Source organism: Anomaloglossus baeobatrachus, chromosome 11 (genome assembly GCF_048569485.1).
Source record: "Anomaloglossus baeobatrachus isolate aAnoBae1 chromosome 11, aAnoBae1.hap1, whole genome shotgun sequence".
In the NCBI taxonomy this organism is placed as follows: Eukaryota; Metazoa; Chordata; class Amphibia; order Anura; family Aromobatidae; genus Anomaloglossus; species Anomaloglossus baeobatrachus.
Window position 1 is genome coordinate 49,949,773 of NC_134363.1, and position 72,089 is coordinate 50,021,861.

The following is a 72,089-nucleotide window of genomic DNA, read 5'->3' on the forward strand; positions in this document are numbered from 1 at the left end:
AACGTGCTCCATCCGCCATGCTCCGCACTCCCAAACGTGCTCCATCCGCCATACTCCGCACTCCCCATCGTGCTCCATCCGCCATGCAGCGCACTCCCCATCGTGCTCCATCCCCCATGCTGCGCACTCCCAAACGTGCTCCATCCGCCATGCTGCGCACTCCCCATCGTGCTCCATCTCCCATGCTGCGCACTCCCAAACGTGCTCCATCCGCCATGCTGCGCACTCCTAAACGTGCTCCATCCGCCATGCTGCGCACTCCCAAACGTGCTCCATCCGCCATACTCCGCACTCCCCATCGTGCTCCATCCCCCATGCAGCGCACTCCCCATCGTGCTCCATCCCCTATGCTGCGCACTCCCCATCGTGCTCCATCTCCCATGCTGCGCACTCCCAAACGTGCTCCATCTGCCATGCTGCGCACTCCCAAACGTGGTCCATCCGCCATGCTGCGCACTCCCAAACGTGCTCCATCCGCCATACTCCGCACTCCCCATCGTGCTGCATCCCCCATGCTGCGCACTCCCAAACGTGCTCCATCCGCCATGCTGCGCACTCCCAAACGTGCTCCATCCCCTATGCTGCCCACCTCCCATCGTGCTCCATCCGCCATGCTGCGCACTCCCAAACGTGCTCCATCCGCCATGCTGCGCACTCCCAAACGTGCTCCATCCGCCATGCTGCGCACTCCCAAACGTGCTCCATCCGCCATGCTGCGCACTCCCAAACGTGCTCCATCCGCCATGCTGCGCACTCCCAAACGTGCTCCATCCGCCATGCTGCGCACTCCCAAACGTGCTCCATCCGCCATGCTGCGCACTCCCAAACGTGCTCCATCCGCCATGCTGCGCACTACCAAACGTGCTCCATCCGCCATGCTGCGCACTCCCAAACGTGCTCCATCCGCCATGCTGCGCCAGCATCAGCCTCTCTACCCGCAGCATCAGCCTCTCTGCCCGCAGCATCAGCCTCTCTCCTCCCAGCATCAGCCTCTCTGCCCGCAGCATCAGCCTCTCTGTCCCCAGCATCAGCCTCTCTGTCCCCAGCATCAGCCTCTCTGTCCCCAGCATCAGCCTCTCTGTCCCCAGCATCAGCCTCTCTCATCCCAGCATCAGCCTCTCTGTCCCCAGCATCAGCCTCTCTGTCCCCAGCATCAGCCTCTCTGTCCCCAGCATCAGCCTCTCTGTCCCCAGCATCAGCCTCTCCATCCCAGCCTTCCCCAGGATCAGCCTCTCTCATCCCAGCATCAGCCTCTCTGTCCCCAGCATCAGCCTCTCTGTCCCCAGCATCTGCCTCTCTGTCCCCAGCATCAGCCTCTCTGTCCCCAGCATCAGCCTCTCTCGTCCCCAGCATCAGCCTCTCTGTCCCCAGCATCAGCCTCTCTGTCCCCAGCATCAGCCTCTCTCATCCCAGCATCAGCCTCTCTCATCCCAGCATCAGCCTCTCTGTCCCCAGCATCAGCCTCCCCCAGGATCAGCCTCTCTCCTCCCAGCCTCCTCCAGCACGCCATGCTCCTCTGCCGACACTCACACACACCCGATCGCATACACTCACACACACTCACACACACCCGATCGCATACACTCACACACACTCACACCCCCCCGATCGCATACACTCACACACACCCGATCGCATACACTCACACACACCCGATCGCATACACTCACGCACACACACATTGACGATATTGCACATACGCGCTCATACTCACAACATCCGGAGATACCACATGCTTCTGGCCATGTGATCCTCCGGCAGGTCCTGGAAGGTCACAACAGCACAGTATCGAGGCCGAGAAGCAAGCGATATCGCCGGATGCTGTGAGTGTGTGGATGCGATGTGTGTGTGAGGTGTGTGTGAGGTGTTTGTGAGAGTGAGTGTGATCTGATGTGTGTGTATGTGTGTGTGTGCTGTTATGTGTGTGCGTGTGGATCTTCCGCCGCTGCAGGACCTTGATGTGCTGGTAACTATGCTAGCATGGTTACCAACGTATCCCGTCCCCCGCTCGCACGGGAGCCCACACCAGCATACGGCGGCAAGGCCAGCAATGCGAGGGTAAGTGTCGGCTGGGTTGGCGGCGTACGCTGATGTGGGCTCCCGTTGGGGGGGGGGAGTACAGGACTCACCTGGGAGCCGTGACCGTGTCAGTTCGGGGAATGCTGGGGGGTGGGGGGCAGAGCTAGCGTGCATTGCGTGAGGGGGCGGGGCGTGGCGTGGCCGAGTTGCCAATGCCTGCAGGGTGCCGGGGCGAGAGGCCAATCTGTGGGGGGGCGGAGCCTGGGCGAGCGGCTGGCCAATCCGTGTGGGGGCGCAGCCTGGGCGAGCAGCCAATCCGTGTTGGGGGGCGGGGCCATGGCGAGCCCAGCGGCCAATCAGCTTTGTGTCACCGTAAGGACACAATGTCACCGGAAGGACACAATTTTGGAGCATGACAGACAGACAGACAGAATAAGGCAATTATATATATAGATAACAAAAATCATACATGAACTACACAATACGTAAATTCTAGAATACCCGATGCGTAGAATCGGGCCACCTTCTAGTATATATATATATATATATATATATATATATATGTACACACTTCAGTACAGTCACTGCCAAGCTCCACAATAACCCAAGAAACATTACTAGCTGCCACCACCAATTGTACATACGGGCCAATTTGACACCCATTAAAGATAGCATATGGCTTCAGGGATGCGATTTCAGAGCAAGAGGAACGTAGATACCAAATTTTCTATATTTAATCCAAAAAGTTGTCAGTCTTTATAAAATTCTACGAAATATGTTACACAGAGGACAAAATAATTCAATATATACAATTACATAAAGTAAAAGGGATAGCAAAAGAAAAGTGCTAAACCTATGTCACAGAAATGGATCAGATTTATAAAGGGAAAAACTGAAATGAAAGGTGGAACAATCCTACACAGCAGTGTATCTTCCTGGTATTACACAAGGATCATAATTTTGCATACCTCCAATTTGGTGACTCAACAGGACTGGTCATGGGATGGGACTTCAGTCTGTAAAAAAACTAAGGATATCTACTCCCCTGCAGGTGCCAGGGGGAAGATATCGTGGTCATATTTCTTATCACAATTTTACCTTTCTATAAATATGAAACATGACATGCATAGCATCTTCCATCTAACCAATATTAATTTGGGGCCAATGCACTGATCGCAGAATTATATAAAAACAAGCATCTTCTCCTCTGGATCACGATGCTGAAAATGCATCTCCCATATATTTTGGATCGATACCCAAATATTCATCACTGACAACTGGCCCCAAAAGGTCTATGATCCTGCTTTGATCAGATGAATATGTTTCCTTTGGAAGTGTACTTCTCCGCCTTTGAATATACAAATATACTGAATATACAACTATTTCGTTTGGAAGTGTACTCCAGTGCCCCCTCTAATTTTAAGTAGGCCAGAAATTTTTGCAATATTTTGTAAAAAAGGTTAAAGGCAAAACTGAAAGACAATTTTTGACTTTGAGCAAAATTCATGAATTGCATGCTCAATTTTGAAGGGTTAAGAACAATAAAAAGACAACAAATACCACAAGGCAAAAAAAAAAAAAAAAAGTCGCAAATGATGAATCAGGGCCAAAGAGTATCACGTCCTGCCTCTAATACTAGTCCTGCTTTCTAAGCTGTTGTCTGTACCTGCTGGTTTGATACCATTGAGCAAAGCAAATGTGTTTCCACTTCTGCTCCTCCTCCCCTCTCACAGCGAGGAGTCACAGCACGAGAGAAAAAGAGATTAATTGCAGCTGCATCCCCCTCCTCTGCCTCTTTTATTTAATGTATTACAATACACATTTTTTTCTAACAGAAGAGGCTTTAAAGAAAACGTGAAGGCAAAAATATGGGCGCTACAGTCTGCAGAATGTCGAGGAAGAGGAGGCTTTTCCCCTACACTATTCATTATAAAGGTTCGATATGATTTATGCAAAAAAAAAAACAATGGAGGCAGACAATTGTTTTTTTTTACCCTAGAATTGCAAAAAACAAATGAGCCCTATGGATTTTTATTTTCGCTGTTGAGTCCTGCAGGTTGCGTAACATGCCTGTGGCCAAGGAGATCATGTGTGTGGTTACAATAGAAGGTCACTAACCGGATTATGCTTGGTCACACAAGCCCAAAAGAGAAAAAAAGGGTAATAACGTAAGCTTTGCAACCTTTTGCAATAACTGTTCTTTTGTTGTGCAAATCAATTATGTACATTGCGACCAACAGGGGTGTAGGTGTGGGGTTGGGGTTATAGTAGTAGCCGGAACACCTGGGCTATGAAGGCTAAGATGGTCAAAAAAACCTGTTTTCCTATACAGTGACTTAGTTGGGGACCCTGTTACAACTTTTTGTATTGAGAACTAAGCTTTCATATTGCATACATATATTGTGCACAGCGTTTTGGCCATAGGAGAGGATCTGCCCGGTACTGCCCTACTGACATGAGTGCGCTATAGTGAATGTGAGACTTCTAAACTAAGCAAAAATTATCCAATAAGGGTAGGCTTGACCACTATGGACATTTGTCGTATCCAAATATCTCTTCCACCAGATGAGAAAGCCACTGTCATGGGTGTGTCACGGGTGACAGACAGTCATGTGGTTTCTGGCCATAGACAGTCACAGTGTTTGACTGCGCAGAATGAATCATTGGTATAGGTAGCTTTCATGCTAGTTTTATCTCTATCCCTTTTGGACCCAGCAGAGCTCTCCTTCTATCCAGCTGCTGATCATCAGCATTATCTTGGTGCTTATATACCCCTTATTTCTTTGGACTGGAGCTGGTGATATTATTCCTTTCATTCAAGCCTTGGTTGCAAGCAGGTGGCTTGTACTCCACTGTTGTATTGTTGCTAAATACTTTGCTGAACATCTATCTGAGTCATCTGTAGATAAGTAGTTCATACATTCCCCCCCCCCCCCCCCGTGTGTCCTCTTTGTGTCTTCCTTTAGTGTTTAGTGGGGTTGAAAAAGAGCTCATCCCACCTGTTCCCTATTTAGAGCCCAGCACTAGGGATACCTAAGATCAGGTATCCTGCTCGGCGCATAGGTGCAGAACCTCTCTAAGGTGGTGAGGGACCCCAGGAACCAGCACTATGGATACCTAAGATCAGGTATCCTGCTCGGCGCTTAGGTGCAGAACCCATCTAAGGTGGTGAGGGACCCCAGGGACCAGCACTAGGGATACCTAGGGTCAGGTATCCGGCTCAGTGCATAGGTGCAGAACCTATCTAGGGTGGTGAGGGACCACAGGGACTAGCACTAGGGATACCTAGGGTCAGGTATCCTGCTCGGCGCATAGGTGCCGAACCTATCTAGGGTGGTGAGGGACCCCAGGGACCAGCGGTAGGTTTGGTCAGGGGTCACCATCTCTCCTTTCCCTAGACACAGGGTTTCCCTTGCCTTTCGCCGTTCGCTTTTTACTTCCTCGTACCTTGCGTGACAGCCGCAACTTCAAGGCAACTTTCTATTTTTATGACTTTGGAACCTACATAAGGCTACGAACATACAGAGTCCTTTGATGAGTTTTCGGGGTAGAGACTATCTTTTTCAGGCAGTTTCAAAAATCTCCCCCCAAAAAAAGGTCAAAAGAATTATCGTTAGCAATTTTAAGTTTCAAGCGGTAAAAAGAAGTAACACGCCAATTCTTCTGGCGTTTTCTGCTCGGAAGATGCTCTGTATTTTACAATACAAGTCAATGGAAAAGCTGATCGGATATTTTTTGAAACCTTTTGTCATAGTTTTTACTGAAAAAAAAAAAGGACCAGAAAGCGACAGTAAAAAAAGACAGGGGGAGACCTTCCAAAGATAATGGCGGAGGCCAAAACCATTCCAAAAACATACAGGAAATTTTCAGGAAAAAACGACACAAGGGGGGAAAAAACAGTTTCCTTCAACGTCTTTTAGTTGAAAAACTTGTCCAGTTTGAAAGACGTCTTGTGCATATAGCCCCTAATGCCGGCGTTACACGGTACGATATATCTAACGATATGTCGTCGGGGGTCACGGAATTTGTGACGCACATCCGGCATCGTTAGAGATGTCGTACCGTGTGACAGCTACGAGCGAATGTTAACGAGCAAAAATACCTTATCGTTGCTCATTGACACGTTGTTCATTTTCATAATGTCGTTGCTCCTTCTGCGCGCCGGTTGTTCATCGTTCCTGAGGCAGCACACATCGCTCCGTGTGACACCCCAGGAACAACGAACAACAAGTTACCTGTGGCCGCCGGCAATGCGGAAGGAAGGAGGTGGGCGGGATGTTACGTCCCGCTCATCTCCGCCCCTCCGCTTCTATTGGCCGGCCGCTGTGTGACGTCACTGTGATGCCGAACGTCCCTCCCACTTCAGGAAGAGGATGTTCGCCGCCCACAGCGACGTCGTTAGGGAGGTAAGTGCGTGTGACGCCCGTGACGCACAAACGACGCACAAACGACGGGGGCGAGAGCAATCGCTTATGCGATCGCACGATATATCGTCTCGTGTAACGGCGCCCTGAGATGAATTCTGCATATCCTCCTCCAAATCTCAAAACTTCTCCTTTTTGCTCCAAAAAGATTGAGTGTGCATGTAGCCTTAAGGCCGCTTTACACGCTACGATTTATCTGACGATATATCGTCGGGGTCACAGTTTTCGTGACGCACTTCCGTCATCATTAGCGACGTCGTTGCGTGTGACACCTACGTGCAACTCCAAATGATCGCAAATAGGGTGAAATCGATGACACGTCGTTCAGTTTCAAAATATTGTTTGTCGTTTGGAACGCAGCAGACATATTGCTACATTTAACACCCTGTCAACGACGAACAACATCCACACGACCGCCTTGGTCAAACAATATATCGCTGAACGATGTAGCGTCGTTTGTGAGATGTGTACGTGTGACCGCTACAAAACGATCTATGAGCGATGTCGGCAAATCGTAACAACAATCTGGACGTGTCACATAGCTAACGAGATCACTAGCGATATCATTGTGTGTAAAGCAGCCTTTAGGCGGGGAGTCAAACTCACGCAGCTGTTGACGTGAATGGAGACTTCCACCAACAAAGCTCCATCTGGATGTATCGAGAATCTAACCAGGTGTCTTAGGGGTACTTTGCACGCTGCGACATCGCAAGCCGATGCTGCGATGTCAAGCGCGATAGTCCCCGCCCCCGTCACAGCTGCGATATCTTGTGATTGCTGGCGACGTCGCACTGGCCGGCAATCCGCCTCCTTCCTAAGGGGGCGGGTCGTTCGGCGTCACAGTGACATCAGACGGCAGGCGGACAATAGCAGCGGAGGGGCGGAGATGAGCGGGACGTAAACATCCCGCCTACCTCCTTCCTTACGCATTGCAGCCGGGACGCAGGTAGGAGATGTTCCTCGCTCCTGCGGCTTCACACACAGCGATGTGTGCTGCCGCAGGAACGAGGAACAACATCGTACCTGACGCTGCACCAGTATTATGGAAATGTCGGACCCTACACCGATGATACGATAACGACGCTTTTGCGCTCGTTAATCGTATCAAAAAGGATTTGCACACTACGATATTGACTGCGACGATTTGACCCCACCGACATCGCACCTGCAATGTCGTAATGTGCAAAGCCCGCCTAAGATTCCTCCATTCTTCCAGATGGGTCCCTGAGATGAGAACCTCAACTCTTCTGCATAAATGCCTACATTGCGATAAAAATCTTTATATACCTCTTGTTTTATTATTTTTTTATTTTACTTTTATATTTCTAGTTTTTGCAGCATTAATCCAAAAATAAAAAACAAATAGGAAACTAAAGCGGAATGCATTTGTCGGGATGAGACGGTAAAACTGCTCCAGACCTTCGGGCAGCTTTTTACACACTCACATTTGCACTCTACTTTTCAGCTCTTTTGAACCGGCATTTCAGGCTTGCGCTGTTTGCTGTCATTGTTTTGTCTCGCTCCCATTGTACAGCAGCACACATCGCCTGCAGGGGAGGCTTAAGGAAGACGTCACTTGGAAGACTCGTATTGAGGGCACGGGGGTTTATACAAGAACACCGCAGGTCAACACTAGACTTAAAGAGATAATATCCACTTTATGGGTAAATGTCATCTTCAAAGGAGAAGTAGACGGTTCTCTGTCTGCAGAACTCGTGTCATAAAGAATGTTTGGGCCATTTTTTATTTGAATATCCTTAATATTTCATTGCAAATTTATTTAATTGGGGAAATACCTGGTGACTCAGTGGTTGGAGAATATGTAATTCCTTTTTGGTCGATTGTGTGTTTTGTAACTCCTCGAGGAGCGGCGTTTTAGGGATATCAGACCTGCGAATATGATTGACTTACAAGTGGAATGATAAGGTTTGGTCCATATGGGGTTTACGCTTCTTAAAGATTTGGACAGTGGTGGTGTGGTGCTAGTCTCCACGAAGCCGGATGGTCAAATATTCCGGGGTCAGGTACCAAGAGATCACATCAAGATAAAGGGGATAGGCAGAGGCGTAGTGAGGTCACGGTCCGGAGTCAGAATACCTAGAGGGACAAGGCAAAAGGATAGTCAAAGTCCTTGATTGGGCAGCAAAAGATCAATTCCCGGAGTACAAATTTAAGAGGCCACCTAGCAAAACTGAGCAGAAGACTAAGGGTACTTTGCACACTACGACATCGCAGCTGCGATGTCGGTGGGGTCAAATCGAAAGTGACGCACATCCGGCGTCGCTGTCGACATCGGAGTGTGTAAATTGTTTTTGATACGATTAACGAGCGCACAATCGTCGAAATCGTAGTATCGGTGTAGCATCCGACATTTCTATAATTTCGGAAGGACCGATGTTACGATGTTGTTCCTCGTTCCTGCGACAGCACACATCGCTGTGTGTGAAGCCGCAGGAGCGAGGAACATCTCCTACCTGCGTCCCGGCTGCAATGCGGAAGGAAGGAGGTGGGCGGGATGTTTATGTCCCGCTCATCTCCGCCCCTCCACTTCTATTGGCCGCCTGCCGTGTGACGTCGCTGTGACGCCGCACGACCCGCCCCCTTAGGAAGGAGGTGGGTCGCCGGCCAGAGCCACGTCGCAGGGCAGGTGAGTGCATGTGAAGCTGCCGTAGCGATAATGTTCGCTATGACAGCTATCACAAGATATCGCAGCTGCGACGGGGCGGGGACTATCGCACTCGGCATCGCAGCAATCGGCTTGCGATGTCATAGTGTGCAAAGTACCCCTAAGACTGGCAGTGATCTAAGACTGACTGCTCAGCTAAATAGCTGGGCAATCAGACCGAAAAGAACACAACTGGAAAACCCAGAACCTCCCAGTCTCAGATTGGACTAATGAGCTGTCACTGAAAACATCAACAGCTTAGCACCAGATTTGACAACTGAGTATCAATAAGCATACCGTCAGCTCACCACACCCAGAATCTATAGAGCAGGAAACACTCACCTATTGCGTCCAAGACGCACAGGAGGAATCATGACAGGTGGGTCTGATACTTCTAGTACACAGACCTACAATGTGTAGATATTGGGATTTCAGGGCTTGCAGATATCTTACTGCTTATTGTTCAAGGATGGACATATCATTGGTGCAGCTGCACAGGGGCCCGAGAGGATAGGCGGCCCATTTCTACTTTCAAAATAGGTAAAATTGTGCATTTTGATGAGCTATTGGACAGCAAAAGGCCCACATACTGTTCTTGCACATGGGCTCTTTTTCTGTCAGCATCCGCTAGTGTTGTTGTTTACAGTAGGTCCATATACAGTCCCATACAGCAGTGATCCAAAAGTTAGCGATTGTCAACTTCAAACCTCTACATTTGGCTTGGGTACAAGTCAGTAGTGTCTGTTTGGAGTATACGTACTTGCTGTTTTGCACAGTGAACACTCTCCAGTCTTCTTCTTTTAACGGCCTTCAGCTCGATCTCCAGCCAGGCGACTTGATGAATGAACACTCTGTTGGAAGATCGATCTTGTGCAGCCTACATAAATCCACCAGGGTCTTCTCCATCTAAATAGATCCACCAGGGTATTCTCCGCTGAGAGAGGTCCACCAGGGTCTTCTCCGCTTAGATAGGTCCACCAGAGTATTCTCCGCCTAGATATGTCCACCAGGGTCTTCTCCACCTAGATAGTTCCACCAGGATGTTCTCCACCGAGATGGGTCCACCAGGGTCTTCTCCGCCTAGATAGGTCCAACAGGGTATTCTCCACCTAAATAGGTTCACCATGGTCTTCTCTGCCTAGATAGGTCCAACAGGGTATTCTCCGCCTAAATACATACACCATAGTCTTTTCTGCCTAGATAGGTCCACCAGGGTTTTCTCTGCCTAGATAGGTCTACCAGGGTCTTCTCCGCCTAGATAGGTCCAACAGGGTATTCTCCGCCTAGATAGGTCTACCAGGGTCTTCTCCGCCTAGCTAGGTACACCAGGGTCTTCTCTGCCTAGATAGGTCCACCAGGGTCTTCTCCGCCTAGATAGGTCCAACAGGGTATTCTCCGCCTAGATAGGTCCACCAGGGTCTTCTCCGCCTAGCTAGGTACACCAGGGTCTTCTCTGCCTACATAGGTCCACCAGGGTCTTCTCCACTGTAATCTTGATAGTATCAAGCTATCAGGTTGCTGGTCTTCCTCTTCAACTTGTTCTTTCTATTCTTCCGACCATGATGTCCTTCTCCAGTGATTGCTCCCGTCGTATGGTGTGCGCAAGTAGGCAAGTCGTATCCTGGTAATCCTGGCTTTGAGGGACATGTCTGGCCAACAACTGCTGCAATTGGAGCTAGCTCTGATTTTACCCTTTAGATTCCATGGTGAACAGTGACCATTGCATCTAAGACCAGGGGAGATGACTAGGTCACTCCCATGCTATAGAATTTGATGGGTTGTTAAATCACAGCTATGAACGTATGGGAAAGGCCAAATTCAGGCCTTTACTAAGTGAGAGCTTGGATTTGTGTGTAGGTCAATAGCTGTATTCGTAGTTCATGGATATAAGATCGATTCTACAGTTCTTAAAGCTACACTAATGGATTTTCTAAGCAATTACTAGTTGGTGGCCAGTCATGGTTAGTAATGCAAAAGCCAATATTGGCACAAGTCCATTCCGCACCTCTACCATGGACATGTCCAAGGTTGAAATGTTAGCTTAATTTTGACTTAGTTTCCACGTTTTGTATCACTTTCATCTCTTGAATTGAGGAGGTTTCCTATTTTTGTAGGAGGAGGGGTGTTTCTCTTATCTCACCACAAAGTTCTAGAGCTCCGACCCCTAATTCTACATTGTGGATGCCAAGGAAGGTGACATCAGCAGAGTCATGGGGTGACTAGTTCATTTCATAAAGGGTTAACTCACCCAGCATTCCTCTATCTGTTCTCTTATCGGGAACTTAACATACAAGTTCTGTAAACTTTGTCATACTTTATTTGAGTCATGGATGGAGCATGTGATCTCATTAGTCACCGCTCCTTCTGGCTGGTAGAAATGTATCAGTGTCACTTGATTAAATCATTATGGAAATATCCAGAATATTCATCATGGGGTTTATTGGAGCATAATATAGGGATGTATTCCATGAGTTGCCATCCATTCTCCGGGAAGGGTGGAGTTGGATTTGGAAGGCTTCAAGGGACAATAAAAGGGTCCTTGAAGATTGTCGGCACAAACTCTAAGAAATATGTTTACAACAACTAAAATAAATGATATACTGCACTGTATATAATTATCATATAAGATATAGTTGGAGTCGTTCACTTTTCCCATCTTTTCCATCCATCCGGCCCAGACCTCCATGACACATTCTTCCATCCACGACTTGCGTTTCCAGCAAAGACAGAATTGCCACATTTCTACCACAAAGCTCATCTATTCCCAACTTTCACAAGCTCTCTGTGACGAACTACCACTAGGTGACACCAGATGCAACTAGTAGCGGGGAAGTCAAACAAACCAGAGATCAGGAGCCAGGATGTCACGTATGGGACACAGGGATGAAGCAAAGCTTAGGTCAGATCAAAAGCCAGAGGTCAGAAGTCAGGAAGTCACGTAAGGTACACTGGGAAAAAGCGGAGCTGAGATCAGGGTACAAGCCAGAGGTCATAAGCCAGGAAGTCACGTAAGGTACACTGGGGGAAAGCGGAGCTGAGATCAGGGTACAAGCCAGAGGTCATAAGCCAGGAAGTCACGTAAGGTACACTGGGGGAAAGCTGAGCTGAGATCAGGGTACAAGCCAGAGGTCATAAGCCAGGAAGTCACGTAAGGTAAACTAGGAAAAGTGGAGCCATAGTCCGGGTACAAGCCAAAGGTCGGGAGCCAGGGAATAACGTCAGGGTCAGGGACACAGGAAGAGAGGGGTAACAACAGGTCTGGGGTAGGAGGACAAGTTCAAAGCACATATGAGAGCCAGAGCATTTACTGCAGGCAGGAACTACAACTGGTGGCGTCCCGGGTGAGGTTGCTCCCTAATAAAATAGAGCAATCACCCAGGACGAGGCGCCTGGAGAGGCCCCTGCCAAATCCAGAGCAGGAACCGAGGACGGGAACCATCCATCCACAAGCGCAAAATACAAAACAGAACATCGGCTCTGCTGGAGAGCAGAGCACCACAGATAACAACCATGACACTGTTTGCTTTTCCCCCCATCACTGCACTGTAATGTGGCACCCAAAAAAATCATGTCATTACTATAACTACACCCCAAAAGTGTGCTATGTAAGCAGTGCCCCCTTTGTACCCCATAGAAAGTAAAGATGTCCCCTCTTTGATCTCTAAAAAGTAGTAAAGTCCCATGTGTGATTCCTAGAAAGTAATAATGCCTTATTTGCCCATACACATCCTTGAGTGCGCCCTAAAGTCCTCTGTTGCCCTCTTAACAGGTACTAATGCCCCCTTTATGCCAACTTTCAAAATAATAAATGATGTGCTTTTCTAATTCTCTAAGACCTGCTATCTCCAGCCATCCCATAAGAATGAGTGGAGCTGAAATGTCCATGATCAGCCATCGGCCCATGCACACAGGGCTTTTCAGAGCCCTGGGTTATCCGGGTCGGTGACTGCACAATTGGATCCCCAGGAATCAGATACCGGTAGTTATCCACTATCCTTTGATAGACCCAATCCTTTAAAGGGTTTAGTAGGAATAGTGCGGTATGGATGAGCTCTGCAGGGATGGACCACCCTCGCTCTTTGTGCTCTTTCGGCTTAGGTGCCTTCAGGGTGTAATAACACTGCTGTACTCTACAAATATAGCCATGGATATGCCCCAGATTTTCTGCAAAATCCACTGCCAAGTTCTCAGGATTTTGCATTGTTTATTTAGATAATTTGAACCTCAGTTCACACTACAGCTCCATTATTGTTTTACTTTAATGGATAATTATTTGTACGCATCTGCTTATGACTTGCATAAAAATGTATACCATATCATACAGTTGGGGCTGCGGGATCCAACGTAATACAACTGGGGAATAAACACTCCCCCACAGGCCCTCGTTCACCAATTTATCAATTCAAAAGGAACCCTGTAAGTTCCAACGTAATCCAAAGAGTTCTGTCGCACAAAGCCTATTGATTCCTATGGAGCTTCATTCTGAGAATCTTAGCCCGAACAAAGTTCCATAGGAATCGATGGGTGTCGTGGAACAATACATCATTGGCTTACGTCAAAATTTACAGGATTTGGTGAACAAGGGATAGTGTGGGGGAGTCTTTATTCGCATAAACCTTTTTTTTCCCAGTGTCTGTGTTTTTTAACTGTACACTTACCAGGTTAATAATGGGGGTGTCTGATAAGACGCCTCTCCATTACTAACCCCTGGGCTTGATGCCAGCTGTCAATTCACAGCTCAAGTCAACCCCAAAACCATTACCCTGAAATATATATGTATATATATATATATATATATATATATGTATATATATATATAATTGATTTATTCTGTTTGCGATATATATATATGTATGTGTGTGTATATATATATATATATATATATATATATATATAAATATTTATATATATATTATTTTTTGTTATATATATACATATATTCATTTTTTGTATTATTCTTTTTTGTTATATATATATATTCTTTTATATATTGTCTATATATATACATGTTTGTATATGTGTGTTTGTGTATATGTGTATATATATATACATATATATATATATATATATACTGTATATATAATTGATTTATTCTGTTATATATATTTTTTTGTTATCTTTGGTTATGCTGTGTGTGTATATATATATATATATATATTATATTTTTTTAATTCTTTGTTATATATATTATTTTTTGCTATATACTATTATTACTATATCTTATACTATATATTATACTATACTATACTACTATGCTATATATTATTTTTAAAACCTCAATCATGCATTTTGATTAAAACAAAAAAATATTTGCAATTTTTTTTTTTTATTTAAGTGCATGATTACGCTTTGCAAAAAAAAATTAAAACATTGTTTGCATTTGTATTCATTTAAAAAAAATGCATGGCTTTTGTCTTGATTCAGGAATGCTCCGGTGAAAGGGTTAATGCTGTGTGTGTGTCAGTGGAAAATCCACCAAGGGATTGTTTTAATCAGGCTGAGAGGTGACATCACAGCTCGGTCCTGACATGCCTCCTGATTGGCTGGAGATGACATCAACCTGAGTTATTTTTAACACTCCCCCTGTGCACCCCCTCCGCTGCCTGCACATTACCTCATCCTCTCTGCTGGCTCCAGTCACCATAACAATATAGTACAGAGCACCTGGGACTCTGCTACCTCCTCGCTCTGCTGCTGCGTCCCTCCGTCCATCCATTGCAGGTACCGCCGCTGTTACAGGAGGCTGCTGCATTGGGAACCCTCCAGAGCTCTTCGGAAAGGTAAATCTCTTTGTGTTGAATATTTTTTTGTTTATTTGTTTATGCCTTTTCAAATATTGTTACATTTTTTTTGCATTCTGAGGTTTGTATTGTCTTTTATGCACATTTTACGCCTTTGTTTCTTTTTCTGTCTGCACCACGTCTCGCTGCTGCAGGTCTGGTGGCGCAGGCGTATATTGTGTCGTGCACATATGACAGGTGCATTGCAGATGTAGCAGAGGCCACTTTGTCATTTGATGCATCTCAATGGGATTTTTTTATTTTTTTTTATTTTGCTTAGACAAGTGCACAAACAATGCAATCCTGGAATTGCAAAAAAAAAAAAAGGAAACAAGACCTTGGGATGGTTGGGACTTGTGTGACTGCACTGTCCTGGCTTTTTTTCCCCCCAGACCAGCTGGTCAGATTTCTCTGGGAAAGGCAGGGGTAATCCCTCCCAGCAGCTGTTATGATCCGGGTCCTGAACGGATTTTGTGCCGATGATCAGTGCATTGCAAATTCGGCTATAATTCTCCACCACCTAGCCCATTTCTTCTATCTGCAGCCTCCATCTCTATTTTTTTTTTTTTTCGCTTGCAGCATTTTCTGCATATTTGGAAACCGCTTCCCACATCCCTGTTTCCTGTGCATGACCGATATGTTGGAATTCCATTTCATTCTCATTACTTGGAAAGAGAGGAAAAATGTGATGAGCGTGCCTTAATGCGGAGGAGCTGTGTCTTGTGTGTGTGTTTTCCGCTATATTGGCTTCTACCCCATTTTGCTGTAACAAGGCCAGGAACGCATTGCAGAGCGGATAAAAAAAATTGCATAGCTCATGTATCGTCAGGAAATCGTAGGGAAAGAGAGCATCGTTACATATCCTACCTGCCAAAGACGTCAGGATATGTCACATACATGAAGGCCGTGCAGACATTAAAGAGGATAAATATTTACCATTTTCTGTAGTGCGGACGCAGGACAAAGGACAGGTTCTGGTATCAGGGTAGGTACCAATTACCAAAATGGGTTTGTTTACCAATAAAGATAAATTATGCATATATGAAAGAGGCGGGGGAATTATTATTATTATTATTATAATTATTATTATTTTATTTTTCCATTTCTAAAAACATTCAATTGGGGTTTTATTTAAAAAAGTGTAATAAAAAAATAAAACAAATCATATATATGTATATATATATATATATATATATGTATATATATATATATATATATATATATATATATATATATATATATATATATATATTAGTGGGAGATTCTATAAAAATATAAAAATAAATATATATATATATATATATATATATATATATATATGCAACTTATAAAAAAAATCTAGGAAAATAATTACAAAATAGTGTAAATATGTTTTTTTTAAATTGGGACTTTATTTACAATAAATAACTTATATATATATATATATATATATATAATTAGTGGGAGATTCTATAAAAAAAAAAGTCTAAAAAAAGAAAAAAAAGAAAGATGTGTGTGCGTGTGTGTATATGTAAAATATATAGCAATTATATAATATATATACACACACACGGATTTTATTTGACTTTCTTTCTAGACTATTTTTTTTAAATCCCAATTTTATATAAATTACATTTTTTTTCTTTCTTTATATACATATATACATTTTTTTTTACATTGAGACTTTATTAAAAAAATATACAATTTTATATATTTTCTTTATTTCTAAATTGGGACTTTACAAAAATAAAAATTGTAATTTTATATTTAATTTCATATCTATAAATTTATTTTATTTTTAAAATTGGGACTTAAAAAAAAATTTGTTTTTTTAATTGGGACTTTATTAAAAAAAAGTAAATTATATATATATATATATATATATATATATATATATATATATATATATATATATATATATATATATATATATATATATATATATATAATTTTTTAGATTTTCTTTATAACTTACCAATATATATATATATGCACCTTATAAAAAAAATCTAGGAAAATAATTATAAAAAAGTGTAAATATGTTTTTTTTAAATTGGGACTTTATTTAAAATAAATAACTTATATATATATAAAATGTATGTGTAACTTATTAAAAAAAAAAATCTAGGTATTCCAAAATGTATGTATATGTTTTTTATATTTATACATATTTTTTCCCTACTGATTGCTGTTTGCTGATGGTGTCTTATTGCTATACCTATTGTACGCTGTGCTTCTCACTTGCGACATGGGGAACAAAGGAGAATATTCAAATTGATGGAAGAGAATGAGTTAATAAACAATTGTGAGAAATTATTAGACTGATTCAGGGTTTTTGATATACATAATATATTATATACTATATTTTATATTTTGGAAAATCTGATATGATTCTACAAATCCTTTTCTTTGTTAACGTCCTTATTGGTGATACAAAGGAGCCATTCGGAGCCTAAAATGGGTGATAACACAAAGAAGAAGATATTTGAGCGATTTGCATAACATTAATGTATCATATCATTGCGAGGAGGCAATGATAGCGTGTGTGAATGGTTAATAAAGCAATTATGTGGGCAGTAGACTTGCTGGAGACCTCCGGTATTATGTCATTAAGCTCTTATTGATTAGTTTAGATATTTTTAGTTCTGAGTTTTGTGGTCACCATGTTACATGGAGATGTTGATCTGCTCCTGAGAATGATATTTCCAGCAGTAAGTCATGGCTGTGGTATCCCATTACATCACAGATCCGTGGCCCGTCTTACACCATGACCTCATCTACAGCCCGACCGGTCGGGGTTGTGACCTAATGCCTAGACCAAAGAAGGCTGGTACCGGCCAGTGCGGTTATCTATAGCAAATGCACTAACACAATGGAATATAGCATGTCATTCTGAGATCACATATGCCATTACCAAACACATGGAGAATGTCTATTACATGCATGAAAGATTATTCCAGGACTATTGCAATAGGCCCGGCCATATTATATCTTTGCCTTGTAAATCTGCCATTTATAGCTTTAGATGTGCCCCTCCCATGGGAATAAATTGCAACTTGCACAAAAAGCGCCATAATTGTCATGTTATTTTAGAATTATTTTCTGTGCAGATCTTTTTCATATCTATATACTTTTGACATGGGTTTTTTTTTTTGTTTTTGTATTTTGTTTATTTTTCGTTTTCCAGTAGTATAGAGAAACCTATAGAAAAATACATAAAAAAAAAAATCAGTTCTGCATTTTGGATACTTATTTCTTTTTTTTTTTTTTATTTTCTAGTAGTATAAAAAAAATAAATATATATATATATATATATATATATATATATATATATATATATACCGTATATGTATATAGTATATATTTTTACTATATATATACTGTATGCATATATATATTTACATACAGTATATATATAGTAAAAATGTAATGCTTTCCCAGTAATATAAAGAAACCTATATAAAAAAAAATTAATTGCTGCATTTTGGATATTTGTTTGCTGTTTATGTTTATCAGTAGTTTACAAAAACCGAGCAAGGAATAAAAAAAAATCAATTGGAAAAGAAAAAAAAAACATTCTAGCATGAAAAAAGAAGAGAAAATATTTCTCATATATATATATATATATATATATATATATATATATATATATATATATATATATATATAAAACTTTATATTTATTTTATTATATATTATTATGTTTTTATTTTATATATATATATATATATATATATATATATATATATTTATTATTTTTTTCTTTATATATATGTATATTATTTTTTTTTTTTTTTTTTTTTTAAGCTCTGAGGACTATTTTTTTCTCTAGTAAATTTAAATAGATCCTATCCCAATATGTAGTAGGTGTAATAATAATATTAGCACATACTTCCAATTGGAAATGTAGTATAGTTCTCCTGATTAGCCTTGTCCGCTTACCTCATGCAGTAGCTTAGGTATCCATGGTTTCAATCACAGCAACTAACTGTCACTATACGAGTGGTTGTAGCAATGGATACCTAAGCTGCAATGCCCTGCACATGAGGTAAGAGACATGCCTAATCAGGAGAACTATACTACATTTCTAATTAGAGGCATTTTCTAATATTATTATTATTATTATTATTACACCTACTACATATTGGGAGAGGATCTTGGAGATGGGAACACCCCTTTAAAAAAATTTAGATTTTTAAATTTAAATTTTATTTATTTTTTTAAATATTTCCAGGCCTCATTCAGACATCCATGTTTCATCAGTGCCTATATTTTCCCTGGATAGCAAACATGCCATTTCCAGTCTATGGGGTTGGTCATATGTCTGTGTTTTTAGGCAAACCTAGTGCCTGTTAAAAAAAAAATAAAAAAAAAGAAAATGTGTATTTTTTGATCCAAAGTATGGATCAAACTCATGTATTTGAATCGATAAAAAAAACCAAATAAACGGACTGCACAATCGGTTTTTTTTTTATTTGTATTTATCAGACGTACAAAAATTAATCAAAAGGGTACACTTTAAAAAATGTAAAAAAAAATAATCGAAAATTATGGTTTCCACTGAGATACATTTTAAAGCCTATAGTTATAAATCAAACATCAGGTTTTTGCATTGTTACCAGATTTCCTAAGTTAGGTCAATGTTAGTGTTTAGCATCCTAAATATATCCAAAAATGTCTTCTTGAGTCAGAACAAGGTCATTGAGAAAGAGAGGAAAAAAAAAGAAGACTCATAGCCTTAAAACATAATGTTTTATTATGTGTTCCAGAAAAGCCACATGCAACATTCGAAATTTCCCAAATTACATCACTTGGCTGTGTTCTTGAGGACATGTAATGAATGGCTTTATGTTTCTTTTCTTTTTTTTTTTTTTCTTCTTTTCTCCCCCCTCCCCCTTCCCCAGTTCATGTTCTGACTTCGTCCTGCCAGTGATTTAGTAAAGATCCAAAAAGTACCCGAAAATATTCTCAAACCCCCAAGGGGATAGAATAAAACTGATTTGTGTGCTGGTTAAGGAATATATAAATAAAAATGTATGAATATATTAAGTAGTAAAAGGAAAGAAAAAGTATAATATTTTTTTTTATTTTTTTGCTCTTTATTTATTTTTTATTTTTTCTTTTCTTTTTTTCTTTAATTTTTCTTTCTTTTTCCTTTTTCTTTAATTTTTCTCTATTTCTTTTTTCTTCCTTTTCTCTTTAATTTTCTCTTTTTTTATTTTTCTTCTTTTTCTTTTTATTCCTTTTTTCTTTTTTTTCCTTTTCTTTTTTTTTTCTTTTTTTCCCTTTTTAGTTCTCTTTTTTCTTCCTTTTTTTCTTTCATTTTCTCATTTTTTTCTTTCTTTAATTTTTCTTTTTTTTATTTTTCTTCTTTTTCTTTTTATTTCTTTTTTCTTTTTTTTTTTTCTTTTTTCCCTTTTTCTTTATCTTTTTTCTTTTTTTTTCTTTAATTTTTCTTTTTTCTTTCTTTTTTTTTTCCTTTTTTCATTTTTTTTATTTTATTTATTTTTTAAATTTTTTTGTAACCTTATTAGAATGGTTTTGATTTGCAACCATTGATTGTTAATATTCCACCATTATTATTATTGCGCCATTTATTCCATGGCATCTCTTGCTTGTGAGTGTGTGATACATGGTAACCTCTGGCTTTTAATACACTGCCCTTTAGTCACTTGCACATAATAAATTGTGATTTATTGTCGGAGGTTGTTTTTTGAGTCAGGTGTTTACATAAATCAGGCTTTTCACGTAAGTATTCTTCTACCTGTCTAAACTAGCTGAGTGCTACTAAATATCCTGGACTGGAATACATCCATTAGCTAATGCTGAAAATATGTTCTCCTTTGCTAATATATAATGTTTCATTGATGTATTGGGCATGGTACATCCTTATCTCAGGAGGATAGCAGATAGTGCTTAAAGGGGATGTCCGACCAAATTTTTTTTGGTCCTGATGAAGGTCACCAGCTAAATGGAGCAGGTTTACAGTATGTGCGCCTCTGCTCCATTCATTATGAATGTTAGTGCTGGATACAGCGGCGCTCCAGCGATTTCTGCAGTCCCACTGAGAATAAATAAAGCTCAAATTTTGGCTACATTCAAACAAAGCTCTTTAGAACCCAGTTGTTGGGATCGGTGGGAGTCCCAACGGCCGGACTTCCAACAATCAGGAAGTGTTAACTTCCAGTCTTTAATATATAAACCCTTGAAATTAAAAAAAAAAACAAGTAGTACCACCTCTGATTCTGTTGTGCTGATCCTTAGGACCCCCCTCTTGACACACAGGAAATGCCAATAACCAATCACTGGCTGAGGCGTGTCAACGTCTCATCCAGTGATTGGCTGTGTGTGCATTTCCTGTCCGCTAAGTAGGTCTAGGAGGCAGAGACCGGCAGTTGCGGAACAACGAAGGGATTTTTTGCTTTTTTTTCTATTCCACTTGAAGCTTTTAAATAATAATAATAATAATAATAATAATCAGCCAGGCAGCCCCTATCTGCATTTTCTTCACAATAAGTCTATTGTAGACCGAAAACAAACATTGAAAAATTGGTGGAGCAGGAAGATGCAGTAGACAGTCCAGCCATGACCTTGTGGACAAGTAGCAGCTGAATCTTACTCCGAATGTCTGTCTTATACAACACTGCATGACAATTTGTTAAATATTAAAAGACATTCGGTTTATTACCGAAACGCGTTGAAGTGAATAGAAAACCTTGATTTGACTTTTCGGAAACTGCTCCTTTCCGTGAGAGCAGCCCGACCATCGTGATGATCTTCTCTTTGCCTAATAGTAGCAGACAACACCGCATTGGCGACTTATGGTTCCTTAGATAATAGTAGTATTACTCAAACATATTTTCATGAATGATGAAACTGTATGATTTATTATTTTTTACTTTCCATCCCTTTTCATTTTTTATAACAGACTGATCAAAATGGGTGGAGAGAGGAAGCCTCCCCAAGCAATACAAGCCCAAAAACTGGCTGGCATCTTGAGGGAGGACAGTGAAGGGGTCCTGGTGATTGACTGCCGCTCATTCAGCGAATACAACAATCTCCACGTGGTGGGCTCGGTAAACCTGTGCGGGTCCAAGCTGGCCCGAAAACGTCTTCTCAAGGAGCTTCTTGTGCTGCCACACCCTAAGGTTTGTTGACCAAGACTTCACCGTTTCGAGAGCGCTGAGCTCAGTGCATCTTGTATCTTGTTACTATCGACATTCCTCCAAAATAATCAGGATGCTTGTTATCCGATACCCCCTACTGACTGCATGTTACTTTTAAAATGAATATGAATCATCCAGACCTAAATATAGGCCAGTCAGGGTCAATACTGCAGCAGGCAGACGTGGGCAACAAGAAACCTCGTGCTTCATAGCTGACAAGTCTTCTATGTTGACTTGCAAAATGCAAAGCTGTTAAAAAATAAAGAAATCCAGGAGAAACACTTTTAGAATTACGCAAGTAAAGTTCTCGCCATCAGTTAGGAATCGGATCAGTAAGATGATGGAGGAGCTTAGTATTGTAAGTGTTTGAAATCATAGAATCTTGAGCTCCATGTTGGACAATCTTGACTTAGTTGCGTTGTGGCTTCTAAAGACTGGAGCTCCATGTTGGACAATCTTGACTTAGTTGCGTTGTGGCTTCTAAAGACTGGAGCTCCATGTTGGACAATCTTGACTAGTTGTGTTGTGGCTTCTTAAGACTGGACAAAAGATCTGATGGAGACTAGAAGAAAAGTTATTACTTAAAACCTTCAGTTTTCATCTTCTGTCATGTTCTAGCCATAGATAGCTTTAGGGTTGTTCAGTTTTGGTGACCATCTATGCATGGTGTCCTCTTGACTAATGGGTTTACGGAAGGATAGGCTAACTCATTTCCTCTACTGAATTGTGATCTTTTTTCTTAACCACAAGAGTTGTCCTTGGATTTCCACCCTCTCAACATTGTTCTGTTTTTCTTATTCGACAGATTGATGCTTCAATTGAGAAGCAAGTAGTTGTATATGACCAGGGCAATCAGGAGTTATCTGCTGGCCATTTTGTGTCCTTGATTGTCGGAAAGTTAGAGAAAAAATACAGCTCGGTTTCTCTATTAGAAGGTAAGCTAAATTTCACGTATTGAAATCTTTACAAAGTCCTGGTGATTAGCTGTATTAATAAACCTGTATGTATACATTAGATTAATGCTGCTCGAAACAGCCAATTTGGGTGAAACAAGCCAACCGTGTAAAGCAGGGGTGGGCAATTAATTTTCCCATGGGGCCGTATAAGAAATATATGTATAAGATGTAGAACCAAGTTAATTATAGTAGTCCAGCAGTATATATGTGTGTGTGTGTGTGTGTGTGTATATATTGTGAGACTGTGACCGGGGTTATCTATGACGGCCGGTATGTCTCGCCCCGGTTGTGCTCACTCCATGATAGAAAGTAAATCCACTCTAGGGTTAATGCTGTTTCCCTACAGGCTGAAGGAAGGGTTAAATGGAAACAGGAACGAGGGGCAGGTGTGCCGGGTGTGAGGGAGTGATCACAACTCCCTGAGTCTCTGCTGGAGAGACATGTATATTGCTGTGGATTTTTGTTTGGACATTAAACACCGTGTGCTGTGAACCTATATGCCTGGATCCCGTGTCTTCTGCTGCGCAGCCGACCGCGCTACCTCACATATGGTGGAGAATCGGCGGGCATGCCAGCCCGGTGAGGTGTACTTCCTTTTCTGGTGATCCGGTAGCACATGTCCTGGATTCAAGCAGCTATACTACGGCCCAAACCCAGCGACGCCATGGAGGACATACTAAGGCATTTGGCTCAGGCTAATGCACAGCAGCAGCAGGCTAATGCACAACAACAAGAGGCTAATGCACAGCAACAACAGGTGAATACCCACCTGCTCCGGACGTTGGAGCAACAGCAGCAACAGCACCAGCAATCCTTGAAATTGCAGGAAAAAAGGCACCAAGAACAGATGGTTCTCCTGGCCAAGTCAATCCGTGCCGGACCGGCAGCAACAACCCCGGGACCGGGTGACGACGGCAGCGTCCGGAAAGCGGTGAGACAAGCGTTGCAAAAGATGACCCCGGGGGATGATGTGGAAGCGTTCCTGGCAGTGTTTGAGCGGGTGGCCGAGCGGGAAAAGCTGCCGACCCCCCAGTGGGCTGAGGTATTGTCGCCCTATCTGACGGGGGAACCCCAAAAAGCGTACCTGGACCTCGGTACCGAGGACGCCATTGACTATGTGACCCTGAAAGCCGAAATACTGGCTCGGTTGGGGGTGAATACCTATGTACGGGCTCAGCGGGTAAATCAGTGGTTCTATGAGGAAGCCAAACCCGTACGCTCCCAGGCCTATGACTTATTACATCTTGTAAAAAAGTGGTTGCAGCCTGACACTCTGAGCCCGGCGCAAATGGTGGAAAGGGTAGTAGTGGATCGTTTTGTGCGCACTTTACCCGTCACCGTTCAACGGTGGGTAGGACAGGGTGACCCGAGTACCCTGGACCAATTAGTGTCCCTGGTAGAGCGGCATGTGGCTACGCAGGACTTGATACGGGACACTGAGACTTTGCGTACCGCCCGTCGGTCCGGCCCCTCCAAGCCTAGGGCCAAGGACCCACCGCCGACACCGGTACAGGAGTCCGCTACCATCCTGGCTGAGGCCGCGCCCGCCGTTCCTGAGGTCCGGAAGGCCATGTACCCTAAACGACAACTTGTCAAGGGGGTTTCCTTCCCTATTAGATGTTGGCGGTGCCAGCGGGTGGGACATATGGAAGCCCAGTGTCCCCTGACCACGGAGCCCATGGATTGTGGGGTTACCCGGCGGGGTTCAATGTATGCTCAGGTGGTGTGTACCGCTGACCTGGTTCCCCCAGAGACTGAGCCCCACTTGTGCCAAATACAGGTGAATGGATGTCCGGTTACAGGATTGTTGGATTCCGGAAGCTTAGTGACCCTTGTGCGATCCACCTTGAGGGCTAAAGTAAAGGCCACAGGACGTACCGTGGGGGTGGTTTGCATACATGGGGACCGCCGAGACTATCCCACGGGGATTGTCACCATCACAGCACCTTGTGGTCAGGTGCAACATGAGGTGGGACTGCTTAACACTCTTCCTTATGACGTGATCCTAGGACGGGATCTGCCCTATTTTTGGACTTTATGGAAGGGAACCCCTAGGTCCCCTCCGATATTGGTCAGTCCGGGGCCTGAGCCCTACAATCCTGAATCCGGGACACCTGCCGTAGGGGTCCCCATGATAGGGACAGAATGTGAACCCGATAGGTCGCCCCTAGAGGTATTGGCAGGAGAGGCTGAGACGGTCGAGCCCATCCCGGACTTGGAGGCATCCCCGGATGCGTTTGGGACAGCCCAACTCCAGGACCCTACGTTAATACATGCCCGGAATAGGGTGTTAGTAATTGACGGGGTGGCCCAGCTGCCCGGTGCCCAGGTAAGGTACCCCCATTTCGCTCTTAAACAGGATTTACTCTACCGGGTAGATGAAATACGGGGCGTGGGGGTGGAGCAGTTGGTGGTGCCCCAGCCGTATCGCCGGCGGGTCCTCGACTTGGCTCATAAACATCTGATGAGTGGCCACCTAGGGGTCAAGAAAACGCAGGAGCGAATATTGCAAAGGTTCTATTGGCCCGGGGTCTTTGGGGAGGTAAAACGGTTCTGCGAAACCTGCCCGGAGTGTCAGCTTACCGCACCACTGGTCCACTTTCGCAGTCCGTTGGTGCCGTTACCCATTATAGAAGTCCCTTTTGAACGGATAGGGATGGATCTGGTGGGGCCCCTCGTAAAGTCTGCTCGAGGGCACCAACACATCCTAGTGATCGTTGACTATGCCACCCGGTATCCAGAGGCGATACCTCTCAGACATACTGCGGCGAAGCTTATAGCTCGGGAGTTGTTTTCTGTGTTCTGCCGGGTGGGGTTGCCCAAGGAGATCCTTACGGATCAGGGGACCCCATTCATGTCTAAAGTGACCAAAGAACTATGCCGGCTACTCCAGATCAAGCAGTTGCGTACGTCTGTGTATCATCCTCAGACGGATGGGTTAGTAGAACGATTCAATAAAACCCTGAAAACCATGCTAAAAAGGGTGATCTCCAAAGACGGGAAGGACTGGGATATGATGCTTCCCTATTTGATGTTTGCCATCCGAGAGGTGCCACAGGCATCCACGGGGTTTTCGCCTTTTGAATTGTTATACGGGCGACATCCCCGGGGATTGTTGGACCTGGCAAAGGAAACATGGGAGCAAGAGCCCACCCCCCATAAAAGTGTGATTGAACACATTTTAGGAATGCAGAACCGCATAAGCGCGGTCATGCCAATTGTGAAGGAGCATTTACAGGAGGCTCAGGCCGCGCAAAGCGGCCGCTATAATAGACAAGCCACCGTGCGGACCTTTAAACCCGGGGATCGGGTGTTGGTATTAATCCCCACGGCGGAGAGTAAATTCCTGGCTCAGTGGCAAGGCCCCTACGAGATAAAGGAAAAAGTCGGGGTGGTCAACTATAAAGTATTGCAGCCCGGTAGGCGGAAACCTGAACAAATATACCATGTCAACCTATTAAAACCGTGGCAGGAACGGGAAAGCCTGATGGTTGAGTTTCCCCCATCTCCCTCCTCTTCGGGTCGTTCACTCCCGGCTTCAGCGACCTCCGGAGAGGACGAACCGGAAGTAAGGATCGGAGAAGCCCTCACCAAGCAACAGAGGCGAGAGGCCAGACGGCTGGTTCAGCAGAACCCCGATGTCTTCTCCGAGTTGCCGGGTAGGACCAGTCTGATACGACATGACATTGTCACCGAGCCCCACCTGAAGGTACGCCTGAAGTCATACCGCGTGCCGGAGGCTCGAAGACAAGCCATATCAGAAGAAGTGAAGACAATGCTACGCCTGGGGGTCATCGAAAAATCCCGGAGTGAATGGGCTAGTCCCATTGTCCTAATACCAAAACCCGATGGCTCCTTAAGGTTCTGCAATGACTTCCGGAGATTGAACGAAATATCCAAGTTCGATCTCTACCCCATGCCCCGGGTGGATGAGCTGATTGATAGGCTGGGACAGGCGCGATATTTTACCACGCTCGACCTGACCAAGGGGTACTGGCAGGTGCCACTGACGGAGTCCGCCAAGGAGAAAACCGCTTTTGTTACGCCGGAGGGTCTCTTCCACTATGTTGTCTTGCCTTTTGGGTTACATGGCGCTCCGGCCACGTTCCAGAGGTTGATGGACTTAGTGCTGGAACCCCACCAGGCGTATGCATCAGCGTACCTTGATGACATCATTATTTACAGCCCCGATTGGCAGACCCACTTGGAACAGGTACAAGCGGTGGTGGACGCGCTTCGAACAGCCGGATTGACAGCCAATCCCAAGAAATGTGCGTTGGGACTCACGGAAGCCCGCTACTTGGGCTACGTGATAGGCCAAGGAGTGATAAAGCCCCAAATTAACAAGGTTGAGGCGATCCAGAAGTGGCCTAGACCCCTGACCACAAAGCAGGTTAGGGCCTTCCTGGGTATCGTGGGGTACTACAGGAGGTTTGTAAGAGATTTTGCGGGACTATCAGCCCCCTTGACGGACCTTCTCAAAGGCAAGAAGTCCGTCATGGTGCGCTGGACTCCGCAGGCCGAGGACTCCTTCCGGGCCCTGAAGGGGGTCCTGTGCGGACAACCCGTTCTGGTCAACCCTGATTTCCGGAAGGAGTTCATAGTACAGACTGACGCCTCTGAGGTCGGCCTGGGGGCAGTGCTGTCTCAGGTGGTTCAGGGGGAGGAACACCCCGTCACCTTCTTGAGTAGGAAGCTCACCCCTCCCGAGCGGAATTATAGCGTAGTGGAGAAGGAGTGCCTGGCGATTAAATGGGCCTTGGAGTCCCTACGCTATTACCTGCTGGGACGGCAGTTTCGCTTGGTGACTGATCACTCTCCGCTGGTCTGGATGAGGTCCGCCAAGGAACGGAATGCCCGGGTTACCCGGTGGTTCCTTTCTCTGCAGAACTTCCGGTTTACGGTTGAACACCGGGCCGGTAGGTTGCAGGTCAACGCCGATGCCTTGTCCCGCGGCCCGTGTTTGATGGCGGGAGTTCAACCCCGCACGCTTGAACTGAGGGGGGGGGTATGTGAGACTGTGACCGGGGTTATCTATGACGGCCGGTATGTCTCGCCCCGGTTGTGCTCACTCCATGATAGAAAGTAAATCCACTCTAGGGTTAATGCTGTTTCCCTACAGGCTGAAGGAAGGGTTAAATGGAAACAGGAACGAGGGGCAGGTGTGCCGGGTGTGAGGGAGTGATCACAACTCCCTGAGTCTCTGCTGGAGAGACATGTATATTGCTGTGGATTTTTGTTTGGACATTAAACACCGTGTGCTGTGAACCTATATGCCTGGATCCCGTGTCTTCTGCTGCGCAGCCGACCGCGCTACCTCACAATATATATATATATATATATATATATATATATATATACATATACACACACTGTATACGTTCATACACACACAAACAATCCCCATATACTACATTACTACACCCCCCATAAACTACACCTGTAATGTACATCACTACATCCCTATACACTACACCTGTAATAAACTACACCTCTATATACTATACCACTATATACTACATCACTACACCCCTATATACACCGTTAATATACTACATCACTACACCCCTATATACCCCTGTAATATACTACATCACTACACCCCTATATACACCTGTAATATACTACACCATTACATCACTATATACTACACCTGTAATAAACTGCACCACTATATACTACACCACTACACTCCTATATACTACACCTGTATTATACTACATCACTATATACTACACCACTACACCCCCCCATATACTACACCTATAAAACTACATTCCCATATACTACATCACTACACCCCAAATATTTGTCAACAGTTACCCCCCTCCCCCAGCCCCCCACCACCCCCCATTGTCCCCGCAGGTTACTAGTAACCACTCACCTCTCCCCTCATATTGTCCCCTCCTCAGGCACCTCCGTACGGGCCCCCCACTGAGCTGCTTCTCTTTTACATACCTAGGCTGCGCCGATTGCTGTTTTCCTAGGAGCCCCGACACTGCTTCTCTCCGTACGGGTCCCGGCTGCAGCTTCTTCTCCTGCCGGGCGGGAACTTTTCAAATGACACATGCGTGCCGTACTGACGACATCAGGGCGCGCGTGTGTCACACAGAGCATCTGCCGGGCAGGGAACAGAAGAGAGATTCCTGCGTTTCGCTGCCTGCACTGTTCGGAGCTGCAGGATCGCTCCCTGCCCAGCACGCAGTGTGTGATGACGGTGATCTGACCAGGGACCTCCCCGGAGCCTGGAGCTCCGGACAACAGGTCAGATTGCCCTCATCACTGACTGGCCAGCAAGGACACCCTGAACCAGGCGGGCCGGTCACAGAGAGTAGGCGGGCCGGATGTGGCCCGCGGGCCGCCCCTTGTCCAGGTCATGTGTAAAGTGTATGGTGGCATCTCAACATTCCCCTGGTGGCAGATGTGGGGTAGGGGGAAGGTTGTGGGAATTCTTCATGCCAAATCTTTTCTTGGCCAGGTGATATCTGCCTACTCCCTTCTTCCCTTTCAGAACACATGTACACTTGGCCAAACTGATCATACTTGTGTATTGGGGAATTGTGTGGAAAGTTGTTGGTCAAACAAGCATTTGGCCAACTGATATATAAAGTATGTGTTAAGGTGTTGTCTCGTGGCCCCTTTTTCAAACAGAAGTTGGACCAATGATCAGATGGTCCAATTGATATATAAAGTATAGGTTCAGGGGTTGTCTCCTGACCCCTTTTTCAAACAGACGGACCAACAATCAGATGGTCCAATTGATATATAAAGTATATGTTCAGGGGTTGTCTCCTGACCCCTTTTTCAAACAGACGGACCAACAATCAGATGGTCCAATTGATATATAAAGTATATGTTCAGGGGTTGTCTCATGACCCCTTTTTCAAACAGAAGTTGGACCAACGATCAGATGGTAGATCCTGGTAATTTTTGTTATGTCTTTTTGAGTGGCCATCCATGAAATACGTGGACGGACTGAGTCCAACAGAACACATGTCACTCTTTATAAGTAGGTCATAGCAAGGTTTGAAGGTTCACCTTTTTGGGCTCCTACTTATCTCAATGACATCCATTAGGGAATTGTCTTAAGGCATTAATGTTAATCCCATAAAGTTTGGTGGAAGTCAAAATTTCTACTCATGAATATGTCCTCGAAGATTATGTCTAAATCTTGTCAATGGGAATCCAGGACAGGCCATGTAAAAGCTCAGGCTGATGTCAATGAGGAAATGTGACCTCATTTTTGAATGGTGGTAGAGCCGAGAGCAAGATGACCCAACCTTAGCTGCATTCAGAAAAAGCGATAGCGCCATTGATTTTTTTTTTTTCATTCAGACCAAATTGTCCTATTGACTAATTCATCTATTTCCGAGTGAGATCATGTTTTAAGAGACTCAGCACACGTACTGGATTTCAGAAAGTGCTGCATGATCCATGTTTTGCTGTATGAGGTCATTACCCAAGAGAAAAAAGACTAGCAGACTGCAAAAAAATGAGTCGGACGTTAACGGGCAGAGGTGGAATACATTCACCAATTCCAAGAGAATGGGGGAAGACATTTTTTATATTTTTTTTTGTTTTTGTTTTTTTTTGTTTTGTTTTTTTTAAAACTTTCATGGCAAGAATATTGGCGGAAAAAAGAATTTTATGCTTTCTATGTCTTTTTTTTTTTCTTTCAAACTTTCATTGCAAGAAGTCTTCCAATTTTTTAGGTATTAAATGGTCATTTTTACGCGACTTGTCTCCATATTCTACACTGGGTTTCCCAATAAGTAAATAGGGCTCTTGCTTTGGACAACCCAATGCGATTGTGTGTGTTTAGAATTGGCCATTCAATTGACTGATTGGCATTTAAAAATATATAGCTCAGTGTGCCAATAGCTTGAACCTGTATGAATGAGCTAATTTTTGTGGGTGGTTGCTGTATTTTGAGATTTTTTTTCCACTAGGTAAGCGACTCCATGCACCATAAATTCCACATAAAATATGGAACTTGTAATATATATATATATATATATATATCTATATATATATATATAGATATATATAGATATATATATATATATATATATAACAGTGTCCAAATAGTAAAGGTGAAAAAACCTCAATAAATAGATGTACAACATCTCTCACTCCCGCTCTCTATGTTTGTTTGTTTTTTTATATATATATATATATATATATATATATATATATATATATATATATATATATATATATTTATTTGTTTGGGTTTTTTACCTGTGTAAATGCCACTGTTCTCCTGAGTCCGGCGCTGTTTTTCTCATGTTTCTACGCCTCTCCGTTCCTTAGATATGGCCCATTCTTTCCTCCATAAATATCTGGTCTTATCAGCCAAGGGGGTGTGATCCTGAAAAGGACAACTTTAGAGCTACACCCTCTTGTCAATAAGAGTAGACTTATATACAGGAAAGAAAGGGCCATAACTCAGGAAAGGAGAGGCGTAGGAAGAAAAGAAAAACTATGCCAGATTCAGGGGAACAGGGGCATTTACATCAGTTAAAAAAATACATATTTTTAGAAAGTAATAGTTTTTTTTTCCTTTAAGTCATGATATTGATGTCCCATTTTCTTTTCTCACGACCTACATTATAGAAGTTACTTGCAGATAGGGTTGTGCGAGTATGGCCACAAAGCATTGTGTGGTTGGAGTTGATATATTAAGATGCAACTTGTAACAATAATTATAATTTCTGCGATCCCAAATTCACCTCTCTCGAAATTAAACTACCCCTCTCGCCTTACCCTGGCAATCTGCCTAACCCGGATTTGCAGGCGTACATTAAGAATTGGCATCGGACCAACTCTAAGTGCCGGTCAGAATCAAATTTTCTCACACTCACAAATCATCTCACCCAGAAAGAAACGCTGTATTATCATTGCAGTCATCCTGCTTTAAATGGCCTATGCCGTGATCCCATCACCCAGTCCACACCAAATTAGGTAACTTGCCAAAAATAGTGAGGAGGAGAAAAAAAATCCAGCTGGGTGCACCTTTATGCAACACTAAATAAAGTTATCCGATGTGCCGCACAAAAATAAACCAGCCCAGAAAAATATATGTCGGGTTGTCTGTGTTTTTTTTGCTCTGTCAACATTTTCAACCTGTTGCCTTTTTTCCTACAGGTGGGTTTGCCGAATTCTCATCACAATTCCCCAACCTGTGTGAAGGCCGCACCTCGAATATTTTGCACACGAGTATATCACAGCCGTGTCTGTCCACATCCACTGTGTCTGTTACCCGTATCCTGCCGCACCTTTACCTGGGCTCCCAGAATGATGTCATGGATCAGGTATGAACCATAAACATACACGGCTCATGTTACAAACTGCTTCCTCCTTCTGCCGAATGAGTTTAACCTTTTGTCTTCGGTAGGTGACAGGTGAGAAAGGTTTATGTCTTCAGACTTTCCGCTTGTGCTGGTAGTGTGCAGACTGGCAGATTTTAATAGAATTGGGGTTTTTTTCCTTTTCTTTTTTATATGAAGCTCTACAAAAATAATCTGTTAGAGAAGACCTCGCCAATAATCTAAACAAATTAGGCACAGCCATGGGTGACATCCTTGGGCCGAAAAACGCCAGTAATCTAAAATTAGACACAGCCATGGCTGAAAAACATCAGTAATCTAAATAAATTAGCCACAGTTGACGTGACATCCTTGGGATGAAAAACGCCAGTAATCTAAAATTAGGTATAGTCGAGGATGGCATTCTTGGGTTGAAAAATAGCAGTAATCTAAACAAATTAGGCACAGCCATGGGTGGTATTCGTGGGCCAAAAAAACACCAGTAATTTAAAGAGATTAGTCACAGCCATGGGTGGCATTCGTGGGCTGAAAAATACCAATAATCTAAAGAAATTAGGCACAGTCAAAAGTGGCATCCTTGGGCCAAAAAACACCAAGAAATTAGGCACACCCATGGGTGGCATCCTTGGGTCGAAAAATGCCAGTAATCTAAAGAAATTGGGCACAGCCATGAGTGGCATCCTTAGGCCGAAAAACGCCAATAATCTAAACCAATTAGGCACAGTCATGGGTGGCGTCATTGGGCCAAAAAGTGCCAGAAATATTGAGAAATTAGGCACAGTAATGAGTGGCATCCTCGGGCCGAAAAATACCAATAATGTAAACGAATTAGGCACAGTCATGGGTGGCATCCTTGGGCCAACAAATACCAATAATGTAAACAAATTAGGCGCAGTCATGGGTGGCATCCCTGGGCCAAAAAACACCAGTAAGCTAAATAAATTAGGCACAGCCATGGGTGGCACCCGTGGACCGAAAAACACCAATAATTAAACAAATTAGGCACAGTCATGGGTGGCATCCTTGGGCTGAAAAACACAATTTATGAAGTGGTTTAAGAACCTTGAGGACTAATTTTGATGTAACCTTTTCTGATTGGACGACCAGATGATGACTACTATGCTAGACCGAATTAAATACCTAGTGGCCATTTAATCTATGAGGCTCATTTCATTTTTAAAAACCATCTGAAGGCCCCATAAAAATTAGAAGTCATCCCGCTTCTCTGAAATCATCACGTTTCTACGGGTTTTAAAATTATTTCTCAGTCTAATAATTGAATGGACTACAAAATTCGTTCCCACGAGATCGGCCAAGCTAATGTGTATCAAGGTCTCCTGATTGTTCCCGGTAGATGTTGAGGGAACATGACGGTTGGGTGATTGGAATTCAGTCACCCTATCCTTTAATTTAGTTTGGAGTGGGGTGGCAGAATAATCCAGAAGCATATGGTTTGGTGGATTGTGATCATAGAATTTGTAGGAATCACTAGAGTCGTGCACGTTTCTACATACAGAGTAATAACCTTGAATGAACACAGCTTCAACCTTGCAGAGCGCAGCGTCAGCAATTACACAGCCTCAGCCCTGAGCTTAATGTATAGGTAATGACTCCGTTGCATGTTACAGTGATCTGGCCGGTCTACATTACATTCCCAGGCAGAACACGTTGCAGCAGAATTTAGTGCAGCCTGTCATTCCTTTCCTTAAATAACCTAGAAAGCTCATGCACACACCAGCAGTGATTTATGATATGACCACGGTGGCCAGAATCATCCATTGTAAGTCTTTAAAGAGGACCTTTCACCAAGTCAAAAGTAGCCAGTGTATGCCGATATTTTATTCGAGCTGCTCCCCTGAGTAATCCGCTTTTTGTTTTTCTTAAATCCGCCAAACGGTTCCAGAGATATTGGCCTTTTTATTTAGTGCTAATTTTTATGTTCTTTACGAAGGAGTCTTGGCTCATTGGATAATTATGCAGAACAGCCTAAAGACACGCCCCCGAGGATCCTGTAATAATTATCATCAAATAAAAAGGCCGATATATATGGAACCGTATGACGGATTTGCAAAAAAAAAAAGTGAAACACTCTGGATAGAAGCGGGAATAAGATAAAGGCAATATTGGGAACTTTTGATCTGGTCCTCCTTAAAGGGAATGCACAGCCCAAAATATGTTCAGTCCTATAGGTGTTCTTCTTCTGGTATGGGGTATTTCTAGTATGACTGCATGATGCAACGGAGTATCCATTTTACTGAACTCTCCTGAGATTGGCAGCAAACTGTAAAATGTTCCCTGTAACATTTACCATCTCACGAGAAACGTTCAGACCGCAGCGGTGAAGCTCTCTACGGGATTTTCTCAATTAGGATGAGTCATAGTCCTACATCCAGCGCCATTATTATGTGTCTTATTCAATCAGGTAGTCTTCTAGAATATTTTTCTGTTTACCCGTCGTTCACAATGGACACTTTCACCTGCCTGCTGCAGTCATTTTTCTGAACCATAACAGAAAAATTAACCATTTTCCAACCACTGAAATTACATATTATTTTAGGTTTATAAAATATAACTTATTTTATGTAATTTTTAAAAAGCCGTTACTAGTCTCCTCTGTCGGCAGCTTATATGCCACACTAGGTACGGGGAAGGACCAAGGGAAGGGAAGGGAAAGCCTGTATCTAGGGAAGGGAGAGATGGTGACCGCTGACCAAACCTACCGCAAGTCCCTCACCACCCTAGATAGGTTTTGCACCTATGACCTGAGCAGGATACCTGACCCTTGGTATCCCTAGTGCTGGTCCCTAAATAGTGAACGGAAGGGATGAGCTCTTCACCAACCCCAGTAACCACTAGAGAAGACACAAGGAGGACACACAGGGGGAAAGCATGAACTACTTATCCACAGATAACTCAGGTAGAAGTTCAGCAAAGTTTCAGCAACGATAACACAGAGGAGTACAAGCCACCTGCTTGCAACCAGAGCTTGAATGGACTGAATAATATCACCAGCACTAGTCCAGGGAATAAGGGAGTATTTAAACACATAGGGAATACTTATAATCAGCAGCTGGATGGAAGAGAGCTCCTGCTAGGTCTTAAAAGGGAAGAGCTGTAAATCCAGTAGGAAAGCTGCATAGTACACAGAATACTGGCAGCAAGAACAATAGAAAGTCAGGAAGCATTCTGTGCAGCCAAATGCTGTGACCTTCTATTACAAAAAAAAAAAGATTGGCCAACGAAATTCAAATTGGCAGATCCTTATCCTCCCCATCACCTGTTGTGGTGGGTCACCGTATTCCTTAGATGGTTGGCTGATTCTATTTGTTTGTGAAACTTTTATCCAATGTGCCTGGGGGCTTTAAGGTGCAACTGGAAGCTGATCCATCGTCTCCTTTTTTGGGGTTACAAAGCTCAGTGGCTGGTTTGTTAAAAAATGACCAATCTTCTTGAAAGCATCCAGAACACCATTTGGGATCATGGATTAGCTCTCATTAAAGAGGACCTGTCTGCAAGTCAAAAGTGATGAGTTTTTGCTCTTCTTTTATTCCCGCTGTTCCCTTGAGCATTTTTTCTTTATTAAATCCACCATAAGGTTCCAGAGATATGGGCTTAATTATATGATGCAAAATATATCTGGTCTCTACAACGGAGCGTGGCACAGGATCCTCTGGGGCATGTCTTTACTCGGGGTATGGCACAGGATCCTCTAAGGTGTGTCTTTACTTTGGGGCATGGCACAGGATCCTCTAAGGAGTGTATTTACTTTGGGGCGTGGCACAGGATCCTCTGGGGCATGTCTTTACTCGGGGTATGGCACAGGATCCTCTAAGGTGTGTCTTTACTTTGGGGCATGGCACAGGATCCTCTAAGGTGTGTATTTACTTGGGGGCGTGGCACAGGATCCTCAGGGTGTGTTTTTACTCAGGGCGTCTTACAGGAAACTCTGAGGCATGTCTTTACTCGGAAACTAGGCACATAATCCTCTGGGGCGTGTCTTTACTCAGGGTGTGGCACAAGATTCTCAGGTTTGTGTCTTTAGTCAGGGGCATGGCACAATCTTTTGGAGTGTGTCTTTACTTGGGGGAATGACACAGGATCCTCCAGGGTGCGTCTTTACTCAAGGGCATGGCACAGGATTCTCTGGGGCATGTCTTTACTCGGAGGCATGGCACAGAATCTTTTGGAGTGTTTCTTTACTTGGGGGAATGACACAAAATCCTCTAGGGCGTGTCTTTATTTGTTGACATGAAACACGATCTTCTAGGGTGTTTCTTTTCCATGGGGCATGGCACATTATCTTCTGGGGTGTTACTTTACTCTGGAGCATGGCATAGGATCCTCTAGGGCGTGTCTTTATTCGGAGGCATGGCACATGATCCTCTGGGGAAAGTCTTTACGCAGAGACATGGTACATGATCCTCTAGGGTGTGTCTTTACTCATAGACATGGCACAGGATCCTCTGAGGAGTGTCTTTACTTGAAGGCACAGCGTGTATTTACACGGGGGCATGGCACATAATCCTCTGGGGCTTGTCTGTACGCAGAGACATGGCACATGATCCTCTAGGCTGTGTCTTCACTCATAGACATGGCACAGGATCCTCTGGGGAGTGTCTTTACTTGAAGGCACAGCGTGTATTTGAGACATGGCACATGATCTCTCTAGGGTGTGTCTTTACTCATAGACATGGCACAGGATCCTCTGGGGAGTGTCTTTACTTGAAGGCACGGCATGTATTTACACAGGGGCATGGCACATAATCCTCTGGGGCTTGTCTTTATGCAGAGACATGGCACATGATCCTCTAGGCTGTGTCTTTACTCATAGACATAGTACAGGATCCTCTGGGGAGTGTCTTTACTTGAAGGTATGGCGTGTATTTACTCGGGGGCATGGCACATGATCCTCAGGGGCGTTTCTTTACTATGAGCTCCCTTATTAGCCACGCCCTCTCCGTAAAAGCCATAGAATAAGTAGCAAATAAAAGAGTGCATATCTCTAGAACCATATGGCCGATTTATAAAAGAAAAAACAAATTGGAATACTCAGGGAAGCAGCGATAATAAAATAAGAGCAAAAACTATCCACCCTTGAACTGGTGAAGGGTACAGTCTTAAAGTACTCAGACCCCTTTGATTATTGTCTGACTTCCATAAGGCACATCAAGGGGGATTTATGTAATTTGTTTAAAATTGATACAAAAATTGCAGCAAATCTTGGCGTTCTCCAAAATTTTGCAACTTTTTAGATCACACTTGCCAAAGGGTAACCTTTATAGGGCCACGGTGCTTTATAAAATTCCTTTTATGCATCATTTGGTAATGTTCACTCCCTGGCATATACAGTCGGGCTTTGCTATTGAAGGAGGATCTGTAACATGAATTAGCGGCCAGCATCGCGTGTCGACAACAAGGGTCTTTTCTTTTTTTTTTTTTTTTTAAAGCAATCATTTGTGTGACTCGTGGGGATTTTTTTCTTCTTGCTATGAATGGGTTTCTCATGTTCAGTGATCTCATTGTGCTGCTTAATGTCCTTTTTATAGGAGGTGATTAATCAGAATGGCATCACGCATGTGCTGAACGTCAGCTACAGCTGTCCAAAGCCCGTCTTCATCTCTGATAACCATTTTCTACGCATCCCCATCAATGACAGCTACTGTGAGAAGATCCTGCCCTGGCTCAGCGCAGCTGTCGAGTTCATAGGTATCTTTTCCTCTCTCATTCCTAATATTACACATCCGATAGGGCAAATATAACTGCGATCACATAAGCTGTATCCTACCCACAAACAATGGTAGAAAATATTGGGTTTCCAAGCTGACATATTCCTTTCCGGCCCCAAAAAATGGATTAGTCGAGAAGTCAGATGTTTTTAAAGGGTTTTTTCCATTTTTACAAAATCCTGTTGTCAGATAGTGCATGTAAAAACCAGCACTTTTGCAATTTACAGCTCATTAAAATTTTCATCCGTTTTTGAGATATTAACAATTTTTCTTTTACAGCTCCATGGAGACCGACCACTGCTGCTGGACAGAAACACAGGCACAGTGCTTACCAACGCTTTATTTGAGCTTGAAATCACTTTTTTTATCATGTCCAGGGTCACTGGAGCACTCTGTTAGCTCCCGATCCCGGGCAGTGCTTATAAGCCAGACAGCGGTGGTGGTCGGTCTCCTAGGCAACAAGGCATACACATAAGAAAAGTGTTAATATCTCTAGAACAGTTGCAAATTTTAACAAGCAGTAAATTGCAAATCTGCTTGTTTTCAAAAGCACTATCCAACGATACCCATGTATGAATATTGGGAAAAACTCTTTAATTTGTGATAATTCGGCTGCTGAGAACCCTATGATTTGCTAAATGAATTCAGACGAGTGTCGTTCACTTGATTTTTGGAGGTTTCAGCATTTGGCCCTTCTATAACGCCTCTGTATCTATATAAGTGCATCGCAGTATATTTTATATTGATTTGCAAATTTATTTATTTTTTCAAACAGGAAAAGTGGAGCTGGTAAATGGTAAAGTTTTAGTCCATTGCCTCGCTGGAATCTCTCGCTCAGCAGCCGTTGCAATTGCTTACATCATGAGGTCGATGGGACTTTCTCTGGATGATGCATACAGGTAAATTGGTGTGAATTAATATAAGACCAAGGTGGTTTAGCCAAAATATGCAAGTCGTTAATGTCCTTAATGGTGACATGCTGATATTGATGACCTATCCCAATTGGAGGTCATCAATATCATAAAGCTGGAAAAGCCCTTTAATATATAGACTGTCTCTCACTCTGGAGGACCTGGTCTGTCCATGCATTGCACAGACTGTTTCTCACTCTGGAGGACCTGGTCCATCCATGCATTGCATAGACTGTCTCTCACTCTGGATTACCTAGTCTGTCCATGCATTACACTGACTGTATCTTGTCCATCCATGCATTGCGTAGACTGTATCTCATTCTGGAGGACCTGGTCCATCCATGCATTGCGTAGACTGTATCTCATTCTGGAGGACCTGGTCCATCCATGCATTGCACAGATTGTCTCTCACTCTGGAGGACCTGGTCCGTCCATGCATTGCATAGACCAGTCTACAGTCTAGGCCAGTGTTTCTCAACTCCAGTCCTCAAGACCCACCAACAGGTCATGTTTTCAGGTTTTCCTCGATATTAGAAAGGGAATAATACCATCACCTGTGCAACCTTAAGGAAATCCTGAAAGCCTGCTTGAGGAAAACCTGAAAACATGATCTGTTGGTGGGTCTTGAGGACTGGAGTTGAGAAACACTGGCCTAGACTGTCTCTCACTCTGGAGGACCTGGTCCGTCCATGCATTTCACAGATTGTCTCTCACTCTGGAGGACCTGGTCCGTCCTTGCATTGCACAGAATGTCTTATTCTGGAGGACCTGGTCCGTCCTTACATTGCACAGATTGTCTCTCACTCTGGAGGACCTGGCTCATGATCAGCTTCCGTCTAGGGACAATTCTAACGCAAGGGATCTAAAATTTTACATCTTTTCGAGACTTGCTTTTTTGTGACTTTTTCAACCAGTACACATTTTTTTTTTGTTATGGTAATCGTATCATTTTCTTGCTTCAATAGATTTGTTAAAGAAAAGAGACCCACCATTTCCCCCAACTTCAACTTTCTCGGGCAACTTCTTGAGTATGAGATGAGTCTCGTCAATTCCCGGCAATCACATCCCACCCAAACGGTTCATCCAGACGGCCCTCCAGACAGAGAGCGCACCGAGCCGTCACGTACCGATAAACCGGCTAACCCCGAGCAGATTTGCCAAAGCAATCACAATCTCAACTCTGTGTCTCATGAAATAGAGGTGGCCATCGATGCCACCAAATTGGACAGCGGTTGTGCAAAGGATGAGTCCGAGTCCACCCTGGCGGGCAGGTTTACCTCCATGGGGATCTCATCCGACCAACGTCGTGAAATTAGTAGCTTGAAACGTTCTTTCTCTCTGGACATAAAATCAGTCTACACGCCTTTGTCTTCTTCGACGGAATCTCGCACAAACTTTTATCAGTCTTCCCAACTTGTCCCATCCCAATCTGTTTCTTCCAAGCCCATGGGACTTTGGGATCGTTTTTTAGGTTTTGGACTTAATTTTCTCTACTTTTATTCTGAGGAGGAAGAAGCGCAACAAAATCTAAACCATAAGATCAGACCAAAGGGAATCTGTGATCAAAGAGATGCTCCGGAAAACTTAAAAAAGAGGCGAGCTAACGCCAAGGGTCTTGATGAAGGACCTCCTCGTCCGTTCACCTTAAACATTCCCAACTGCAAAGGCCAAACGTTTCTCAAGGAGAAGACTTTGGAAGTTGGATCAAGGGTGAGGACAATCTCTCCCGTTCCTCTGTGAGGAACTCCTCCATGGTAGCGAAAGAACATTTGGGATCTATTAAATGCACAGTTTTTTAGGACTTGCTTTTGGTTTTCTGCTAAGAACCTTTTCTTTTCCGCATGTTGAGATCCCCCCGACAGGCCTGAGTAGCATGCTGAGAAATGAACTTGTTTTCAAAAATGTTTCTTCATATTGAATGAGCAAATTGTGGACTATAAAGAGCAGACCTTTGGGATTGGTGATGGGGAAAAAGTCACTAAGTACCAAAGGCCCCGCCAATACTTTTTTTTTTGTGTGCAATTCTCTATACTGACCTGCAGAGGCAGCGTTACGGCCGTTCCGCCATAAATTGGAGATGGTCCTCTGAACTGAAACATCAGAAACCCAAGAGGAAGCGGCGAAACGCGTTATGTACCCAATATACCTCGTGCTTCACCCTATTGTCGGGGTAATTTCGTGGTGTGTTGTGACCATCCTTCTATGAACTCTTTTTATCCCGCTTGGTCTACCCGTCCAGATTTACATTTGCACAGAACGGTCCATGCAATTTCACCCCTGGTGTAATGTAGAACGGTATTGAGGGTAGTTCTATAATATATATTTATATTTTCTATTCCTCTAGGTCTTACATGGATGTACGCCCTAGAAGCCAAGCAGTGTCTGTGACAATACTTTGCTGCCCTAATACCTCAGTTATTATTATTATTATTATTATTTTTATTTTATTTTTTTGTTTATTGCTGTGAAATTTATTTAAATACCCCCCTTCTAGCATGTTTGGGGTGTCCTCCCCCCTGCATATAACACCCCCCCTCAAAACGTGACCCACCTCTCAGGATTCAAGGATAGCAATGGTGTCCTTTTATTACAAGCGGTGGTAAAAAAAGCTTATTTTATTATTATTTTTTGTTGTTTTTTTCCATTATTTATTTATACACGTGGGTTTTTTTTCATTTTTTTTCCTCTTGCTTATGTTTAATAATCATTGAAGTCGTTAGTCTTTGTTATTGCCTGTGCCTTTATGACTGTGTGACCTGCTGAAGAATATGGGTTATTATAGGAAGAATGTGGTGTGGCTCCTTTAAGGGAAACATTGTATAAATCCATCAGATTGCTGTTCATTTGAATATTTGCTCACAATTAGTAGTGCACTCCTAAAGGCAGTTTGGGGTACTGCACCCAAAAAAAGCACATTATGTAAAAAATGCTTATGGTATTTTCCATGGCTTGCACTATCCTTAGAAAATATGTTTTTTAAAATCACAATCATTCTTTTTTTTTGGAGGTAATACTAAGTTTAGTGATCTGGTCACTTCATGAAGTTTTACACTGCTGATGGTTTTATAAATGTCCCCAAAAGTCAGTCACATCCACATTGCCTGCTTACCTATAGTGACGTCTCGCGTACGAGTGTTATCCAAGCCTCATGGATTATAAAAAAAAAGCTATTTAAATACTTTTTTTATTACAAAGAAAAAAATAAAATAGCATTTAAATAATCAATGCAGCTTAAAGGAACATGTCCGGCAAAACAACACTGTGTTCTATCTAATGCAGGGGCTGCAGTGTGACACGGGGACTCAAGATTTCATGCCATAGAGACTTGAGAGCTTGGTATTCACAATGTCCTCTGGGAAAAAAGTATGCAAATTAACTCTTCTCCAGGAGAAGGAAAACTTGTACTCTCTCTCTCCCTCGTTTTCTCTCTCCCTCCCTTCTTTTCTCTCTCCAACCCTCCGTTTCTCTCTTACTCTCATTTTCTCCCGCCCCCTTTTCTCTCTGCCGCCCTCCTTTTCTGTCTCCCACCCTCCTTTTCTCTCTCCTGCCCTCATTTTCTCTCTCCCGCCCTCGTTTACTTTCTCTTGCCCTCGTTTTCTCTCTCTTGTCCTCGTTTTCTCTCTCCCTCCCTCCTTTTCTCTCTCCCTCCCTCCTTTTCTCTCTCCCTCCCTCTTTTTCTTTCTCCCGCCCACGGTTTCTCCCTCCCGCCCTTCTTTTCTCCCTCCCGCCCTTCTTTTCTCTCTCCCGCCCTTCTTTTCTCTTTCCCACCCTCCTTTTCTTTCTCCCACCCTCCTTTTCTTTCTCCCGCCCTCCTTTCCTCTCTCCCACCCTCCTTCTCTCTTTCCCAACCTCCTTTTCTTTCGCCCACCCTTCTTTTCTTTCTACTGCCCTCCTTTTCTTTCTCCCGCCCTCCTTCTCTCTTTCCCACCCTCCTTTTCTTTCTCCCACCCTCCATCTCTCTTTCCCACCCTCCTTTTCTTTCTCCCGCCCTTCTTCTCTTTCTCCTGCCCTCCTTTTCACTCTCCCGCCTTCCTCTCTTTCCCACAATTCTTTTCTTTCTCCCACCCTTCTTTTCTTTCTCCCGCCCTCCTTTTCTTTCTCCCGCCCTCCTTTTCTCTCTGCCGCCTACCTTTACTCTGTGCCACCCTCATTTTCTCTCTCCCTCCCTCCTTTTCTCTCTCGCGCCCTCGTTTTCTCTCTCGCCCTTGTTTTCTCTCTCGCCCTCATTTTCTCTCTCTTTCCCTCTTTTTCTATCTCTGTCTCTTGTTTTTTCTCTCTCTCTCGCTCTCCTGTTTTCTCTCTTGCTCTCTTGTTTTCTCTTTCTTGTTTTCTCTTTCTCACTCTCTTGCTTTCTCTCTCTCTTTCACTCTCTTGTTTTCTCTCTCGCGCTGTTTCGTGCTTCCTGCCCCTCATCAGTACAGAGCAAGGTACTAATTGCGTAGGGGACAAGACTTTGATTTTGGTTTCAGGGGTGGAGATTGCCAGGGGGTTTAGGGAGTTTTAGAAGTATGGCAGTGCTTGCTGGGATAAAAAAAAAAGTTCTCCCCCAGAAGATAAGAAAACCATTTATTCTTATAGTGCCACCTATTGGAGGGCACCAGAAAGACAATTTTTCTTGAGAAGAGCTAATTTGCATAAACACCACCAAAGAAGTCCCTTGTGTTATTCTTCAACCCCCTCCCAGTCCAGAGCCTTCTCTGGTCCTGCACTCCTCCAGAGCATTCGCTGGTCCTGCACTCCTCCAGAGCATTCGCTGGTCCTGCACTCCCCTGGAGTGTTTGCTGGTCCTGCACTCCTCCAGAGCATTCACTGGGCCTGCACTCTTCCAGAGCGTTTGCTGGTCCTGCACTCCTCCAGACCATTCGCTGGTCCTGCACTCCTCCGAAGCATTTGCTGGTCCTGCACTCCTCCGGAGCATTCGCTGGTCCTGAACTTCTCCGGAGCATTTGCTGGTCCTGCACTCCTCCGGAGCATTTGTTGGTCCTGCACTCCCTTGGAGCATTTGCTGGTCCTGCACTCCTCCGGAGCATTTGCTGGTCCTGCACTCCGGAGCATTTTCTGGTCCTGCACTCCTCCGGAGTATTTGCTGGTCCTGTACTCCTCCGGAGCATTTGCTGGTCCTGCACTCCTCTGGAGCATTTGCTGGTCCTGCACTCCTCTGGAGCATTTGCTGGTCCTGCACTCCTCTGGAGCATTTGCTGGTCCTGCACTCCTCTGGAGCATTTGCTGGTCCTGCACTCCTCTGGAGGATTTGCTGGTCCTGCACTCCTCTGGAGCATTTGCTGGTCCTGCACTCCTCTGGAGGATTTGCTGGTCCTGCACTCCTCCGGAGCATTTGCTGGTCCTGCACTCCTCTGGAGCATTTGCTGGTCCTGCACTCCTCTGGAGCATTTGCTGGTCCTGCACTCCTCTGGAGCATTCGCTGGTCCTGCACTCCTCTGGAGCATTTGCTGGTCCTGCACTCCTCCGGAGCATTTGCTGGTCCTGCACTCCTCCGGAGCATTTGCTGGTCCTGCACTCCTCCGGAGCATTTGCTGGTCCTGCACTCCTCCGGAGCATTCGCTGGTCCTGCACTCCTCCGGAGCATTCGCTGGTCCTGCACTCCTCCGGAGCATTCGCTGGTCCTGCACTCCTCCGGAGCATTTGCTGGTCCTGCACTCCTCTGGAGCATTTGCTGGTCCTGCACTCCTCCGGAGTGTTGCCAGCATAATATAAAAATCGGATCAGTGATCCCAATAAACCAAAAGCCAAATAAGACATCCGAAATCATGATAGATCACATTAGGGTAAGAGGAGCAAATATGATTGCAATTAGTGTTTTGTGTGACGACTGAAAAGGTTGGGTGGTCCTATTGGGAGACGGTGACATCTATGCACAAAGTACAATCTCTGCGATGTCTCGCGGTCTCCATCGAACACCTGCCTGATGGCGACTCCAGTCCGGGGTGAAAGTTTGGGAGTGCTCTGTATGTATGTAGTTAGTATTCTGTATTATTTGCATATATCCGTGTCTCGCTGTGTTTTATTATAGTTTGATTGGGTTTGTGCTTTACGACTAACCATCTCTCGATTAAAGCAATGGCCAAAGATCTTTAATTCACTGTAACTTAATGTGTACGGGACAGACGTGCTCGAATGGGATAGGGGGGATGAAGAAGAACCCCTGTGGTCTAATATTCCCATTCGCTCCTTCTCCATGACCAGCACAGACGTCTCCATATACCGGAGTGTGAACTTGGGTGGATGAATGGGAAGTTTGATTTCGTTCTTGTGCAGGTTCACAATGGTTCTGAGGTTCTCGCAGTTGAATGCATTGCTCCCTAGCGCTTCTCTGGTTGATGATCATAATAAAGATGTGAATCTTTTTATTTCTGAGTCGTGTGTTTACTGGGTTGCTAATAAACACGGGGCTATGTTTGGCAAGAGGAAAGTAAATCTGGGTCACAGCTGTTGTTGGCTTCAAGTCTCTGCCCGACCAACGAGGATCAGCAGATGGGAGATGAGCGGGTGCTGATCTGGTGGCTTCACGCTCATCGGAGACATGGAGGATTGTTCTGCTCCACACTTGTTTTGTCTTACTGGAAAGGTTTTTTTAATAGGATTATTTGGGGTTGTAGACACCCTAGCGTGACTTCATATGTACGTCACGCCGCAAAAGGTGTCACCATGCCAGGCTGGCTATGCGTGTCCGTCGCATAGGATCCCTGAGATTAGCCATGTATCAATGAAGCCAAAAGTAAATCCACTAGAGATAGTGCAAATCCAGTTTGCGACCAAATAAGTAGACTGGCCTTTAGATGGGATCAATGAGAACCACTTCTACCTCCCGGCTTCTGCAGCTCTTCTTTTGAATAATCGGCCTGGCATGATTGACACTTTTTGCGGCGTGACATACATATGAAGTCACGCTAGGGTGGCTGTTACAATCACTGAGGGGTGGCGAGTGTCCTTGAGAAGACCCACTGGGCCGTACACCGGACTCCCCTGGAGGAGCTAACCTTTAGGGAACCCCTATACAGGGACTGTCAGTCGCAGCCCCAGGGGGCCTAAATGCACGACAGCCAGGACCAGTGGAGGTCGGCTCTTACGGACTGGATAAGTCTCTCAATGTTTGGTGCTGGTGTGCTCGGACTTGGCGGCACGGAGGTGGTAGCTCAGAAACAGCAGCATGGAGGTGGTAGCTCAGAAACAGCAGCATGGAGGTGGTAGCTCAGACGCAGCAGGCACAGAAGGGGTAGCTCAGACGTGGCAGGCACAGAGGTGGTAGCTCAGACACGGCAGCATGGAGGTGGTAGCTCAGACGCAGCAGGCACAGAGGGGGTAAATCAGACATGGCAGGCACGGAGGTGGTAGCTCAGAAACAGCAGCATGGAGGTGGTAGCTCAGACGCAGCAGGCACAGAAGGGGTAGCTCAGACGTGGCAGGCACAGAGGTGGTAGCTCAGACACGGCAGCATGGAGGTGGTAGCTCAGACGCAGCAGGCACAGAGGGGGTAAATCAGACATGGCAGGCACGGAGGTGGTAGCTCAGAAACAGCAGCATGGAGGTGGTAGCTCAGACGCAGCAGGCACAGAAGGGGTAGCTCAGACGTGGCAGGCACAGAGGTGGTAGCTCAGACACGGCAGCACGGAGGTGGTAGCTCAGACGCAGCAGGCACAGAGGGGGTAAATCAGACATGGCAGGCACGGAGGTGGTAGCTCAGACGTGGCAGCACGGAGATGGCAGCTCAGATGTGGCAGCACGGACAGGGTGGTAGTAAGCAGGCTTTAGGATGAGACATAGGTTAGAAGCACAGAACTGGAACTAGGACACAGCAGGCTGAGCTAGACACAGCAGCGTAATGGGACCTGAGAACTAGCTACGCACTAACTAATAAGCAACATTGCTCAGGAGCCTCCCCTAGGGGGAGGCAGACATAAATACCTTTAGGGTAATGGTGACCTCAGGAATCACTTCGGGGTAATGAGAAGCTGGTCCTTTAAGAAAGGGGGTGTGGCCATGCGCGCACCCTACAGGCACTCACAGAAGGCCGGCGTTTGACCTGGAAGCAGGAGGCGGCCGCAGCAGTCCTCAGGGCAGGAAAGGGATGCATGGAGCCGCCGGGCAGGTGAGGAGCGTGGCAACCCCGTCGAGATCTGGGTGCGGGGGCGAATGGGGGTGCCGTGCTGGGTCCAGGACCGGGTGCTACAGTGCCTAATCTCAGGGATCCTATCCGACGGACACACATAGCCAGCCTGGCATGACACCTTTTGCTGGTTGATGTACATGTGAAGTCACACTAGGGTGCTAACCTCAGGGATTCTATCCGACAGCCACATATGACTGACCAATAGTGATCGGCCACCGTGGTCAACACTGCTCATTACTCGATTGAGCATCAGGGTGCCCAGACGCAACTCAAGTACCAAGTATAATTGAAGTCAATCGGAAAATCAAGCATTTTCAAACTTGGATGCTCAAGGCTCGATTGAGTAACAAGCTTTGGCAAGCACGCTCGCCCATCACTACTGACCAACTCTGAAATCCACTATGACCAATAAATCCAGGTATGACACATTTGCTAGTCTCACTATTTGATCCCAATCATTTGGGGGATGAGGGTTCTCAGCAGCCTGCCAGAAAATAGGCAGAGACATGCATGCCAATTTTCCAAAATACACCACCCCCTGAAAATACCATTATTGTCATGGGTATGTCACGATTGACGGCCAGTTGTTTGTTGTCTGGCTGTAGAAGGTCGCAGCATTTGGCTACACAAACTGCTCCCTGACATTCTTTTAGCCTGCTGTGGTGTAAATGGTATGTTATGTATCTTTTCTGTTTGGGGTTAACCCCTTTCCTTTTAGGACCCTACAGATATCCTCACCTTTCAGCTGTTAATCATTATCATTTGCCCTTGTGTCCTAAAATATCCACATTTCCCCTTGGTGTTTGCTGGTGATAGTTATTTTCCTATACAGGCCTTGGATGCAAGCACTTGGCTTGGATTCATCTGAAGAAACATTGTTGTATCTCTCCCAGAGTCATCCTAGAGATAGGTTTTACGTATACTTCCCCTGTGTGTGTTCTTTGAAGCTTGGTGGGGTTGACTAATTGCTCATCCCATCCATTCCTTACCTAGGGCCTAGAAAAGGGTCAGCCAAGGTCAGGTATCCTGCTTGGCGTATAGGTGCGGAACCTGTCTAGGTTGGTCAGGTAAGCCAGGGGCCAGTGGAAGGTTTGGTCAGGGGTCACCATCTTCCCCCTTCCTAGACACAGGGTTTCCCTTCCCTGTTGCTGTGTACCTAGCGTGACAATTGGACACCAAGGCTTCATCCAATAATGGATGAATCTGTTATTAAGCATAGACAACAATACTTATAGAAGCACTACCAACTTTTCCAGGGATTTGGAGGGTCTCCACTTTTCCAGTACCTTCAAAAAATTTTGAGTAGAGTCGGAGTTGGCAAGTATGTGTAAAAGCCGGGTCACCATGATATCGATCCATATCCCAAAAGGGATGGTAAAACGGGCTTTTGCTGGGTCAAAGCCTCCAAAACACAATATACTAAGGTCAGCTGAACCTGCTGGTATCGATCAGTTCGGTTGACAATCCTTAAAGAAGTTGGCCTCTAGTCTACCATTGATGGCCTCTCCTTAGCATTGGTCATCAAAGTCCAATCAGTTGGGGACCGTTACCCCGCACCCCTGCCGATTAGCTGTTCTTGGTGGTGGCAGCATCTGATGGCCGGAAATGCTCAGTTCTGGAGCTGCCTCGTCTTCTGATGGTGGCTGTGGCCGGTACTGCTCATCCTACTATTGATTTGAATGGGAGGCAGATGCGCAGTACCGAAGACGGACCAGCTCCAGAACTGAGCATTTTCGACTGCCTGCTACCGCAAGCAGCACAAAGAACAGCTGATCGTAGGGGGTGTTGGACCCCAGTTAATGAGACATTGATGACCTATCCCAAGGATACGCCATCAATGTCAAAGTAGTAACCAACCCGTTTAGGGATTCGGTAAGTCTGGGTTTTGGACTACCAGTCTTTTTGTTCTTTCAGAGGAAAGCCGTTGCCAGAGGTGTCCGATAGCTGCACTGTCATTGAGAACGCATGAGCGCTCGGCAGACCTAGAGCTCCTATGCATGGGGGAGTTGGCCGAGTTGGCCGTTAACTGAAACATTCATCCGACAGTTACCTTAGGCTTAAGTCCCTAGTATTTCCCTTCTAAACTGTTGCAACCTTTTATCATCCCATAAATGAGTCTCCATTACCATGCCATGCTTTCACCACAATCTGCAGATTTTTCTATGGTAATGGACAGTTTGTCCCAATTTCCATCTAGTCTTAAAAAATAAAATAATTTAAATAATAATATTATGCTACATTTTTTTAACGCAGCTGGGAAATACGAAGCAAGTATTGTCAGGGGTGTGACACGGGTGACAGACAGTCGTGTTGTTTCTGGCCATAGAAGGTCACAGCGTTTGGCTGTGCATAATGCTCCCTGACTTTCCATTGTTCCTGCTGTCAGTATTCATTGGTATAGGTAGCTTTCCTGCTGGATTTTCATTTCTTCCCCTTTTGGACCCAGTAGGAGCTCGCCTTCCAGCCAGCTGCTGATCATCAGCATTATATTGGTGCTTATATACCTCTTCCTACCTTGGACTGATGCTGGTGATATTTTTCAGTTCCTTCTAGCTCTTGTTGCAAGCAGGTGGCTTGTACTCCTCAGTTGTATCGTTTCTGAACTTCTACCTGAGTCATCTGTAGATAAGTTCTTCATGCATTTTCCCCTGTGTGTCCTCCTAGTGTTTTCCTGTAGCGTTTAGTGGGGTTAACAAAGAGCTCATCCCATCCATTCCCTATTTATGCCCCAGCACTAGGGTCATCCTAGGATCAGGTATCCTGCTCAGAGCATAGGTGCAGAACCTATCTAAAGAGGTGAGGGACCCCAGGGACCAGCAGTAGGGATACCTATAGGGTCAGGCATTTTGCTCAGAGCATAGGTGCAGAACCTATCTAGGGTGGTGTGGGACCCCAGGGACCAGCAGTAGGAATACCTAGGGTCAGGTATCCTGCTCGGCGCACAGGTGCAGAACCTATCTAGGGTGGTGAGGGATGCCAGGGACCAGCAGTAGGGATACCTAGGGTCGGGCATCCTGCTCAGAGCATAGGTGCAAAACCTATCTAGGGTGGTGAGGGACCCCAGGGACCAGCAGTAGGAATACCTAGGATCTGGTATCTGGCTCGGCGCATAGGTGCAGAACCTATCTAAGGAGGTGAGGGACCCCGGGGACCAGCAGTAGGGATACCTAGGGTCAAGCATCCTGCTCGGCGCATAGGTGCGGAACTTATCTAGGGTGGTGAGTGACCCCAGGGACCAGCAGTAGGGATACCTAGGGTCAGGTATCCTGCTCGGCGCATAGGTGTGGAACCTATGTAAGGAGGTGAGTGACCCCAGAGACCAGCAGTAGGGATACCTAGGGTCAGGTATTCTGCTCGGCGCATAGGTTCGGAACCTATCTAAGGAGGTGAGGGACCCCAGGGACCAGCAGTAGGGATACCTAGGGTCAATCATCCTGCTCGGCGCATAGGTGAGGAACCTATCTAGGGTGGTGAGGGACCCCGGGGACCAGCAGTAGGGATATCTAGGGTCAATCATCCTGCTCGGCGCATAGGTGCGGAACCTATCTAGGGTGTTGAGTGACCCCAGGGACCAGCAGTAGATATATCTAGGGTCAGGTATCCTGCTCGGCGCATAGGTGCGGAACCTATCTAGGGTGGTGCGGGACCCCAGGGACCAGCAGTAGATATATCTAGGGTCAGGTATCCTGCTCGGCGCATAGGTGCGGAACCTATCTAGGGTGGTGAGTGACCCCAGGGACCAGCAGTAGATATATCTAGGGTCAGGTATCCTGCTCGGCGCATAGGTGTGGAACCTATCTAGGGTGGTGAGTGACCCCAGGGACCAGTAGTAGAGATATCTAGGGTCAGGTATCCTGCTCTGTCCATAGGTGCGGAACCTATCTAGGGTGGTGAGTGACCCCAGGGACCAGCGGTAGGTTTGGTCAGGGGTCACCATCTCCCCTTCTCTCTCGCCATTCGCTTGGTACTTGCCCATACCTAGCATAACAAATCCAGATCTGCGGCCTGTATGATTGGCCTTAATCCACTGCCTGGCTGCCTCGTAGCACCAGTATAGTGTGGTACTAAGTGTTCTGTACTGGTCTCTGCCCGTACCAGGAGTTTCTCCACTAGACACCAGATGGTGGCGGCTCCATGGTTTTCGGATACGTTGTGTACTGTTCGAGACCCCAAAGAAGCTCCTGCACCAAACATAGAAAGTGATTTACAGCTTCTGTACACGCTCCGGTCTGAAGACCGTAAATCTGTTGTAAACTCATCTATATTTTTTGGGGGGGAGGTTGTCCGAGGAATCTGAAACTAAATTTGGATAGAAGGGATACTGGTATGGGTAGAGAGAATTATTAAAACTCAACTTTTATTAAAGTGCTTAAATATAAACCCAAAAAATAATTCTGCAACATCAAAAAACTCACCAAAAACCCATCATGGGAACATAGCCTAAATTAGGAGTACTTTAAAGGAAAATCTGCCTGTTTATAGTGGGGGATCGGTTCCTGTTCCCTGTTGATTTTGGTTATGCTTTTCAGAAGAGTTTTCAGCAGGCTCATTATCATCAGAGGCAGGATTATACTGAGGTAACTTCTGTATACACAGCTGATAACAGAGGATCCACCAATCACAGCTCCTCTGCTCCCCCTCTCTTCACAATAACCTTTTTCAGGTATCCTGCTTGGCGTATAGGTGCGGAACCTGTCTAGGTTGGTCAGGTAAGCCAGGGGCCAGTGGAAGGTTTGGTCAGGGGTCACCATCTTCCCCCTTCCTAGACACAGGGTTTCCCTTCCCTGTTGCTGTGTACCTAGCGTGACAATTGGACACCAAGGCTTCATCCAATAATGGATCAATCTGTTATTAAGCATAGACAACAATACTTATAGAAGCACTACCAACTTTTCCAGGGATTTGGAGGGTCTCCACTTTTCCAGTACCTTCAAAAAAGTTTGAGTAGAGTCGGAGTTGGCAAGTATGTGTAAAAGCCGGGTCACCGTGATATCGATCCATATCTCAAAAGGGATGGTAAAACGGGCTTTTGTTGGGTCAAAGCCTCCAAAACACAATATACTAAGGTCAGCTGAACCTGCAGGTGTCGATCAGTTCGGTTGACAATCCTTAAAGAAGTTGGCCTCTAGTCTACCATTGATGGCCTCTCCTTAGCATTGGTCATCAAAGTCCAATCGGTTGGGGACCGTTACCCCGCACCCCTGCCGATTAGCTGTTCTTGGTGGTGGCGGCATCTGATGGCCGGAAATGCTCAGTTCTGGAGCTGCCTCGTCTTCTGATGGTGGCTGTGGCCGGTACTGCTCATCCTACTATTGATTTGAATGGGAGGCAGATGCGCAGTACCGAAGACGGACCAGCTCCAGAACTGAGCATTTTCGATTGCCTGCTGCTGCCGGCAGCACCAAGAACAGCTGATGTAGGGGGTGTTGGACCCCAGTAAATGAGACATTGATGACCTATCCTAAGGATACGCCAGCAATGTCAAAGTAGTAACCAACCCCTTTAGGGATTCGGTAAGTCTGGGTTTTGGACTACCAATCTTTTTGTTCTTTCAGAGGAAAGCCATTGCCAGAGGTGTCCGATAGCTGCACTGTCATTGAGAACGCATGAGCGCTCGGCAGACCTAGAGCTCCTATGCATGGGGGAGTTGGCCGAGTTGGCCGTTGACTGAAACATTCATCCGACAGTTACCTTAGGCTTAAGTCCCTAGTATTTCCCTTCTAAACTGTTGCAACCTTTTATCATCCCATAAATGAGTCTCCATTACCATGCCATGCTTTCACCACAATCTGCAGATTTTTCTATGGTAATGGACAGTTTGTCCCAATTTCCATCTAGTCTTAAAAAATAAAATAATTTAAATAATAATATTAGGCTACATTTTTTTAACGCAGCTGGGAAATACGAAGCAAGTATTGTCAGGGGTGTGACACGGGTGACAGACAGTCGTGTTGTTTCTGACCATAGAAGGTCACAGTGTTTGGCTGTGCAGAAAGCTCCCTGACTTTCCATTGTCCCTGCTGTCAGTATTCATTGGTATAGGTAGCTTTCCTGCTGGATTTTCATTTCTTCCCCTTTTGGACCCAGTAGGAGCTCGCCTTCCACCCAGCTGATAATCATCAGCATTATATTGGTGCTTATATACCTCTTCCTACCTTGGACTGATGCTGGTGATATTTTTCAGTTCCTTCTAGCTCTGGTTGCAAGCAGGTGGCTTGTACTCCTCTGTTGTATCGTTTCTGAACTTCTACCTGAGTCATCTGTAGATAGGTTGTTCATGCATTTTCTCCTGTGTGTCCTCCTAGTGTTTTCCTGTAGCGTTTAGTGGGGTTAACAAAGAGCTCATCCCATCCGTTCCCTATTTAGGCCCCAGCACTAGGGTCATCCTAGGGTCAGGTATACTGCCCAGAACATAGGTGCAGAACGTATCTAAGGAGGGACCAGCAGTAGGGATACCTATAGGGTCAGGCATTCTGCTTGGTGCATAGGTGCAGAACCTATCTAGGGTGGTGAGGGACCCCAGGGACCAGCAGTAGGAATACCTAGGGTCAGGTATCCTGCTCGGCGCACAGGTGCAGAACCTATCTAGGGTGGTGAGGGATGCCAGGGACCAGCAGTAGGGATACCTAGGGTCAGGCATCCTGCTCAGAGCATAGGTGCAAAACCTATCTAGGGTGGTGAGGGACCCCAGGGACCAGCACTAGGGATACCTAGGAAATGATGTCTAGCTCGACGCATAGGTGTGGAACCTATCTAGGGTGGTGAGGGACCCCGAGGACCAGCAGTAGGGATACCTAGTGTCAAGCATCCTGCTCAGTGCATAGGTGCGAAACCTATCTAGGGTGGTGACGGACCCCAGGGACCAGCAGTAGGGATACCTAGGGTCAGGTATCCTGCTCAGCGCATAGGTGTGGAACCTATCTAAGGAGGTGAGGGACCCCAGGGACCAGCAGTAGGGATATCTAGGGTCAGGTATCCTGCTCGGCGCATAGGTGTGGAACCTATCTAAGGAGGTGAGGGACCCCAGGGACCAGCAGTAGGGATACCTAGGGTCAATCATCCTTCTCGGCGCATAGGTGCAGAACCTATCTAAGGAGGTGAGGGACCCCAGGGACCAGCAGTAGGGATATCTAGGGTCAGGTATCCTGCTCGGCGCATAGGTGTGGAACCTATCTAAGGAGGTGAGGGACCCCAGGGACCAGCAGTAGGGATACCTAGGGTCAATCATCCTTCTCGGCGCATAGGTGCAGAACCTATCTAAGGAGGTGAGGGACCCCAGGGACCAGCAGTAGGGATATCTAGGGTCAGGTATCCTGCTCGGCGCATAGGTGTGGAACCTATCTAAGGAGGTGAGGGACCCCAGGGACCAGCAGTAGGGATACCTAGGGTCAATCATCCTGCTCGGCGCATAGGTGCGGAACCTATCTAGGGTGGTGCGGGACCCCAGGGACCAGCAGTAGGGATACCTAGGGTCAGGTATCCTGCTCGGCGCATAGGTGCGGAACCTATCTAGGGTGGTGAGGGACCCCAGGGACCAGCAGTAGATATATCTAGGGTCAGGTATCCTGCTCTGTCCATAGGTGCGGAACCTATCTAGGGTGGTGAGTGACCCCAGGGACCAGCAGTAGATATATCTAGGGTCAGGTATCCTGCTCGGCGCATAGGTGTGGAACCTATCTAGGGTGGTGAGGGACCCCAGGGACCAGCAGTAGATATATCTAGGGTCAGGTATCCTGCTCGGCGCATAGGTGCGGAACCTATCTAGGGTGGTGCGGCACCCCAGGGACCAGCAGTAGGGATACCTAGGGTCAGGTATCCTGCTCGGCGCATAGGTGCGGAACCTATCTAGGGTGGTGAGGGACCCCAGGGACCAGCAGTAGATATATCTAGGGTCAGGTATCCTGCTCTGTCCATAGGTGCGGAACCTATCTAGGGTGGTGAGTGACCCCAGGGACCAGCAGTAGATATATCTAGGGTCAGGTATCCTGCTCGGAGCATAGGTGCGGAACCTATCTAGGGTGGTGAGTGACCCCAGGGACCAGTAGTAGAGATATCTAGGGTCAGGTATCCTGCTCGGCGCATAGGTGCGGAACCTATCTAGGGTGGTGAGTGACCCCAGGGACCAGCAGTAGATATATCTAGGGTCAGGTATCCTGCTCGGCGCATAGGTGCGGAACCTATCTAGGGTGGTGAGTGACCCCAGGGACCAGTAGTAGAGATATCTAGGGTCAGGTATCCTGCTCTGTCCATAGGTGCGGAACCTATCTAGGGTGGTGAGTGACCCCAGGGACCAGCGGTAGGTTTGGTCAGGGGTCACCATCTCCCCTTCTCTCTCGCCATTCGCTTGGTACTTCACCATACCTAGCATAACAAATATGGAGTCCAGATCTGCGGCCTGTATGATTGGCCTTAATCCAGTGCCTGGCTGCCTCGTAGCACCAGTATAGTGCGGTACTACGTGTTCTGTACTGGTCTCTGCCCGTACTAGGAGTTTCTCCACTAGACACCAGATGGTGGCGGCTCCATGGTTTTCGGATACGTTGTGTACTGTTCGAGACCCCAAAGAAGCTCCTGCACCAAACATAGAAAGTGATTTACAGCTTCTGTACACGCTCCGGTCTGAAGACCGTAAATCTGTTGTAAACTCATCTATATTTTTTGGGGGGGAGGTTGTCCGAGGAATCTGAAACTAAATTTGGATAGAAGGGATACTGGTATGGGTAGAGAGAATTATTAAAACTCAACTTTTATTAAAGTGCTTAAGTATAAACCCAAAAAATAATTCGGCAACATCAAAAAACTCCCCAAAAACCCATCATGGGAACGTAGCCTAAATTAGGAGTACTTTAAAGGAAAATCTGCCTGTTTATAGTGGGGGATCGGTTCCTGTTCCCTGTTGATTTTGGTTATGCTTTTCAGAAGAGTTTTCAGCAGACTCGTTATCATCAGAGGCAGGATTATACTGAGGTAACTTCTGTATACACAGCTGATAACAGTGGATCCACCAATCACAGCTCCTCTGCTCCCCCTCTCTTCACAATGACCTTTGCACACGCTCATTAGATGCTTCAAAACAAAACACAGGGTCCGGGTCTAATCTTTGTGGCTAATGTACATGTATTGTTTCCTGAAACAATGTTTTATTTTATATACAGATTGGGATATAGAAAAAGAACATTGCCAATTTTTATTAAAAGTATATTTATACAAATTAAACAGTGCATCAGCACTGCTATATGTAGCAAAAATGTATCTTTTAATTTCTTTATTTTTAATGGGGAAAAGTTGGGTGATTTTAACTATTTTTTCTTCACTTTTTACTGCATTTATTATCCTCTTTGGAGGCTTGAACCAGCAATCATCCAATTGCTTATATTATGCATAGCAGTGCATAAGCACTGCTATGTAGAGCAAAAGTCATGGTTTCCTATGAACGCCAGCTAAATGCTGGCCTACACAGTAATACAGTCACGACAAGCATGGTGGTCGGCACCCCGTGATCATGCAACAGGTGTGCCGATGGGCCAATAGAATGACATGCATTGTAAATACCGAAGTCCAAGATTGACAGCAGCATTTAACAGGTTAACACTGAGTAAAGACTGGGATGTATCACAGGTTTCAAGGGACACTGATCCTCTGTGACCAGGGTATTGCTCTACAAGTTTCACCCAGGCTCCACACATGGACATGCACATGGCAGGTTGGAGCCTTGGTGCAGAATTTAGATTGAAGCTGTGATGCTAGACACTATGAGCAGTATGAATAGAAGGGTGGTCAGACAAGCCGGAATAATAAGCTAGAAGGTAACATATAACATTCAGGGAGCAGACAAAGACGTGGTCAGGAAGAGGTACGAGGTCAGAAGCCGGGAGGTAATGTATAAGGTTCAGGGAGCAGACAGACACGTGGTCAAGAAGAGGTCCGAAGTCAGAAACCAGGAGGTAACATATAAGGTTCAGGGAGCAGACAGACACGTGATCAAGAAGATGTCCGAGGTCAGAAGTCGGGAGGTAATATATAAGGTTCAGGGAGCAGAGACGTGGTCAAGAAGAGGTCCGAAGTCAGAAACCGGGAGGTAACATATAAAGTTCAGGGGTCAGACAGAGATATGGTCAGGATAAGGTCCAAGGTCAGAAGCCAGGAAGTAATATATAAGGTTCAGGAGCAGACACAGACATGGTCAGAAAGAGGTCCGAGGTCAGAAGCCGGGAGGTAACGTATAAGGTTCAGGGAGCAGACAGAGATGTGGTCAGGAAGAGGTCCGAGGTCAGAAGTCGGGAGGTAATGTATAAGGTTCAGGGAGCAGACAGAGATGTGATCAGGAAGAAGTCTGAAGTCAGTAGCTGGGAGGTAACATATAAGGTTCAGGGAGCAAACAGAGATGTGGTCAGGAAGAGGTCTGAGGTCAGAAGCCGGGAGGTAACTTATAAGGTTCAAATGTAAATGCTCCACACCGCAGAATTATGACAGAAGCTCTGACATTTCAAGTTGCAACGTGTCCAAACCCCACAGTGCCCCTAGTATCCCATATACCACATTCCAAATAATAATTATTACCGGCATGTGCTTTTTATTTTTCTGTTTAAATCTGAATATATACTTTCCCATGGAAAATCTCTACCATTTGTCTGGTGTGAACCACTTTGTCGATCCATCCTATAATAACACAACCCAGATCAGATCACATCTCCACCATCATTCTTCTCTCGCAATGTTTATCCTGCACTTGACTTTGTCACATACTTGTTACATTTTCGTGGTCCTGAACGTAATCAAATTCTCTCTAATTTTTCTTGAAAGCTAAAAAATACTAAAAAGTTCTGGGAATACAAAGTATCTCAAGCCGCCGGCGACCCCCGGTGTCAGAGGTCAGAGCCGACCCTCCGGGGATTCACTTTCCAGACAGAATTCTCAATGTTTTACCTCATTATGAGGCGATTACATCACTGCACGCGGTCATTATTCATCAGCGTTCAGGGGACTGCCTCTATTTCTTCTTTTTGTTTTTCTGGTTTTTACAGGTCAGGTTATAGGATTCCCATAAATTATGGAAATGACTTAAGCCTCATTGAGACGTCTGTTTTCGGGTTTTTGCATATAGAAAATGGACTATTTTTCGTCTCTTTTTCCTATAAATCTGGTATCTGTTTTACTTATATGCAAATAATAAATAAAATATTTCTACACTTCTCAGTCCAGTTCCGTGCCACTTTCCACCATCTGAGCACCCGAGCATGGTAGTGCCCGCTCATCACTAGTTACCAGTACTGAGCACCCGAGCATGGTAGTGCCCGCTCATCACTAGTTACCAGTACTGAGCACCCGAGCATGGTAGTGCCCGCTCATCACTAGTTACCAGTACTGAGCACCTGAGCATGGTAGTGCCCGCTCATCACTAGTTACGAGTACTGACCACCCGAGCATGGTAGTGCCCGCTCATCACTAGTTACCAGTACTGACCACCCGAGCATGGTAGTGCCCACTCATCACTAGTTACCAGTACTGAGCACCCGAGCATGGTAGTGCCCGCTCATCACTAGTTACCAGTACTGAGCACCCGAGCATGGTAGTGCTCGCTCATCACTAGGTACGAGTACCGAGCACCTGAGCATAGTAGTGCCCGCTCATCACTAGTTACGAGTACTGAGCACCCGAGCATGGTAGTGCCCGCTCATCACTAGTTACGAGTACTGAGCACCTGAGCATGGTAGTGCCCGCTCATCACTAGTTACGAGTACTGAGCACCCGAGCATGGTAGTGCCCGCTCATCACTAGTTACGAGTACTGAGCACCCGAGCATGGTAGTGCCCGCTCATCACTAGTTACTAGTACTGAGCACCTGAGCATGGTAGTGCCCGCTCATCACTAGTTACGAGTAAACTAGTACTGAGCACCCGAGCATGGTAGTGCCCGCTCATCACTAGTTACGAGTACTGAGCACCCGAGCATGGTTGTGCTCGCTCATCACTAGTTACAAGTACCGAGCACCCGAGCATGGTAGTGCTCACTCATCACTAGTTACTAGTACTGAGCACCTGAGCATGGTAGTGCCCGCTTATCACTAGTTACGAATACCGAGTACCTGGGCATGGTAGTGCCCGCTCATCACTAGTTACGAGTACAGAGCATCTGAGCATGGTAGTGCCCGCTTATCACTAGTTACGACTACTGAGCACCCGAGTATGATAGTGCTCGCTCATCACTAGGTACGAGTACCGAGCACCTGAGCATAGTAGTGCCCGCTCATCACTAGTTACGAGTACTGAGCACCCGAGCATGGTAGTGCCCGCTCATCACTAGTTACGAGTACTGAGCACCCGAGCATGGTAGTGCCCGCTCATCACTAGTTACAAGTACCGAGCACCCGAGCATGGTAGTGCCTGTTCATCACTAGTTACGAGTACTGAGCACCCGAGCATGGTAGTGCCCGCTCATCACTAGTTACAAGTACCGAGCACCCGAGCATGGTAGTGCCCGCTCATCACTAGTTACGAGTAAACTAGTACTGAGCACCCGAGCATGGTAGTGCCCGCTCATCACTAGTTACGAGTACTGAGCACCCGAGCATGGTTGTGCTCGCTCATCACTAGTTACAAGTACCGAGCACCCGAGCATGGTAGTGCTCACTCATCACTAGTTACTAGTACTGAGCACCTGAGCATGGTAGTGCCCGCTCATCACTAGTTACGAGTAAACTAGTACTGAGCACCCGAGCATAGTAGTGCCCGCTCATCACTAGTTACGAGTACTGAGCACCCGAGCATGGTTGTGCTCGCTCATCACTAGTTACAAGTACCGAGCACCCGAGCATGGTAGTGCTCACTCATCACTAGTTACTAGTACTGAGCACCTGAGCATGGTAGTGCCCGCTCATCACTAGTTGCGAATACCGAGTACCTGGGCATGGTAGTGCTCACTCATCACTACTCAGTCCTTGTTCAGTGTTGTGTACACAGCGACTTAAAAGGCAAACATGGTAATAAATAATCTGTGAGGAGTCTGGCTGTGTCTCTCATCATCAATGGTCACATAATCGGATTTAATTTCAAATTATTTTATTCGATGTAGGTCTCATTCACACGTGTGTTTTTGCTGGATCCGATTGTTTTCCTTTTTTTGGCTATGCATCCATTTTTACCATCAGTGCAGCATCCATATTTTCCATATGTAGATAGAAAATTCCAAACTTCTCCTTCCAAATTCACATTTTTTAAAAAATGGAACGTACTCGGATGACACACAGATGGCACCCATGTGTGACGCCCCTGACTCTATCAGGGTGTCACAGGGAACTGCACCCCTTTTCCTTATGGTGCAGAACTCACTCTCCATGGTTCTAGGATCCTAACTACTGGTATTGCTTCTATCAGCATTCAAATCCTAGCCACACCTCACACCACACCCTGTCAGACACACCAGTGGGTGGTCTAGCTGGAAAAGGGCCACCCGCCTAGGGGTCAGGTAGACTGATGGGAGGGATTATAGTCAGTGGAGTAGTAGCCCTCAGAGAGTGAAGAGCTAGGGGAGTTGTAGCTCCCTGGGAGACATTGGCTAGGTCGTAGACGGTGGTCTGGGACCGGAGGAGTCGGAGAGCCAGTCGCAGGGTATTGGGAAAGGAGCCAGACTTAGTTTTGGAGAACGGTCGGCACCGGAGTACCTAGTAACTGAACCGGTACCGAGCACGGCGGGGTACTGGACCCTAGATCGGGGAGTAGCTTCACGCAACCTGATAATTATCCTGTGGAGGATAGTCTCTTTATGAACTTTCCCCAAGAGCTCAGAGATCGAAGGCACCAACACGAGGGGGATAGGGCTTTCCAGCTTATGCAGCCTACTGAAATCCCAGCCATCCAGAGCACAGCTCCTCTGTTTAAATGTAGGGAGCAGGACCCTGACAGCTTCAGGCCGAAGGGTCACTCAGGAACGTCTAAACACAGTGCATGGAGGCAGGTGGTGACCATCAGCAATACCAACAGGGACGGATTCCCGGACGAGCTCCCCACAGTGGCAGCGGCACCCAGAGACTTGGTTTACTCCTGTGTCAGAGTCTACTTAATGGTCGCACCAACATCCACACGGCCTGAGTGAGTACGCTGCTGTCCCCTGAGTCTGCCCGCCTGGCCTGCATCACACTCCCCTACACAGGGGCGGACTGGCCCACCAGGAGGTCGGGAGAACCCCCGGTGGGCCCCTGCTATTGATGGCCACACCCCCTAGGCCCCGCCCCCCTATCCCCCCCTGGGCCCCTATGAATGTGTGTGAGAGGTCCCCCCCGGCCGGTAATTTCACTAATCATATCGGCACATTGCCGATATGATTAGTGACAATCCCATTCCCTCTGGAGCGGCAAGCAGGGAGAGAGATCTCTCTGCTCTGACTGCTGTCACTGTCATGCGGCTCTGACTGATCTGCGCAGCCAGTGACACTGCAGGACGAAGCAGTCTCAGAGTGATGACTGCTTCCTTCCTGTGCAGGTGCTGGTAGCATCGCGCTGCGCGCAGCGGAGGACGGACCGGCGTCACCCCACTGGCTGCAGCAGCACGTGAGTATAGAAGGCGGCGGCCCCGGGGGAGGGTGCGGGGGCCCGGGGAGCGAGCAGGGGCCCCGGGGGGGTGCCGGGGCCCGGAGAGCGAGCAGGGGCCCCGGGAGGGGTTGTGGGGGCCCGGGGAGCGAGCAGGGGCCCCGGTGTGGGTGCGGGGGCCTGGAGAGCGAGCAGGGGCCCCGGGGTGGGAGTGCAGGGGCCCAGGAAGGGTGTACAGGGGCCCCGGAGGGGGGGTGCGGGGTCCCGGGGAGTGAGCAGGGGCCCCTCATACTCACCTGTCTGCAGCCTCCCGGTGCCATGTCTGCTCCCGGTACCGCGGCTCCGGCTGTGTGCAGACGGCCGGGACACCTCCGATAGCTGTAGGACCTGGCGCTGATCACCTGATGCGGTCACCTGATGGAATCAGCTGACAGTGATAGTGACAGTGGTGACGCCGGCTTTTTATTACCCGGCCGGCTAAACTATCAGCTGATGCCGTCAGGAGACTTTATCAGCTGATTACCGCCGGGTCCTGCATTAATCGGTCTGACAGGAGTCTGCACAGAAGTGTGTGAGTTTTTTTTCTTTTTCTTTTGCACTGATGCATCAGCTGATTGTATAAACGGCTTTTATACAATCAGCTGCTGTGTCATGGAATTCACATTCTTGATCCTGACACATCATCTGATCGCTTTGCCTTCCAGCAAACGATCAGATGATATTGGATCTGGATTGGACGGCGCTGGACCCTGACCCAGGATTACTGCGGAGGGGGGTTCTTTATTTCAATAAAGATGGAGTCACTAATTGTGTTGTGTTTTATTTCTAATAAAAATATTTTTCTGTGTGTTGTGTTTTTTTTTTATCTTTACTAGAAATTCATGGTGGCCATGTCTAATATTGGCGTGACACCATGAATTTCGGGCTTAGGGCCAGCTGATAATATACAGCTAGCTCTAACCCCATTATTACCCAGCGAGCCACCCGACATCAGGGCAGCTGGAAGAGTTGGATACAGCGCCAGAAGATGGCGCTTCTATGATTTACCTGCTGGGGAAAGAGGCCATAATGGGATGGAATCTGCAGGTTAAAGAGGCCATAATGGGATGGGATCTGCAGGGTAAAGAGGCCATAATGGGAAGGGATATGCAAGGGAAAGAGGCCATAATGGGATGAGATCTGCAGGGGGAAAGAGGCCATAATGGGATGGGATCTGCAGGGGAAAGAGGCCATAATGGGATGAGATCTGTAGGGGAAAAGAGGTCATAATGGGATGAGATCTGCAGGGGAAAAGAGGCCATAATGGGATGGGATCTGTAGGGGGAAAGAGGCCATAATGGGATGGGATCTGCAGGGATCTGGGATCTGCAGGGGAAAGAGGCCATGATGGGATGGGATCTATATGGGGAAGGTCGTCCATTCCAATTTTAGCAGGGCTCCTTTAGTAATAATTTTTAAAAACTGTAGAAAAATCATTTAATACAATAAGACTGACAGTGACTGGAACAACTGATGCTGGACAGGAGAGGAAGGGGAAGGAGATTTTACTTTAAATTACTTGTATTTTTTGGTGGAGGAAATTGCGTGAAAATGGGTGTGGCTAACAGAATGGGTGTGGTTACAGAATGGGTGTGGTTTTCAAATGGGCGGGGTTTACAGATAACCTGTTAAAAATTTGAATCCCACCCCTGCTATATATAGTACGGTAACTGCATGGTGCTGGTGGGCCCCAAGATTGATTTTTCCTGGTGGGCCCCAGGTACTCCAGTCCGCCGCTGCCCCTACACCTCCACCATCCAGAGTCCCGAGGCCTCCCCTGCCCGTGGAGGGAACGCCATCTGGCGGCCCCACTCTATCTCTCCTGGGTACTCCCATCGGCATCGGCGGTACTCCCCTTACCACGAACCACGGGTGGCGTCACGAACACTAATCCCCTGTACATAGTCCCCCTTTTATTTTCGAGTGGCCGCAAGCCCCCGGGTCCGGAGACCCTCGAGCCACAGCAACCCCGTACTGTTTTTTTTTTCCACAATTGCTTTGATTTGGATAAGGGAGTTTGAACTGCGACGCGGACATGAAAGTCAGATCGATACATTTTCTGATGCTAGTCCTGTTTTTTGCTACGTGGAAGTGTACTCTAAAATTTGCAACATTCTCTCTCCCACAAAAACGCTTAAAACTGCGCTGCAGCTTTTATTTCGCTTTAATTTTACCCAATTTATTATTTCTCCACGTCGCCCTTAAATACAAAACCCCTTCTTCTTATCTTTATCTTCTGTATATAGTCAGATCTTGGATCAGATATAGCATTTCATTCGTGAACCCAACGGGATAATGTCAAAATGATAAAAGTTTAAGCAGCGCCCCCTAGTGGTGTAATATTATTATTTGTTGCTTTTGTGTGATACAAATGAAATATATATACACTTTTTTCTTGTTGTTTTCGGTTGTTGTTTATTTTAGGTAAATCGCGCTCAACTCTCCGCAGTTTATTTATTGTGAGGCCATTTTCCCGGGCTGATGTTGATGTGAGGAGTCATGCGAGGCCGGCATGTCTCTGAACTTGTGACGGGTCACGTTTGGCTGACTAATGAGTTAACCCCTCATTTCTAAACTAGCGAAGTTATGCATTACCATCAACCAAACATCCAATGTTTATATGATTCTGGCATAAAATCATATATTGTAGGTGCAAAAAATAAATTTAAAACATCAATGGATTTATTTCTGTGTTCTGCACCACTCACAAAGAAGTGCTCCTGGTAAAACCGATCATACATAATCATCATTTCCATCATGAGACATTGGGAGCCCCACAACACTCCCCCCCATTATAGATTTTCAACAGCCGCCGATCAAGTCAATGTCATATGTGTGAAGGTGTCCATATATTTTTAATGTCAGTTTGAATGCTCATTTGGCTGACCGCTATTCCTATTGACCACGTGCACGCTCACTTTGATAAGCATGCATATGTTTCCGATAGGAAAAATAAAAGAATCCGGCATAGTAATTCAACATGGTGCCGATCCTTCTTTCTCCTAAGATCAGCCAATATGTGTGTTGTTGTCACGGCCCTGACTTGTGGTGTGGCTCCTGCACCGGGACCTTCTGTTAGGTTCTCCTGCGTGTGGTCACATGTTACTCTCTGCCCTGTGACGGACCGTTTGCCATCTGTGGGAGGGGCTTAGTCACATGCGCCACTTCCGGGCGGTTGCTCTCCTTTATCTTGATGGGTTCATGCCCAACGCGGCGCCAGTTGTATTCTCTGGCTAAGTTGCGGTAAGCGTCTATCTCCTGGTTATAGTGACTGATGTTGGTACTCAACCCTGGACTGACCCCTGACTTGCCTCTGTCTACTCCTCTCTGACTTCTCCGTTCCCGTCTGGCTCCTGACCCCGGCTTTCTCCCCTGACTACTCTTGTGTATATACTTTTTATCCTGGTACCCGACCTCCGGCTTGTCTTACGACCTCTCTCCTGTCTGCTCCCTGTGTCTCTTCGTGCCCTCTCTGTTGTGACTCTGGCCTGCCTAACTTCCCTCAGCCTCTAGGTATCCCCAGTGCCACCTAGTGTACAGCCTTATTACTGCACCTCTCAGTCCTCTATGAGTGGAACTTTATAGTTGTACTCCCAACTTTGAAAAAGAGGGGAAAAACACTGCGGCAATTTTTATTCAACGCAAAGCCAGTACCCTAACACCCTAAACCCTTATATGCGCCCACACCAAAAGGTTTCTCCTAGTGAGGCCCATTAATGTCACCACACAGTACCCCTTACATGGCCTCCACAATACATTCCCTTCATCCTGTATAATGTCCCCATAGTGCCCCCCACCCGGTACATTCCCTCCATATAGCCTGATGCTCCCTACACATACACAGCTCTGTTCCATCACATTCTCTAATAGCTCATTGTGTTATTAGGTTGATTCCCAAGCAAAAGTTCACTGGTTCAAATCAAGGTGCAGCCATGAAGAAGATTTCCCAAGAAAAGATAAACAGCGTCATCCAGCTCATCGCTAGCGGTCTCTCGGCCAAGAAAATTGCCAACCTGCATCATGTGAGGCCATGAAAGGTGGGAGAATAAGAAATTAAGTCCATCCATTCAAAAGCCAAGAAGTGATGTCCAGGCAATATATTGGTGTCAACAAGTCGCCTCATCACAAGGTCTATCAGTTCTGGTGACACCCGGCAGTGGAGGCGGCTCGTCTGAGGTGACAAATGTCCATGCAAGCACTGAGCAACGCACGTTACACAAATCTGGAATGGTGGCCCGAAACCAGGTGAAGAAGCCTCAACCTCAATATCGTCATAGGAAGCTTTGGCTCGAGTTTACAAAAAAGTATGAAAAGTAGAAGATTGGAAACGGGTGATTTGGAGCGATGAGATGAAAGTCAATAGACGGCTCTGATGGGGGCAAATGGGTCTGCAAGAAACAAGGGAAAAAAGGGCTAACAGATTGAGAAATTGAAGGAACTGTCAAGTTCGGTGGAGGAAGCCTGATAATATGGGGGTGTTTCACAGCCAAAGATGTTGGACACTTGACCAGGATCGATGGTGGTCTCAATGCTGAGCTATATGTGAGTATCCTACAAGACGAGTAACTTCATACACTTGAGTACTATGGGTATGAAAATGAAGATATAGTGTTCCAGCAGGACAATGACCCGAAGCATACGGCGAGATTGGAGAAATGGTTCAATGACAATGAAGTAGAGGAGCTGGATTGTCCCCACAGTCCCCAGACCTCAAAGCAAACCAACACTTGTGGGGGAAGAAAAAGCTGTATACATCCCCAAGTGAGCAGACCAGTATACACCAACATTGAGAATATGTAGAAGAGACCTGGGGTCAGATTTTGGTTGAGACATGCTTCATTCTGATCGAGAGCCAGAAGGATTCAGGTAGAGCTGAAAGTCAAAGGAGGATTAACAAAATACTAACTACATATCTAATCATATGCTAAATAGCTGCAAGTCAAATCTATATATGAAATAGCCAAGATGATTGTCTATAAAATAAAGGTTATCTCATGCTCAAAGCTGTAGTGGATGATGAGATATGGAGCCTGAAAGTCAAATGTTCAAAACATTGTTACCCTTTTACTTGTCACTGTACTTTCCCTTGGTGACCTCAGATGGGGATGGTCATGGGATGTGGATCTGGTCTTTAGAAAATTATAAGATTCCCAACTTTGAGGATATCTTTACTCCTGGAGGTCCCAGGCAAAAGATATCATGATCATGTTTCCTATCATGATTTTACCTTTCTATAAATAGGAAATATGATATGTATATGGTTATTCATCTGCCCAATAAAAAATTGTGGCTAATGTGTTGATCACACAATTATATAAAAATATGCAAGTTCTTCCACTCGGGATCGCAAAGCTGAAAATGTATTTCCAATGAAAATCAGATTAATACATACCACAATATTTATCACTGACCAAGAGTCTTGCACAATCTTTTGAAATTCAGCAGAGCTGACTTAAGGCCCCGTCACACTAAGCAACATCGCTAGCAACATCGCTGCTAACGAACAACTTTTGTGACGTTGCTAGCGATGTTGCTGTGTGTGACATCCAGCAACAACCTGGCCCCTGCTGTGAGGTCGTTGGTTGTTGCTGAATGTCCTGGGCCATTTTTTAGTTGTTGCTGTCCCGCTGTGAAGCACAGATCGCTGTGTGTGACAGCGAGACAGCAACAACTAAATGTGCAGGCAGCAGGAGCCGGCTTCTGCGGAGGCTGGTAACCAATGTAAACATCGGGTAACCAAGAAGCCCTGTCCTTGGTTACCCGATATTTACCTTTGTTACCAGCCTCCGCCGCTCTCACTGTCAGTGCCGGCTCCTGCTCTGTGCACATGTAGCTGCAGCACACATCGGGTTAATTAACCCGATGTGTGCTGTAACTAGGAGAGCAAGGAGCCAGCGCTAAGCATTGTGCGCTGCTCCCTGCTCTGTGCACATTTAGCTGCAGCACACATCGGGTAATTAACCCGATGTGTGCTGTAACTAGGAGAGCAGGGAGCCAGCGCTCAGTGTGTGCTGCTCCCTGCTCTCTGCACGTGTAGCTCCGTGCGGTGGTAACCAAGGTAAATATCGGGTTGGTTACCCGATATTTACCTTAGTTACCAAGCGCAGCATCTTCCACGCGGCGCTGGGGGCTAGTCACTGGTTGCTGGTGAGCTCACCAGCAACTTGTGTAGCGACGCTCCAGCGATCCCTGCCAGGTCAGGTTGCTGGTGGGATCGCTGGAGCGTTGCAGTGTGACATCTCACCAGCAACCTCCTAGCAACTTACCAGCGATCCCTATCGTTGTTGGGATCGCTGGTAAGTTGCTTAACTGGACCTTAAGTAGGTGACACATTTGACACGATTCAATCCTTGGATATACAGTAGATAACCAATGCAAATACCTGTCCACACCAGCAGGGGGTCCTAGCTGAACAGGAGTAAGATGAATTGTTAGTTCTCTTTCTTCCTCAGTTCTAATTAGTTTCTCACTTCCCCAGTTATAATTCGCCCATATATATTGCAGTTGGGGGTGGATTTGTCTCTTCTCTGGAAACAAAAGAGATGTCTTTATGAATTTACAAAGTTGTAAACAACAATAAATGAAGACATTTGTGTAACTAGAGTCCAGTGGGCTAGAGTGAAAAATGTGTACCTGCCCCTCCCCCTCCTTCCACACATGTTACGGAGATGATTGGGCCCTGGCAGTGTTCTAAATCCTATAAAGACATGTGTTGTCCCCCCTTCCCCTTTAATATATAGTAGCGTCCCCCATCCTGAGACTCTTTATAGTAAATATGTCTCCTATCCTAGATCTCATCCTGTTCTATATGACTCTGATCCTGGTATAAATGTCCACATTCTAAACCCCTTCATAGTAAATATGTCCCCATCCTAGGCCCCATCTTAGTATATATGTCTCCTTTGTAGTAATATGTCACCCATAGTGGTATGTATGTCCTTTTCCTGGGCCCCTCCCTGGTATATATAGTTCCTGTTCTGCCTGTAATGCATAAAAAAATGAAAAAAAAAATCTACTCACCTTCCTCCGCTCCCCCACTGAGCAGTGTCCTCCTTTGTAGGAGGTGCAGTGGTTGGAAGGGGACCTCGGTGTGCCTGCTATGGTAATGCATGACGTCACTGCCATGTGCCCACAGTCACAGGCACGCTGACGTCAGCTGCTGGCCTCTGTTTGGCTGGTGGCATGTATTGCAGTGCAGGGACCCGATGAGTCTCTGTGCTGCAATGCATTTCAGCAGGATGTGTGTCCTTGGACGCACATCCAGCTGAAGTAGGCACTGGGTTCGTCAGGCCCCCTCCACCCCCGGGCCAGGTTGCGACTTTTGCAACTGCAATCATTATACCCCTGAATAAAGAAACCCTCCGCACCCCAGATATATGCATATGAAGATTCTTTAATGATTAGGCAATCCAAAGTATACATATGATGTTTCGATCTCTATCCTCAGACCTTCATCACACATACAGATTACACAATAGCAACTTATTAGAATAGCCAAAAAGAGAACACTATGCGAAAAGTGACTTCCGTCGCTCTTCTCTTCAATGACATAAGCCTCCACCTGGCTATACTGTTTTGCAGAATATATGGGCATGAGAGAAGTCCTACAGGTGAGAGTGAGGTGACCACGAGCAAAGTAAACATGTCTGGAAAATTCTCCATCCGTTACCGGTGACATCAACATTATCTACAAAAACCTTTCTTACTGTTTGGACTGAATAATTATTTACTATCGGAAATATCTCATTTCCTCATACTTATAAGATTCTCGCAATAAAAGGCGCAGGATTACTCAATACATTCACTTACACAACCTGACTGGTATGCTGGAGAGCATGAACAACAATGGATGACCTTACAATGACGGGTTTAGGGTTTGTCCAAGTAATGTCTTATCAATCTTGAGTCTCTTGAGACAAGTTACTATCCACCCCGTGCACACAACGGCCACTAGAAAAGACACGGAAGGTCTTTTATGTCATAGTCTCTATCTTTTGTGCATACAGTATACACGCAATGCAGCAATAAAGCTGAAATACACATTAGATGGCTGTCATGTTTTGGATGATCTGTTGGACTCAAGCCATCTTGACCATCTTGTTCTCCTGAGAGCCCCTGTGTAATCTATGCGAAACCTGCTGCCAGACATCTCTGCCGGTGGCTTATCTCTGGGAGAACAAAACAATCAGCAGTCTGAAATCGGAAACATCTACCCCAACAGTCAGATGGCCGGTGCTCCCCGTGTCTTCTGAAACCGATCAATATTGGCGAGTGTGGCCAACAACTAGTCAAATGTGTATGGGGGATTGAAGCTGATAGTTAGTTGCTTTGCAATCTATCATCTCTGGCCAATGCTTTGGTGTCCATTAAGTTCAGACCTTGTCTCTACAATCACATTGTCACTTTAGCTAAGGGAAAGCACCAAGAGAACGGTGAAAGGGAAGGGAAAGGGAAGATGGTGACTCCTGACCAAGCCTACTGCTGGTCCCTGGAGTCCCTCACCACCCTAGATAGGTTCTGCACCTATGCGCCGATCCGGATACCTGACCCTAGGTATCCCTACTGCTGATCCCTGGAGTCCCTCACCACCCTAGATAGGTTCTGCACCTATGCGCCGAGCCGGATACCTGACCCTAGGTATCCCTACTGCTGATCCCTGGAGTCCCTCACCACCCTAGATAGGTTCTGCACCTATGCACCGATCCGGATACCTGACCCTAGGTATCCCTACTGCTGATCCCTGGAGTCCCTCACCACCCTAGATAGGTTCTGCACCTATGCGCCGAGCCGGATACCTGACCCTAGGTATCCCTACTGCTGATCCCTGGAGTCCCTCACCCCCCTAGATAGGTTCTGCACCTATGCGCCGAGCCGGATACCTGACCCTAGGTATCCCTACTGCTTGACACTAAATAGGGAACGGATGGGATGAGCTCTTTTTCAACCCCAAAAAACACTATAGAAGACACAAGGAGGACACACAGGGGAAAATGCATGTGTGATGGTGTTGTGTATGTTCAGATGTTGGGAGTGTTGTCTTGTGTGTACATTGTCCTGTTTGCAGGTTAATCACTCACTGCAGTGCTTTTGTCCCTAGGTCTGGGGGAGGGATCCATCCAATCTCTCTGCTTACCAGGGGATTATGCAGTCTGGGTGAGAAGGACAAGAGACAAGCAGGAAGATTCATCCTCTGGGGAAGAAGCTGCGGCTACAGGCAGCACCCCAGACAGCCGTTGAGAAACCTCGATTTCCCTGGAAAAGGACTGCTGGAAGATTGTGACTGATATCTGGAACATTTATTCCATTACTGGACTTATTTACCCTCTGTGTGGTGGATTATTTTATGGACCTTCTGATCTGCTTGGAATAAATATTCTTTGGATTGTTCACCCATCTCTCTGCTGATTGTCTGATATCGGAGAAGGACCCTGTGACAGCATGAACTACTTATCTACAGATGACTCAGGTAGAAGTTCAGAAAAGTTTTATACCACAGAGGAGTACAAGCCACCTGCTTGCAACCAGAGCTAAATTGAAGTGAAAAATATCACCAGCACAAGTCCAGGGAAGATGTGAGTATTTAAGCACCAAGATAATGCTGATGATCAGCAGCTAAGTGGAAGGTGAGCTCTTGTTGGGTCCAAAAGGCGGAGAGATGAATCCAGCAGGAAAGCTACCTATACCAATGAATGACAGCAGGAACAATGGATGTGACATACATTTGATGGCCAAATTTTAATGGAAAGTTTTTGTGCCTCAGATGCACTGTCTGTAAATAGAGATAAGAAATTTGTGCATCAAATGTTCACAACTAGATTTTTCGAAGAAATATTGGGAAATATAGTAATTAGGAAAAGGTTACACAGTGATATGATGTCAATTATAGCCTTAGAGAATGTCATTGGTGCCTCCACCAACAACTGACCAGGAACTTTATAGTCATAGGGGGTTACTCACTCAAGGTAATAACAGGAACACTTTCCTCTAAAAGTCCAGTGAGTTTATTCAACATCACATAAACCGCTCTCCAAAAACATAAAATAAGCCATCTTCCAGTTTTAAAGGAGCATAAACATTACAGAATATTACAGTCTGTTTCACTTGCGGTATGCCCACACAGGTTCGGATACAACTTCTCGCTAGAAGTATCCCAGTTCTCAGCAGATTCCACACACTGACCCTGATCAGGACAAGCAAATCCCCTCTCTCAGAGTTTCCTTCCAGAGGCATAACAACCTCCACACACTAACCTAGCCTGGGCAGGTCAAGCGTACCCTCTCTCTCTCAGAGCTTTCTTCTGGAGATAATACAACCCCCCTACATTCTCGATCAACACAAGCGTACCCTCTCTCAGAGCTTTCTTCTGGAGATAATACAACCCCCCCTACATTCTCGATCAACACAAGCGTACCCTCTCTCAGAGCTTTCTTCTGGAGATAATAC

At 45.7% G+C, this 72,089-nt stretch overlaps 2 protein-coding genes across 3 annotated transcripts; both read left to right on the top strand.

Moving 5' to 3' along the window:
* The first annotated feature begins 14,724 nt into the window (after positions 1–14,724).
* LOC142256922 (dual specificity protein phosphatase 8-like) lies at positions 14,725–45,323 on the top strand. Of its 2 annotated transcripts, none has more exons than XM_075328910.1 (7): positions 14,725–14,888; positions 21,796–22,015; positions 22,839–22,968; positions 32,137–32,303; positions 37,865–38,024; positions 38,820–38,943; positions 39,921–45,323. In XM_075328910.1, exons 2-7 carry the CDS (start codon positions 21,806–21,808, stop codon positions 40,693–40,695), a joined length of 1,566 nt encoding a protein of 521 aa, XP_075185025.1. In that variant the 5' UTR covers positions 14,725–14,888; positions 21,796–21,805; the 3' UTR covers positions 40,696–45,323. The 2 variants fall into 2 exon arrangements, with proteins under 2 accessions (XP_075185025.1, XP_075185026.1); XM_075328911.1 differs by lacking the exon at positions 14,725–14,888 and adding an exon at positions 15,322–15,873.
* On the top strand, positions 42,301–45,323 carry LOC142256923 (uncharacterized). The gene is made up of 2 exons (XM_075328912.1): positions 42,301–42,983; positions 43,041–45,323. The coding sequence occupies exons 1-2, from the start codon at positions 42,301–42,303 to the stop codon at positions 43,387–43,389; spliced, it is 1,032 nt and encodes a 343-aa protein (XP_075185027.1). The 3' UTR covers positions 43,390–45,323.
* Positions 45,324–72,089: the final 26,766 nt, after the last annotated feature.

Excerpts from the sequence above, each read along its gene's own strand:
- LOC142256923 (XM_075328912.1), top strand. The coding sequence starts at position 42,301 with ATGTCCTCTGGGAAAAAAGTATGCAAATTAACTCTTCTCCAGGAGAAG. Across the intron at positions 42,984-43,040 it reads CCTCCTTTTCACTCTCCCGC|CCTCCTTTTCTTTCTCCCGC; the intron begins CTTCCTCTCTTT and ends TCTTTCTCCCGC.
- LOC142256922 (XM_075328910.1), top strand. The coding sequence starts at position 21,806 with ATGGGTGGAGAGAGGAAGCCTCCCCAAGCAATACAAGCCCAAAAACTG. Across the intron at positions 38,025-38,819 it reads CGCAGCTGTCGAGTTCATAG|GAAAAGTGGAGCTGGTAAAT; the intron begins GTATCTTTTCCT and ends TTTTTCAAACAG. Across the intron at positions 38,944-39,920 it reads TCTCTGGATGATGCATACAG|ATTTGTTAAAGAAAAGAGAC; the intron begins GTAAATTGGTGT and ends TTGCTTCAATAG.